Below are 72,089 nucleotides of genomic sequence, written 5' to 3'. Positions count from 1 at the left end.
AACTATAAGTGTCCTAATTTAAAAGAACTAAAAAGAATTTATCCGGATATAACTTTGAAATGTTGGTATCATGGAAAAATATGTGCACTCCAGAATGTTTATCTTTTGAGCAGATACATTAAAGAAGCTAAAAATTGTAATTAATATTTTCAAATAAAACAAAAAAAACTTTTGCTTAAAATTTTAAATTATTTTTTTATTTTAATATTTACATAAATGCGACTTTTTATTACTATAATGATTATTATGATGATGATGAAGGTGGGTTGGGTTTTTTTCTTTTATATCCGTACGGCAGAGAACTGTGATCGTCGAAAAATTGACGTTTTTCAGCTCTTGGTTTATATGTTTTGACTTCTTCTACAGTAACTACCTGATGTTCTATGGTACGTCGTATATTTTTAGATTTTATGACAATACTTTCTTCAGAATCTTCTTGTATAGAAGAATTTAAAACCGCTTCTTTTATTGAATCAAAATTAATTTTTTGGGAAGATTCATAATTGAGGAAGATACCCTTCACTTTACAGACAGTGTGTTCTTTTTTATCCTTTGTGCTGTATACTTTGTAAGAATAATTTTTTAGTCCACCACTTACAAATTCGGTAATGTAACTTCCTTGACCATAGCAATCCAGTTCGTTTGTCATATCACCGATAAAGTCTCCAGTAGGTGGATCGAATTCTCCTTGACGACAAACATAAATAACGGAATCAGTGTCGTAGTACAAAACTCTTTCCTGAAGTTTTTCTAAGTAGCTATATAATTTCAGGCGAGCTTGAGTTGTGGTATATGCGGCAATAGAAACATTAACAGTTGATAGAGTTTCAACTGCTTCTTCTTTCATTTCGAAGCTTATCACAATATTGTTTTCATTAATTGGTAGAATTTGTGAAACTTCTATAAATGGATGAGTAAGCAAATTAAACAAATTGATAATAAGGAAAAAAAAATCTGAAAATAAAATTGAAGACAATTCTATTAGTTATTAAAACTTAAAACCAATCATTATATAACTTTAGTCTTTAATCTATCTCCTCAGTGTGGAGAACTCAATCATTATGTCTAACATAGATTTTTTATTAATTTTTGATGAAATTCTACAGTTTCTGAAAACAAATCATCATAATATACTAGAAGAACATCATGAAGAGCTTTTGAATTGTGTAATCTTTTTGAAAAGATTTATGAATGTATCTACTACAACATCAAAACATGGATGTCATTTCGATAACTGCCCATGGTCTTCAAACTTATGCAAAAATGGTCCAGATACATGCGCATGTTACATGCTTGAAAATAGACTGTTAAAAATAAAAAAACTGATGTCTTTGTATAAAAGATTGAAATAGTATGACTTAAACTTGTAGTTATTATATAGAAATATTTTAATTAATAAAATGCATGAACAAATACTTTGTTTTTATCATTCAATAAAAAGATGAGTCAGAGAAACGTTGTTGAAGAACTACATAAGCCTGCTCGAAGGAATTTTCCAAAAAGACGAGTAATTATTAAGGGTCTAGATGATTTATGGCAAGCCGACCTAGTCGAGATGGTTGTGTATTCACCCGAAAACGAAAATTATCGATATGTTCTCACAGTTATTGATACATTTTCTAAATTTGCTTGGACGGCTCCTATTAAAAATAAAACAGGAACGAGTGTCACTCAGGCTATGGAAGATATATTTAATAAAGGTCGTCACCCAAAAAATTTACAAACAGATGATGGAAAAGAATTTTTCAATGCATCGTTTCAAAAACTTATGAAAAAGTTTCAAATCAATCATTACTCTACATTTAGTGTTCTCAAAGCTTCCATTGTTGAACGATTTAATCGTACCTTGAAAACTTGGATGTGGAAAGAATTTAGTTTAAATGGTTCATATCGTTGGATTGATAGTATAGAACAACTAACAAAAACGTACAATAATTCCAAACATCGTACGATAAATATGAAACCAACTGAAGTCAATGCTGCAAATGAAAAAATATTACTCTCCAAGATCTATAATCACATCAAAATACATATTACTCCAAAGTTAAAAACCGGGGATTTTGTCAGAATTAGTAAATACAAACATGTTTTCGATAAAGGATACACACCGAATTGGACCACAAAAATCTTTAAGATAGCCAAAGTGCAACGCTCAAATCCAATAACGTACCTATTGGAAGATCACCAAGGACATCCCATTAAAGGAGGGTTTTATGAGCTTGAACTACAGAAAACTAAGTTCCCCGATACATATCTAGTCGAGGAAGTGCTTCAAAGAAAAAAAGATCGATTATTTGTTAAATGGCTCGGCTTTTCACACGATCACAACTCATGGATTCCTATACCTAAAATTAATAAATAAGACACATCTTTTTGTAATTTTTTTTTAAATAAAAATCTTTATTGATATATACACTTATACATTTTTTGTTTCTTAAGAGATATTCATATGGTATGATTGTTTTAATGATTTGAAATTCAGTAATTCGACATCAGATTTGTATGCGAGATCCTCCTTCATAAAGACCTCAACTTCTCCATTACTTAATACTCTCTCAGTTTCATATTCATGATACTCATAACATTTAATGCTTAGATTGCGCAAATTATAATTGCTATCATACGAACATCGAACAGTTAGTGCCTTATCTTCATCAAACTCAAGCTTGAAATGTCTATAAAAAACATCCTTACTTTGTATAATTCCTGATATTTCAGTTTCTTTTTTAATTAAGTCTTGCCTAAAACTCTCGATTGCTTCCTCTACGGTTACTATTTTTTTCTCCTCCAAAATTGTATTTACCACCGTTCTTGCTGTTGTTGAAGTCACTGTTGCATCATTTTGAAATGATGTTGTATCGGTTGTTGTTGTTGTGGTATTAAGCAAATTTTTACCATTTGTAAAGGTTAACAAACGAAACGATAAACCTATCTGCACAGTATCATTATTAGGTAAACTCAATGAAAAAGAGAGATTGTCAGTTATGTTTGCTTGTTGCAAATTGATATCCACAGGTAATGGTAAAGTAGCAATTAATGAAGGACAAATTAAAAGCAGACATAAGACTGATGAGTAAAACAACATTTTAAAAAAAAAGATGTTTGCTATCCAAAGGTTTGTCATAAACTAATAAACATTACACTCAAATTTTAAATTTTATAAAATTTTTATTCTATCTATATTCATCTCTCTTTCTCACATCTTTTATTCGTATTTCATCTTGTATATATTAAAATACATTCGATTGAAATGATGTGTCATGAACTCGTTCAACTGTCTCTATTTTTATGTCTTTTTTCTTTTTAAGTTTTTGAGGTTCATTAAGTAATTCAGCCTCACCAAATGGACAAAGCGATGGATATTCACCCTCTTTTCTCTTTACAGCATTCGAATGAGGTGTAATCGTTCCGATCAGTGTTAACTCCCCTCCTATAATATAATTTTATGTTTTATTCATTTCATTTTACTTTTTTTTTTTATGAAAACTAATATTCTCACCTAAAAGTTTAAACCGTACATGTTGCATAGATTGAAACTGCAACTTAAAACTGAGAATAGGCGAAACGGTCTCACCATTTCTAATATGAAACAAAACGCATTCGCTTCCATATTCTGGCTGTAGCATCAATTTTAATGTGTCATTATAGAATATTACATCCGTAAATTTTATGTCCAACCATCCAGATTCACAGATACAAAATGTTTCTCCTTCCCTTAATCTTTCACACCAAAACATATTATTTTTTCTTCTTCCCCTCAATTAATGTTCTCTATATCAGAGCTGTTCTAAAAATAAAAACACTTAAGCAATCATTGCTAGAATATACATTTTTTTTTTCTCACATATGTATGTAGGCATATAAACCCATTAAACAAAATACAAACCACAAATTACAATGAATCATAAAAAACATATTGTGATAACACCATTACACATTTCTATAACTCACACTGGCACGCGCTCCTAACCCCAAAACATCAATACTGATAAGACATACACAACCACCACGACTCAAACACTACCTACAAAGGCTGCCGACCTCTTTGCCACGCGCTCCTAACCACAAAAAATTCCCAGACTAGAGTGCCCCCTTTCCTACTGACGGAGCTAGATGGAGAAATTTGTTGGGTGAGGCCCTAATTCACACAGGACTGTAGCGCCACCTTAAGTAAGTAAGTAAGTAAGTAAGCTGGTTTTAGGCCTGGTTACTCTACGATCGATCACATATTTGTGCTAAAAAGAATCGCTGAAACTTTTCTTCAAAACGGTACAGCTTTTTCGTAGATTTTAAAGCAACTATTGAAGCTGTGGATAGGCGAGCGCTTATCTACAATCCCTTTGCACTGGGGATGTCTTCAAAGTTTGGAAAATTCTTACAAAATCTGTATAACGAAACAAAGGCAGTTGTATAAATGGAGAGGAATTTTCAGAATGGTTTCAAACGGAATCAGGTGTTTGACAGGACTGTACGCTGAGCCCTCTTCTATTCGCACTTTTTATAGAAGATTTTACAGAATTTATTTCTGGAGGAGTTGAGTTTGCGGGGAGCACTATAAAGGCTCTTTTCTGACGACATAGTACTTCTATCCAACGACATAGTACTTCTCCAAGTGAACCTTAACAAATCGAAAATACTGGTCTTCAGAAATGGAGGTGGAAAAAATAGTTAGAATGAAAGATGGTTCTTTAATTCAATACCTATTGAGGTCGTAAATGAGTTTAAATACCTAGGAGTATGTTTTACAAAAATAAAACTTAAGTATGGAAAAACATCTTAATGAAAAACTTTCTAAGGCTAAGAGTGCAATTGGAGCTAGATGGAAAAAGTGTTTTGCCAACAAAAGTATTGCGCATAGCCGTAAGTTTCGTGTATTTGAAGCAGTGTCGGAATCAGTACTATTTTATGCATCGCAAGTGTGGGGTTACAAACAATACGATTGCGTAGAAAAGTTGTTGATATTTTTAAGAAAGCAGCTTTGCACGTAATCAACCGAAGTCTCAGTTGGTATGAGGAATGGAAGGAGCTCGCGCAATGGTGTGGTATCGAACTGAACCTGCATGTTCGAAATCTCAATTAATGGTGGGATAAACTGTACGAGCTTATTGCCTTCGTTGACGAGAAGCTTAGGAAGAAGTACATCGAAGATGCAGTCAGCTATAACCACAGAGTAATCTACACTCAACTTTGTCATAACCTACGCCCAAAAAACTACTTTAAAGATGAGAATTCCCCTCCAACTGCATTATATGCCACACAGAAAGGATCTCCCAATCTTATGCTGTTTGTGTAACCTCAGGGAAAGAGAAGATGTTTTTCATTTAATAGGGAAATGTTCGGTTTTAATGGTAACTATGCGATCCTTCTTCATTATTCATTCAGTCATTAACAGCTTTTGTTTTATTATATTTAATTCAGGCATTGTTTCTTTTATTTTTTTAAGTTTTTTAAGCAAGAGTCAAACCATGGAGGTTTTCGCAATGGCATAGTCTCATAAAAAAAGTTAAAGAGAACACAGATGAATTTAAGTCTTCATTTTTTAAAGTCAAATTCAAGATTTTCTTTGGAGCAATAAGGAACATTACATACATTTAAATGAAAAGATATGTCTAATGCTGGGTGATGTCGGTCTTCTTCGACAAGTAGGGTATTGGCTGAATTTACAGCAATATCAGCATTGAGTATGTCCAAGAAGAATATAAGGTCCAATATTTTGTTGAAGTTGTTGGCAATCCCATTAAATTGGTTTAGTTTACATGAGGGCAAACCGTCAATTGTCAAGAATTCATTGGAAGAGGACATGTTAATAGGAGGTAAATATTTCTCATGCGTCTGTTTAGTTAAGATCAAGTTTGTTTTTTTTTTTATAATAAGCGCACACTCAAGGGGATATATTACCCTTATTATGTAGACACAGTGTGAGCACTAGGAAAGGGAGAGAGGAGTTGAAAGGAGATGTCGGTGCACATTGGTTTTGAATTCCTGAATATTGCAATAGCTGGGAAAAACAGAGTGTGGCAAGGCATTCCACATTCGCATAGTACGGCTAAAGAACGAATCTCTGTACTTGACAGTACGACCGAAGATGGGCTCGAGGGTATATTGATGAGCATTCCTAGAAGCGCGAGTATTACGGTTGAACTGTTTAAGGGGAGGATTGCAGCTGGCTATTTCTCTAGAGCATAAACCATTAAAATAACGGTAAAAAAGCGTGAGACAAGAAACATTTCGACGATGTTCAAGTGACGTTAATGATCTTATGATGGTAATATCATCAATAAATCTAAATGCTCTACGTTCAATACTATCCAAGAGGCTTAAGTAAGTTGCAGGAGCACCAGTCCAGATATGGGAGTTATACTCAAGCTTTGGACGTATATAAGTCTTATAAATAACAGCCAGATCAGAGGGGAAGAAAAACTTCTTGCATCGCCTTAGAAAACCCAAACATTTTGCTGCATTTTTGGCGACATCGCGTATGTGATCGTTCCACAAAAGGTGGTTGGTGATACACATACCAAGAATATCCAGATGTTCAGTTTCCTCGATGCAAGTGCCATTTATGGATAATGGCAGGGGGGGTATATTTGGCTTTAACGATACAAGACAGCATTGCGTTTTCGAAGCATTAAATTCCACGCGGTTTCTTATTCCCCATTGTACAATGCTGTTTAGGTCGGAATTTAATGTGCTTATCATATTTTGTCGTTGCAGTTCCACATCCGAAGAAGAGGGGTGTGAATCTGAAAACGAATATGAAAAGCTGAGAGTACTGTCGTCAGCGAAACAATGTATTGGATTAGTTGTTGCATTAATAAAAATGAGAAAGGGTGTTGGAGATAAAACAGAACCCTGAGGCACACCAGCATTTATTTTGTGGTTTTCAGACTTGTAACTATCCAAGACAACTTGTATTAAACGGTTAAAAAGGTAATTTCTAATCCAACGAAGAAGAGATTCATCAATACCAAAACAGGCATTTTCGATAAGAGAGCTTAGTGCCAAACTCTATCAAATGCTTTTGAAATATCAAGTGCAATAATCTTACTTTCTCCAAAACGATGTAAAGATTTGTTCCACTGTTCGGTGAGATGAACCATGAGATCACCAGTGGACCTATTGCTACGAAAGCCATACTGTCGGTCATTAAGAAGCTTCCGTTCTTCAAGATATTTCTTGAGCTGATAATTAATCAGCGTTCCCATGACCTTGGAAAGAAGGGACGTAAGTGCAATCGGTCGATAATTAGACGGTGAGGAAGATTCGCCTTTTTTGGGAATAGGCTGGACAAATGCGGTTTTCCATCCACTCGGATCGAGACCTGAGGAGTAGGACAGATGAAAAAGCTTACGCAGTGGTTTTGCCAGCGATGAAGAACACCTCTTCAGAACAATAGCGGGGATACCATCCGGACCAGCAGATTTGTGTATGTTAAGATCTTTTAGGACTCTCGCTACAGTTTTGTTGCCGTAATTGCTGGTCATGTAAAAATTTGGTCCGTCGAATATGGGCGTTGCAGGCCTTCCTGACTTGCTTGAACTTATTCCAGTTTTCCTCAGTTGGATTGGCTTTAAAACAACGGAAACTTACCTTCTTAACCCAAATAATCTCTTTACAGCTCGCATCGAACCATGCGTTTTCCTTAGGTCTGATGCTTTTAACCCTATTCGGGATAAAAGTTCTCATTCCCAGGAGAATCAAACTTGTGATCATATCAGCGCTGGCGTCAACGTCACTATCGAGGAAGCATAGTGACCAGTTAAAGATCCTGAAGTAATTATTGAGACCGTCCCAGTTGGCTTTCTCGTATTGCCAAACGGTTCTCTTAGGAGCTCTTTCTTTAACTGGAGAGTTTTAACACGAGAAATTTGCTGATATGACACAATGGTCAGATGTGCCTAGAGGAGATAGAACACTAATAGTGTACTTACCAGGGTCAGAGGTAAAAAACAAGTCAAGAGTGTTTTCTGTTCGACCTACCACGTCCGATATTCGAGTGGGCTCGTTGACCAGCTGAGTTAGGTAGTTAAACTCAGCGAAGATCTCAGCACACACTCCTTCTGGTGTTGACTGGCCCGAATGTTGAAGCCATGAAGAATTGTGTACATTGAAATCGCCCGTAACAACGATTTCAGTGCAAGGATAGAACGAAACAATTCTTTGGATGGAATCAGATAAAGCATCAAATTCACGAGTAGTTGATACTCTGTCTAGATTTGGGCTTCGATAAAGGAAGCAATAGTGAATGATTTGCTTGTTCACGGAAAATTTAAACCACATAAAATTGAAAAAAAGAATTGGTGCAGAGACCATATTGTGCCAAAACTGATAAGCAACATCATTCCTAATGTATATGGCGAGACCATGGTGGGAAAAGAATAATGGCACCAAGTTATACCCTTGAATAAAGAATTCAGTGGGTTCGGAATCCTCACCCACTTGGGTTTCACTTAGTGCCAATACAGCTGGCCTGTTTAAAGCAGTATGGGAGTACACAGAAAAAAAATTCGATCTAAGCCCACGAATATTACAATAATCTACCCTGAAGTTTCCAGCCATTGCAAATAAAAGAAACACAAAAACCAAAAAAGACGAAGATTATAAGAAAAATATTACCGAGTTGAACCACAGAATGCTATTCGAAGTTTGGAAGATTGAAATCTCCTAAGATTAGTAGGTCATCTTGTGGCTCAATTTGATCGTTTATTTTGTCTATGCAATTAATTAAGTTTTCATAAACGTTTTTAGGAGAGTTTGGAGGTATATATGTGGCGATAATGTATAACAGTCCTGTCACAGTTTTAACTTTTATGCAAATCATTTCTAAATCAGATTGATGAAAGTCGTCAACAAAAGTGCATATCAAGCAACTTTTTACGGCAAGCAAAAGATTCACTCAAATATCAAGAGAGGATTTAAAATTTAACTAATAACTCAAAAGCAATATTCAGACCAAACCTTAACCGAAGTAAGACCAAACCAAGAACAAACCAATACCAAACCAAGACCGTACTAAGAAAAAACAAAAACTTAATGAAGAAGGAACAAAGTCCAAACCAAAACAAAATAAAAACCAAACCAATATTAAAGCAAACAGAATCTAAACCAAGTTAAACTTAGGCCAATTAATGAATAACCCTAGAATAAATAATACAAGACGAAGCTTAAAATAGAGCAAGTCGAGAAAAAATCAAAACCTATACTTTTCTAGTCCTTTATAATCTTTGAGAATGAGGTCATGAGCTTTAAGAAATAATAAAACCTTTGACCTTTACCTCTTTGTCTCTCATCTATCCTGCACATTCCCTTGTGGTTTTCCGTATTCATTTTCTCAAACCTTCTATCGATTTCTAGAAAAGCATGTTCTTTATTTTCTCTCAAAACAAGGAAAAGTGAAACTTGAAAGGCCTACTATACAAGTAATAGGTATGTACTCTTCAGTACAAACCTTACCTATTCAAACAACACTAAAATTTGCCTTCCTATCCAAATCATCAAAGCATATTTCGCATTCTTTAAGGTACCTCTATACCATATAGATACTTCATCCACCCTTACTTACAGAAGCATCCACCGTGAATCAATTCCATTCTCACTCCTTGCACATCATGTCGCATCACAGATGAAAGGACTAAAACCCGCTGTAAGGTTCAGCTTCGGCTTCAGCTATATTTCTTCAATGATGACAAAACGAAACTTCCTATAAAGATTATTGAAGCGTGTCCCTAGATCAGGACACGAAATTATTTTCCTCCCCACATTTTTTTTATTTGCAACATCCGGTGAAATTCAAAGGAGTTGCTGGAGCATTTTTGTTAGAGAATCGAGTTGAGTGTTGCGGTGTAAACAAATTTTTAAAATAAAATCACACAGTTTACGAGAACACACACAAATCGAGATAAATAAAAAGAACTCGAAGAGAAAAATATTCCTGTAGGATGCAAACGTGCGAAATGATTTCTAAGGAATCTCTGTCAATGCGCCACCAGAATTCTTAATCGGGCCACGAAAAATATTCAGAATTTGCAGAATTTTTTTTTTTTTTTTTTGAACTTCATGCTCGACTTGATAGGGAAATTTAATAAATCGAATTTCCTCTCGAGTCATTGATACAAAAAAGAAGTTTCACTTTTTAGATGAAATTATTTCACGATCAAGAGCGACTATAGAAATATATTCTAGAGACGAGATACGAGTTGAGAGAGAAAGTCCTTATTTATTTTTGCGTTTAAAATATTTTTTTTATTCCGCACTCGATTGGATGTGGCAAAAGGAACTATATTCAAGTATCTACCAAGCTAGACCAACCATCAGAAGACATAACCTATAGATGGGAGATACTTGGGTTTTATAGCAAACTATAGGTTCGTCTATATAAAACGAGTAAGAGTAATTCGATTTAGCAAGTCTGGGATGATAATTGAATGAATCAATTAATCTCACAAGGTTTGGCCTGCTAGACGATATTTTAAGTGACTGCTTTTATTGCAAATGGCAAGGGAATACTTTTTGTTATTTTTATTTTTGTTCCTTAGGATTGAATTGAATTATTGGATATGATAGAGGATGGTTTAAAGTCTGTAGTGTTCAGGTTTTTCTTCTCTTCTGTAACCACAATAATTAGGGTTATAATGAGATTATTCTTAAGTTGAAGGATTCAAACCTTACAATTACAAGGATGTGGGAGATGTTTTAAATAACTCAACCACAAATTTTTAAATCAATTTAAGGAATATTGTTTACCTCTCTTCTTCTCTTGTTTCAACAGATTTATAAAATTGCTATTTTTAATTGAAAATGACTCAACATCGTTAAGAGATAAAGGATTTAAAAAAAAAAGCTCCAAAAGAAACTTATGACAAAATACCATGTCGGTATCGAACAACGAGAGGTATGGAACATTGCGGAGATGTTCGAGTGATGTAAATGTTTCGGTTACAGTTCTATCGTCTATCATTTTCAATGCTATTTTTCGGATCCTATCTAAAAAACTTAAACTTGTTGACCCAATATGTTAGTTATTTTTCAGTTTTGGACGAATTAAGGATTTGTAAATTACAGCCAGATCAGACAAGAAAATTCTGGTACCGTCAGAGAAAACCTAAACACCTTGCAGCGTTTTTGGAGATATCGAATATGTGATCATAGATAGCGGCATCGGGGGTGGGTTACGCTTTAACGACAGGAGACAGCATTGAGTTTTTGAAGCATTAAATTCAAAACGGTTTTTAATTCCTCATTGTACAATGCTGTAGAGATCAGAATTTACTGAGCTTATCATACGCTGCCGTTGAAGTTCCACATCCCAAGGGCAAGGATATGAATCTAGAAACAAATATGAAAATCTGAGGGTACTTTCGTCGGCGAAACAGTTTAATGGATTAGAAGGGACAGACAAGGGATCATTTATGAATAAAAGGAAGAGAGTCGGAGACAAAACAGAGCCTTGGGGGACACAAGCATTTATTTTATGAATTTCAGACTTGAAACCATCTAATACTTGTATTGAACGGTTAGAAAGGTTATTTCTAATTCAACGAAGAAGAAATTCATAAATACCAAAAGCTTGGTGCCAAACTCTATCAAATGCTTTTGAAATATCAAGTGCAATAATCTTACTTTCTTCACAGGTAGGTAGGTAGGTAGAAATGGCGATCTCAAGGCAACCTAGCCTGAGATCCAATTAGCGCTGTAGTGCGCCGTTTTGATACCAAAAACTCGATTGACCTTTGATTGAAAGGGATAGATTGATAGAGAAGCTTCATAGCGATTATGTTAGAGCCATTTTGTCGTATTGAGAAAAAAGATTAGGTCTCTAATCTTTGTCTCAGATAGCTCATCGAGTTCTTGAAAGAATGCTTTTCCAAACCATTTCATTCTGGTGTTTGCCAAAGCAGGACATTTGCAGAGGAAATGGATTTTGGTTTCACTTTCTCTTTGGTCACTACAGCTAAGGCAAAAGGTGATGTAAGAGATACTCAACTTCTCTGCATGAACTCCTATAGACCAATGTCCGGTACAAACCGCAACAATCCTGGCTATGTCTTGCCTTGGCCTGCATAGAAGATCGTTTCTATGGAACCCAGATCAGAGTGACACCGAGGTAGATAATCAGGTTCGCAAGCTCATCGCGACATTGCTGGACCAATTTAGATGAGGATATGGCCGAGCTAATGGCTTTGACAGCTGCCTGACTGTCTGTAAAGATAGCCACATTTCGGTTTTGGTTTGGGTTTTGTTTAAGTATCTTACATGCCTCCCTTATTGCCAGCAGTTCAGCCTGGAAAACGTTAGCAAAGTCAGGGATCCTAAGGGATTTGGCTACATTTAGGGACTCAGAAAAGATCCCAGAACCAACTCCGCACTCCATCTTTGAGCCGTCAGTAAAAATGGTTGTGTCGAAACCTATCGACACGATGTCATCCTCCCAATCTTCTCTGGATGGGAAAATAACCTTAAAACCCTTACTAAGCTTTAAAGTAGGATTGCAGTAGTCAGTGTCTACCGAGATAATATCTGAGGGAATTAGTTTCGTAGTGTTGCTATGACCATAAGGTTTTGACAACCAGCTATTTGATTCCTTCAGCCTAATAGCGCTGCAGGAAACTATGTATTTAATAAAAAGGTCGATTGGTAGAAGATCCAAAATAACGTTTAAGGCGTCCGTTGGGCAAGTACGCATGGCCCCTGTGGTGCCCACGCAAGATGTGAACGTCCATAAAATCATCTTCGACTGAAGTCCCCACTTTTTGCCGAAAGTTTTGCTGCAGGCGTAGAAGGCAACACAGGCCTTCTTAACCCGTACTTCAATATTTAGTTTCCAGCTTAGTTTAGGGTCGAGTAATACTTTCTCCACAACGATGTAAAGATTTGTTCCACTGTTCGGTGAGATAAACAATGAGATCACCAGTGGACCTACTGCTACGAAAACCATATTGCCGGTCATTAAGAAGGATTCGTCCCTTGATATATTTCTTAGGCTGATATTTAATCAGCGTTTCCTTTACCTTGGAAAAAAGGGACGTGAGTGCTATAACAGGATAATTGGAGGGAGAAGAGGATTTGCTTTTTTTAGGGACAGGCTGGACAAATGCTATTTTCCATCCACTCGGAAAGAGACCTGTAGAGTAGGAAAGATGGAAAAGCTTACGCTGTGGTTACGCCGGCGTTGAAGAACCTTTTCAGAACAATAGAGGGGATACTTTCTGGTCCAGTGGATTTGTGTATGTCAAGGACGTTTAGTACTCTTGCAACTTAACAAGTGCGAGACAAGTTGCGTCCCATAGAACCGTTTTCGCTCTCAAGAACAGGACGACTCATGACACCCTCCGGTAGCTTCGAATTAACAGTAAGCTGTTCTGCAAGCAAATTGGCTTTATCAATCGAGCTTACAAAGGGAGTGTCATAGTGGACGAGCGTTAGACCCGAGGATGAGGTGTGGTTTTGCACGTTTTTTTACAAATGACCAGAAGTTCTTACTACCTTTGAGACAATGTAGTGTTTTTTGCCTTTATTTCTAGTCATGCAGGTCTTTATAGCTTGTTTGAACTTATTCCCGTTTTCCTTATTTGGAATAAAATATCTCATTTCACTAAGAATTAAATTTGTAATCCTATCTGCGCTGGAATCCACGTCATTATCGAGGAAGCAATGGGACGCGTTAAAGTTCCTGAAGAATTTATGAGACCATCCTAGTTGGGTAAGGAGTTTTTTCTTTAACTGTTTTTCGTTTGACATGAGCAATTTGCAGATTCGATGCAATAGCCTTATACGCCTAGAGGTGTTGTTTAGGATCAGAGGTAAGAAACAAGCCTTTCCAAGACCACCAATATTATTTTCCTCCATAATTTGAATCCACCTCAATTAAGCACCGGTACACGTTTGGTCATCAAAAAGAGCACCGCAAATATTCTCGAAGCAACCATTTTAACTGGAAGGGAAAAGTGGTCCTGTTGCCACGAATTGAAATGATACAGTGAGATTCTACCATACCCTTCTGAAGGTTACAGTTTTCAATTCGTTCGTACTGTCAAGTACAAAGATTCGTTCTTAAGCCGTACTACGCGAATGTGGAATGCCTTGCCACACTCTGTCTTTCCTAGACAGATTGCATTGCAATATTCAGGAATTCAAAACCAATGTGCACCGACAGCTCTTTTCAACCCCTCTCTCAGTTTGATAGTGCTCACATTGTGTTTACATAATAAGGGTAGTTTTTGCCCTTTGAGTGCGCGCTTATTATAAAAAAAATGGGCCTTGCGAACAAACTGAATGAGGACCCTTCCAGGGAGTACAACAAAATACTGAAATCATCTAATACTGAAACACGATAGACAAAAATTACTGAGAACTAAAGAAAATTGAATTGAAGAAAATATAGTCATTCATGATAATGGTGAGAAGTGGAAGTTAGTTCTAGGGAAAAGTGATAGGACGAGAATCCTTAACGAGTGCCATGATGCTCCACTTTCAGGACAATTGGGAGTTAAGAAAACTTTTGCTAGGATAGCAGAAAGATATTACTGGTCTAAAATGAGGAGTGATATTACAAGGTATGTTAGGAATTGTAAAATTTGCCAAAGTGTGAAACCGGTGAACGAAAAACCAGCTGGTCTAATGATTGAACGGGTATGCAATTCACAATAGTGGGAAATGATTTTCGTGCACTTGGTGGGTCCATTACCAGAATTGTCGCGAATGTTCGTTTATATTTTAACGGTCGTCGACTATTTCACTAAATTTCTTTTGTTGTTCGCGTTACGGTCCGCAACGGTGAAAGCGGTATGTCAGAAGTTGGAAGAAAACGTGTTTCTTCTTTTCGGGATTCCTAAGTGGATCGTCTATGACAACAGTCTACAGTTCCGTTGCAAGGAACTGAAAACACTTAGCGAAGCGTACGGGTCACAACTTCGGTTTACGGCGAATTATCATCCGCAGGTGAATCCGGCGTCACGGATTAACCAAATTATAAAAACTACCCTCCGGGCGTATGTATCTTAAAACTAGCGGAGTTGGGATTCGCAACTGGCAAAAGTGGCATGTGCAATCCGAACTTAGCAACATGAGGTTTTAGGTTAGTCGCCATACTTCGCAAATTTCGGTAGAAACATGGTAACTAGTGGTCATGATGTAGGAAATAGGGATAGCGATAGGGACCAAGATATAACGGAAATCAATAGGCAGTTAGGAAACTTAGAGAGGGCATAGCTATGAAATTGGAAGCAGCGGGAAAGAAGGCTGCTAAGACTTATAATTTACGTAGGAGGGACGCGCAATATCACACGGGTGATCTCGTTTGGCATAGGAACTTCACGCTGTCCGATGCAGCAAACTATTTCGCGGCGAAGTTGGCGACCGAATTTGAAGGACCTTTCGCGGTCTGCAAGAGGATGTCACCTTGGACATACCTCTTGATAGGTGATCGCGGGAAGAAGCGAGGAACGTCTCATGTTAAAGATTTGAAACCGTTGAATCTTGAGCCAAGTCCCTTTTTGTAGTAGTAATTTTGTTGGTTGTTCGTTGTAAACAACAACAACATATTTCTGTTTTATCGTTTAACTAGTAACGTAGATTTTCTTAATCGTTTTTGTAAAAAACGTTTTTAAGTTAATTGAACGTAATGGTTGGTACAAAATTCACACCTGGAACTTCGCTTGTAATAGGAAAATGTTTAGAAGAGACTTCTTCTCAATTTTTGTTTTTCTTTTATTTTTCTCGAAATTACGTTTCGGCAAGTTTTGGAAACTCGTCCAACAACTTGATGAAACCGTGTTTATGTGTGTGAAAGTAAAGTTTCGCTGAGAGTCAATAACAGTGGCTTTCCTGATGAGCGTAAAGCTTCCAGGAAGCCGTGATGCATAAAGAGTTTTGGAATTTTCTTTTTTCGGTCTTAAAAAAAATTCTTGGCGCCCATTTTCATTGCAACGCAACCCATTGTAGGTACCTGCAATAACATATTTCCAAATTGCAGCAATTTGATTGATTGAAAAATAATTCTCCCAAGAGAAATCCATATATTTCAATTTTGCAAGAACTGAAACAAGACTAGTAAAAGTCTCTTAACTTGGCCAGGGGTTCTCAAAAATTATTTAAACGATTCTGATTAAATTATTTTTGATTATTAATTTCAGAAAGACTATATTACATATATGTTATCACGGTAAAAATTACCGCGACGAGAATCATTCTCTCCGTCATCAAAATACTTGTTCCTCCCTCCTCCATTCCTACAGGTGTTTCCTACAATCTACTGAGGGAAAGAGGGGCAGCCATGGTCCATCAGCCATCGGTTCACTCTCTCAGTACTTTGGAAAGAAACATAATCATTGATGTCGATTTTACATGCATAAAGTGGATAAGCTTTCCATTTTAATTAAAGTGACAGACGGGCGGACTTGTCAAATACTAAGAACAGGTGACAGCCAGTCCCCAAAGAATGAGCATAATTAATACCATAAGTGTCAGACGGATGGTCTGACTCCAGTAAACCAAAATTGGCACGGTCGATACTTGGTCTCCAAATGCCGAAGTTACTCCATGGGAGAATGGCTTCAAGCCCAACTTTTACACCCTCATTATACTTAAATGTACAAGATGGAACGATAACGTAAGTCCCTATTTCCCCAAATCTGCGCGAAAGTCAAACGAAATAGCTTTAAAACGCGTGTAGCGAACTTCTGCCACATTTCTCTTCCCACAATTGTTATTAATCGAAACTTACTAATTTTCATCAAGTTTCCACAATTATATTTGTTTTTCTGGGAAATATCGGTCCTCAATGCAAATGCAAAGTGTCAACAATCAAATTTCTTGAGTTCCAAGGTTTCTCTTTCATTCAAAATTGAATCGGGGATGTTAGGTGGCTGAATGCACCCACTGCATTCCCGCACTCTACAAGTCAGAGTAGAGCGCGGCGAATTCATGGATGACTTGCATTAAGCTGGTGAGATTAAAGTGCGAGTAAGAGAAGACTACTGGGTTTGCAACTGCGTTGGCACACTCTCGCAAACAAGCTGAGCGTTGCTGAAAAAATGACGCGACCGAAACCCAAGTCACTGAGTTGCTGAAAGCACTGGGTATTTGAAGAAAAAGGGTTCATCCAGGATTGGAAAAAGCCTGGGAACTCACTTTTTTGTAACCTACGAAATCGAATAGATCGAAGTAAAAGTAAATTTTGGAAGAAAGAAATTTGATTGGAAAAAAAATTTAATTTGAGAAAGTGTTTTGAAAATTTGAAAAAAATAGAATAATTTTAGAGATTTGGTGGGATATACTATTTGAGATACAGGAGAGGAAAAGAAGGAAAATTGGTTAAGAAAGGAGGGAAAATCTGGCAGGAGAAATAAGCTAAGTATAATAGTTTGGTTTATTTGAATAAAAATTATTTCCGTTGAATCACAATATTTTGTTGTCGAGACATTGTTCAAAAAAAATTATCGTTTGGCTTTGGCTGTTCGCTTTATTTCCGAAAATTACGGAACTCGTGACCCGCTTAAAATAAAACCGTTAAAATTTTTTTTTTCGGGACTAAACGTAACCGGTCCATCTTATCTTTTCTTGAATAACCATTTGTTCCTTTGTTTAAAAGATCCTGGGTTTTAGCCCTACTGAATTACAAGGTTTCCCAGGCAATTTACTTAATAATAAATATTTTGAAAATTAATTCCAAGACTTAATCTTTTATTGAAACTTCTTTCACCGTCAGTTTTGCAATTTCCTTAATTATAAAAAAAATTGCTGGCGCCCTATTTCTCAATTTCAGGATAGACACCCCTGTGGTCACCGACATTTTTATATTCTGATCAATTTAATTGATCACCTACAATATCATCTATAATAGGATATCAATTTATTCGCTGAACCCACCCTAAGCTGAGTGGCCGGAGATATCAGCATCATACGTGCTGAATGTGCAAAATTTTTCTACGACCTTCTTTACGTTCTAGGTTCTAGTCTTCGTTGTGGTTTTGTTCGGGATTGTCGTGGTCGTAGTCGTGGTCGTCGTCGTCGTCGCGTCGCGTGGAAAAATTATTGCAACAATGTATATTTATTAATTAATTATCAATTTAAAACTTTTAAAAAGCATAAGCCATCTAATTACTACCAAACCCTGCTCCGTTCTCATATCGCCCATCGTTGATAAACTTTATTGGTTACTCACCACGTTCAATATAACAACAAGAAACAAGAAAACCATAGTTTAACTCGATTTATTAAATTTATTATACGTTCCTGTCAAGAGTACACCACTACCATGTATCAACAATGTCCTTTCTTATATACAAATGCACCCTCATTGCCATTGCATCCGCACTATCATGCGAAAGATATACCTCCACTATATATCTTTTTTATATTGTGGTCCTCCTTCTCATTACACGGTTATGAACTTGTAATTTTCCATTATCATAAAAAATGTCATTCTCAGTGGTGTAGAACAAACCAGGAAAAATCGCTTTATCCAACAAAAAAAAAAAATTATAAAAGGACAATTGCACCATCAGGATACATTTTCTGCTCTGATGGCAGGACCCCACTTTGAATTCTGTCATCGTTCTGCGAAAGAGCGTTCCAGTATTCATTATGATTATCAATATTGCCCAACGCTCCATGATGGTAAAAGTAAAAAATAAAATACAAAACCAAAACTAACAATGAACACCATCAGAGGAGAGAGACCTTAACCATCAGGACAGCAGCATCACACAGGATATGTCCCAATGTCCTTTTATAACAACTCTCCCCACAGAAATACTCTGCTGCCAAGTACCTACTTAATTTTTAAATTGAAAGGGAGGAAAGGACATCATCGTAGTCTTATATCAGCAGAAGCAACACTTAACATTTACACACACAAACACACAAAAAAAAAAAGTTTATGTATGCAAATGTTAAAGAAGGATAATTTTGCGAAAGTATGATTCAAAGGACATCACTATACATACATATATATCCCTGGTCAGTATAGATCCTTTCATTAAAATATAATGCCCTACCAGATTGAAAGAGTGAGTTGATTCTGATGCTGATGCTGCTCCTGGTGATGGTGCAAAAAAAAAGGATACAAGCCCCTCATGGTCATGGCTCATGTAAATAAAGTAGTTCTGTATGTCCTTATTTCAAGATTGTACTCTCAAGTTGAACTTTATGGCCCATAAAGAAGCCAAAGCCGAAGAGCAGCGAAGCGAAGAGAGCCAAACAGAAGCATATCCTTTCTGTTGTTGTATTTCTCACACTCATTCATGCATCTCATGGAACACACATCACATTCACATCACATCATATAGTCATATAGAAGTGTGGTGTGATTGTCCTGTGAGCCAAGTAAAATGTAAAAACGATACAAATGCTTATCGGTTGAAGTGTTATAAAGATTGAATGGTCCTTTTTATGTGAAATTAAAGTGTAATTTATTGAAAATTGTCTACATATAACACATACATATATTATTATATGGGTGGTAACTGGTAAAAGGACGACGACGCGACGGGATGAGTCCTTTTTTTTGGCTAAGAAAATGTGAATAGTACGATATTTTATCATCAACCCGAAGGACTTTTTTTGTGTCGATGTTTTGAGGTTGAGGACATCAGTTTATTCTTTAGAAAATGTCGAGAATGTCCTTAAAGTAATTTTTTGTTATTTCAAATATTGCTCAAATTTTTAAATGATTATTGGCTCTCTCTTTGTGTACATATAAACCACCGTATAAAATAAAAAATAAAACAAAATTTTAGTATCATGCTCTTTTTACAGTTGTTTTGTAGAATATTATTATTTTTACATATTGAACCGTAAATTTATTGGCCAGTGAAATGAAACAGTGAAACAACGAAAACGAAAAGCGAATAATAAACAACAACGTGAGGAAGTTTGTTGTGAAAAGGATAATTGGTCATAAAAATATCGTCACTTTATAAATCATTATTTTTGGTGGTTTTATTTGGCATATTATATTTTATAACTGTGAACTCTGTCTGCACCATACACACAGACAGTTGTGTATCCTTTCTATAGACACACATATATGTACAATCACAAACAGTATCACACCTCTTTTATTTCTATTTAAAGGACTTTTGGGGAAGTTGGAAATAGTGTGGATGAGAGGATGCATTTGCACGTTGCGTTGTTAAATGAACATCAAACGGAGGTAAATATTGTGCTTTAAATATTTAAATAAATTTAATTTGTGTTCATAAAATTTTAGAATTAATGTTATTTATTTTTTTGTTTATTTTAACTCATGTATGTCATATGATATGAGGAATGAAGATTATTGGTAATATAATTGGTTGTATATGTGGTTCAGTGACTATTTAACCGAAAAGTTGTCAATGAGTTTTTAATTGATTTGTAGAAACTACAGAACAAAAATATTAATTAATCGATTTAAAAAAAAATGTTTTTGTTTTGTTTTATGCAATTAGTCAAAAATTGGCTTTCAAAATAAAAACTGACTGATTTTGTTCAGCTTTAATACCCAGACAACTCCATTGTTTTTTGTACTTTGCCAAAACGAAATATAATTGTCAATTCTCCTGATGCATTTTAGTGAGAAGCCAAATTCAACTTTAGAAGTAAGAGCCTTGCAATTCTTTTAGTTATTTTGTTTTCGGAATTGAGCCTTTTTTAATTTTTGTTTCAAGAAAACACTAGTTGTTGGTAATTCAGGAATCAAAAGTGATAGCAAACATTAATTCCACAGGTTTTTCTCAAAACTCACCTCTGTCTATCAACTCCCCGCTGTCAACGTTGGGTGCCTAGTACCTCAAGTGAATATTGGGTTCTAACCCCAGTGGAAAGTTGTTGGGGGCAGCAAACGAGAGATGGTGGGGAGAGGTCTTTCCACTAAGGCACCTCTCCTTATCCAGACGACAGCGGACGAATTCTCGATATGGAATCAACGGTGGCGTCTACAGTTCCAGTAAGGTTGAATTACTTAGTGAACAACTTATAGGGCTTCTACAACTTAATCATAGCCCAGACCTATAAGTAGCGTTTTATCCGACTCCCTGTCTTTGAAGTTATACTAAGGATATGGCATACCAGGTTGAGAGTTGTGCCGTCGGGTTGACTTCTTGACCACGTAAAAAAAACATTAGTTGCGAAGCACTAAACAACGCAAACGAAATAAGGAACACGAACTTTGAAACTGTACGTGGAATTTTTGCTGCAAAGCAGATATTACCGCCATCCAAAAAGTGCGATGGGATGGACGGCGACGGCAAAGAACAAAGACAGCGTCTATTTGGGTGTGGATTTGTTGTTGGAACTAGGCTCAGGCAAAAAATCTTGAGTTTCAACAGTGTGAACGAGAGCATCACGACAATCCGCATCAAGGCTAAATTCGCCAACATAAGCCTTACATGAGCTCATGCCCTAACAGAGGAGAAATATGAAGACACCAAAGACGAATTCTTCGAGCTTTTGGACAAGACATATGACCAGGGCCCTGGCTATGACATTAAAATTGACTTAAAATATTTTAGCGCTCAACAATTAGTGGCACAATCGGAAGATACAGCCTGCATGACAGTGGCGTTGCATTTAAGGACCAGAGTTGCTGGCGAGCAAAAGAGAGCTTCTTAGATTGAAAAAGAGAGCATGAGAAGCGCGCAATCGGGGAGATGGAGGGATGCCACAACAGGAATGAGGTTCGTAAATTTTACCAAAAGGTAAAAAAAACCTCGCAAGGGTACCAGCCACGAACCGAAGCCTGTAAAGACGATCAGGGGAACATCGTAGTTGAACCGCAGTCGATGCTGAGAAAATGGAAAGACTACTTCTCCAAATTATATAACGGCGATGACGAACCGAATTCCGCAGTAAGGGAGATAGAACCACTCAACTTAGAAGACGCAGATCAACAATTCCGCCTACCCGACCTTGACGAAGTGAAGATAGCTATATCTAAACTTAAGTCAAACAAAGCTGCTGGAGCTAACGCCACCGCTGCCAAACTATTCAAAGCAGCAGGCGATGACTTGGTACGGAGCATGCACCAACATGCCCGATGCGTGGAATCTCAGCATAGTGTGCCTGATACATAAGAAAGGAGACCCTCTTAACTGCGCCAACTACAGAGGCATCAGTCTCCTTAATATTGAGTATAAGATCCCCTCTGCCGTATTATGTGAACGTCTGAAGCCATTCGTCAACAACATGATTGGTTCTTATCAGTGTGGCTTCAGACCAGGAAAGTCCACTATCGACCAAATATTCACACTACGGCAGATCTTGGAAAAAAACCCAGGAGCTTCAAATCGATACCCACCATCTCTTTATCGATTTTAAAGCCGCGTATGACAGCATCTATAGGGAAGAAATCTACCGAGCAATGTCTAGTTTTGGCATCCCTGTCAAACTTATCCGTTTGTACAGAATAACGATGGAGAATGCACGCTGCTCTATCAAGGTCGGAAAAGATCTTACCGATGCATTTGGTGTCAAAAATGGTTTTAGACAAGGCGATGCACTGTAATGCATTTCTTTAACATCGTTCTGGAAAGAATTGTGCAAAACTCAACCGTCACGCAGATGATATTGACATAATTGGAAAATCAAAGCGTGATGTCAGTGGAGCGTTTTTGAGCATTGTGACGGAAGCGAAAAAGATGGGTTTGGTGGTCAATGATTGCAATACCAAGTATATTCAAAATTAGGTGGTGCAACAGTCTAAGAAGGACCAGGGCCTAGTAACTTACAACTTTCAACCATTCCTGTGTGCGAGTAATGTTGTCAGAGCTGGAAAGGGACCTACAGTTAATATGCCAAATCCGAACGCCTAATTTGAGGAAGCACTTTTTCATGACAAGAATTACTCTTGTAGAATTTGTCCATTCCTCGCAAAAGACCAAGTATATGCTGTCATAAAAAAAGGAAATTGAACAACGACGTCTTGTACAAAACGTCACCATGGACAGCTATAACTTCGAGGTAGTTAAGGACTTTGTCTACCTAGGTAGCGCTATAAACAGAGACAACGACACCTGCGCTGAAATCAAACGAAGAATAACTCTTGGAAGTTGTTGTGAGTAGTAAAGTCACCTCTCGAGCAACTTAAATCACAATCTATAAGAAACTCATCATCCGGGTTCTCTTTCATGGAGCTTCGAGAGAAAAATTCTTCGGGTGATTTTTGGTCCCGTATGCATAGATGGAGAATGGAGGAGAAGATATAACGACGAACTGTACGGGCTGTACAGCGACACTGACCTAGTTGCAGAATTAATGTCCAACGGTTTAGATAACTAGGTCATGTAGAGCGAAAACGTTCCAGCCCGAAAGGTCTTTGAATCCAATCTCGAGGGACTGCACAGTAGAGGAAGCCCGCGACTCTGGTGGTGCACTCAGGTGGGTGAAGACCTTAACAAACTTGGCGTGCGAAACTGGAGACAGCTAGCTAGGGACCGAGCTGGCGGGAGACTCATGTTGGTTGAGGCCCGGGTCCACCCCGGACTATAGCGCCACCTTAAGCAAGCAAGCAAACATTAATTTTGGTGTTACAGAAAATTTCACATCCAACACCTTAACCTCAAAAAAAAATATAAAATAACATTGTACACCCTTGCTTAAATTAAATTTTTTTTTTTGACATAGAAAATAGAAATGTTGAAGTTCTTTAAATTACTTTTTTATTTTAATTTTTAACTTGACATTTATCAACTCATCGTTTTTGGGACACACACAAACGCATTGTTTTTTAAAGAAATTTATTAGAGTGATTGTTTAGGTATGTTGGGTATAACTTCTTTCTCAAGAGTGCACTGAGACATCAACTTCTAGGATCGTTACGTTTGTGTCTTTAGCAAAGCAATTAAAAAAAAAGAAGAGTGAACAGTTTGCAAGATGTCAAACATATCACGAACCAATAATATAACGATTTTGTCATATTCAATTTAAATTTTTTTCATAAATACATATTTTGTTTGAAATATTCGTCAGTTGTAAAGTAGGCCATAGTTTCATTATACTTAAACGACTTAAACTAAAGTTTGAAGTACCACGAACTGTTGGTGATGAAATTTGTCCATTTGTTATTCCAAATATAATACAAAATTGCTAGTAATTCATATGATTTGTCAAACAAGGAAGGTTTATGAGAGAAAGGCTTTGCGAGTAAGGCGGTAATATATGAATATCATGAAACAATGGAAGAAATCGGAGACAGAAAAGCAAAAATCTTTTCTAAATGGCTTCAAGTCTTATGACGTGTACCGTGTAGTATGGTGACCATACTGTACACCCATATTCCAGGACTCGTCTCGCAAATGAATTAAAAATTTATTTTAAAAGCTTTGGATCACGGAAATCAAGACCAAATCTCTTAATGAAACCCATAACTCTATGTGCTTTTTTAACTATAAAGTTATTATGTTCGTTAAATGATAGTTCTGAATCTTAGGCAACACCCAAGTCAGAAAGTACACATACACCACTTAAACGACAAGAATCAAACAAGTACAGGACAGATGAATTTTGTATGGCAACCAAATATATAAATATAAATAAAACAAATAGATTAGGACCAAGATGGCTACCCTGGGGGATACCATAATTCACAACAAATGAACTTGAATACTCATTACCAAATTTAACACTAACGTCTTTTAAATATGAGGACATCCAATTAATAAAATATTCGTTAAAAACCTTGCTATGCTAGTTTAAAAAGTTATGTTTGTTCGCTTGGAAATAAAGGTCCTTAGCAGGTTCGTATTAGGTGTTTCTTATCAGTTTGTTTTTAAGGCTAAAGATAAAAGTAGTCCTCATGATAATTTGTTTCTTAAAAACAGCCCGATAGAGAAATTAAGATTTTAAACAGGTTTAGGGTTTTTCACTTTTTATACAACATTTTTTTATAAATTATATAAATAAAAATTATAAATTTTCTCAAAAAGGAAAAAATAGATTTTTATTACAGTTTTTCTAGGATTTTGTTTAACTTTTAGCCTTTTAATAAGAAACAAATATTTTTGTATAGCACTAGAAAGGTATCCCCATATTACCGTTATTTGTTTTTTTTTTTTTAACTTTCTTAGAGAAGTAATGGAACGACTCCAATAGTTTCATTTTCTACACAAACTCTTATATTATCTAATAAATTAAATATTTCGCCGTTTTTTTATTTTTGGATTTTGAAATGTAAAACAAATATCAATAAGCTATAAATGACTGCATACTTCAAATATTTTTAAACTATAGTTGAAAAATCTTATATGTACATGCAAAATAAATTTAAAAGAAAAAACTCTAACGATTTTTGAAACAAAATTATAAAATAAAGGATTTTTTAAATAGTTAAATAGCATTTAAATTTTTGAAGCCTATATATTTTAAGGGCACATTTTTTGATTTTAAATATATGTAAGTACTATTTTTGAACAGAGTCCTTGCTTACAGTATTGTAAAAATTCCAAAAATATGAATTTTGCATATGCAATATTTGGAGAACGCCTTTTACCTTTTAAAACAAAAAAAAAAATACAAAGAAGAGGTAAAAGCCAGTTTTATCTTAATAAATATATTTCCTCCCACCAAAACTGTTAACCTTTCAGTAAATTTCACCAATTAAGCAATCATTTATTTTTCCTTACTTACTTACTTAAGGTGGCGCTACAGTCCTGTGTGAACTAGGGCTTCACTCAACTAACTTTTCCATCTAGCTCGGTCCCTAGCTAGATGTCTCGAGTTTTGAGGTCCAAATTGGGTGAGGTCACTTTAAACTTGTAAGCCCCACCTGATCCGCGGTCTTACTCTACTGTGTTGTCCTGTGAGAGTGGATTCGAAGACTTTCCGGGCCGGAGCATAAGTTTTACACTTCTGGCTAAGTTTTCGTTGCTGTACAGCTCGTACAGCTCGTCGTTCCATCTTCTCCTCCACCCCCCTTCGATGCATACGGGACCGTAGATCACACGAAGAACTTTTCTCTAGAACCGACCCAAGGGGCTTTCATCCGCTTTTATCATAGTCCATGCTTCTGAACCGTATAGTAGGACGGTGATGATAAGGGTCTTATACAGCGACATTTTGGTCCTTCGAGAGAGGACTTTTCCATACACAATTGCTTTCTTAGCCGAAAAAAACAGCGGTTAGCAAGAGTTATTCTTCGATGTCCTTGACTACCTCAAAGTTACGTCTGTCGATGATGACGTTTTAAACAAGACGTCGGTGTTAATTTTGCCCTCATCAACCGTTGAACTCATTTTTTCGCCTCTGCCTCAAAACTCCATTGACATCACGCTGAGTTCTTCCGGTTATGTCAATGTTATCAGCAAATGATACTAATTGGACAGACGTGTGAGCTCTGCACAATTCTTTCAAGCACGATGTTACAAAAATCACATGACAGCGCATCACCTTGTCTAAAACCTTTTTTGACATCGAAAGGTTCTGTTAAGTTGTTTCCAACCTTTATGGAGCAGCGTGAATTCTCCATGGTCATCCTGCACAAACGGACGAGTTTGGCAGGGATGCCAAAACTAGACATGGCTCTATACAGCTCGTCCCTGTAGTTGCTGTCATATGCGGCCTTGAAATCTATGAAAAGAGTGTGGGTGTCAATTTGATGTTTTGTGTTTTTTCCAGGATCTGTCGTAATGTGAATATTTGATCGACTGTGGACTTTCTTGGTTTAAGACGACACTGATAACCTATCAGGTTGTTGACAATGGGCTTTAGACGTTCACATATTACCACAGAGAAGATTTTGTAAGCGATGTTATAGAGACTGATTCTTCTATCGTAGTTGCAGTTTGGAGGTTTGAAGGTAGAGGTTTCTTCAGAATCGTGCAAACAATACTATACAGTTCCATTCATCTTGAATTCGTTCTTCTGACTTCATCTTACAGATAAGTAGGTACATGCTCTTAACCAAATTATCTCCAGCTTCTTGGAAGAGCTCGGCATTCAAGCCATCTGCTCTAGCGGCTTTGTTAGACTCCAGATTGTCAATCTTTACTTCGTCTAGGTCTGGATGACGGGATTGTCGGCTTTCGTCATCTTTATTGAATGTATGGATCAACCTTGCCTGACAGCGTAATTCAGTTCGTTGTCGCCGTTATACAGTCTGCAGAAGTGGTCCTTCCATATCCTAAGCATTGACTGCGGTTCCACTATGATGTTTCCAATTTCGTCTTTGCATCTTTCAGTTCTAGGTTTATAAACCCTGTGAATTTCGTTTCACCTGTTTATTAAACTTTCGAACTTCATTCCTTCTTTTAAACCTCTCAATATCTTCGAGCGCCGCTTCTCATGCACTCTCTATTTCCTTCTGAAAAGTCGGTGTTCCTCTCACCTCTTCTGCTCAAAGAGCTAATGAGCACCTCTTGTCCTTTTATGCAGCGCCGCTTTTCGTGCCTGTTGTTTGGCTGCATTTGACTGCACAGCACGTCAGAGGTGGCTTCTCTGATTGCATCTTTGCACTGTTGCACTGGTTCTCGATACATTGTGTTGGCGGAAGAGAACTTCGGGAGAGGTTACTTGCAACTCGGTCAGAGAAGGATTTGGTGATCTCTTGCGATTGTAGCCGTTCGACGTTGTATCTTCTCCCAGCATCTCCCTGTTTTGCCTCGGTTCTGAAAATACAAAGTGCAACCTTGGCTACAACGAGGTAGTGGTCCGAGTCGATGTTAGCTCCTCGGGTGGTTCGGATGTACATGATGCTAAAAGCGTCTCTATCGTCGATCGAAATATGGTAAATCTGGTTGACGGTAGATTGATTTAGAAAACTCCAAGTTACTTTGTGGATGTTGAAATAAGGCCTAGAAATGGTAGTCCAACTATTAAGCTCTCATTTGTATTTAAAAGAATGGAAACCGGAGCCATTCTTGCTTTCTTAAATTGTATTTTGTTTCTTTCACTTATTAAATATACTTTTAAATGTACTACACACATTTTAACAACAATTAAACTGACCTGAAATCTTTTTAAGTATAGATTCTAAGTAGGTAGGTACTGGTTTTTGAAGGATAATTGAACACGAACATAATTTTTATTCAAATTCTTAAAATATTTTTAGTTTTGCTATTAAAATTTTTGGTCGCATTGCTATCAAATTCGAACCAATTTATCAGTAAAATGTTTGGTTTCCCAATAACTCGACCCTATCCTATCCTAATCTACATTCAAATATAGTTTTGATACTTATGCAGGTATATATAGAGTGAATTTAAATTAAAAAATGTGTCTAAAATTCCATCAATCCCTGAGGACTCACTATGTCTGCTAATTTAAATGTACACTAAAGGTCTCCTATATATTCGTACATTCTACTATCAAAAACAATTTTGTTTTTGATTTATAAATTTCCAATTTCCAGCGAAATTGGTTATGAATAATTTTGAATTATTAATAACAAATGTATTAAAATAACAAGACTGGCTCATATAGATGTCCTGTGCATTCCATATGCTTGCTGCATCTACAACATTGGAGTATGGAAAAAGGACTTAATTACGGTAATAACTTAAAATCATAGTGCAAGTGTGGTAATGAATAAATGCACACGTATATATAGTTTTCACATTTTCCATTAAAATTATGGTTCAATGCATATTTTGTACAATTAATTGTTTACTTTTTTTATGAATATGAAAAATTTGTTTTTGTTGAAAGAGAGAGGTCAACCATAGGTAATATAATGTGTGTTTTCAAAAACAATACAAAAAAAAACAAACCCTTACAACATAACCACATAAGTCCACCAAACCCCGATGATATTAACTTTAATAAACGCTAAATCAGAGATCATGTATTATGGCACATAGCTAGGACCTACTTACTCATTCATACCTCATGTGCACCTGAAACAAATTAATTTTCAATATTGTGAAAATTAATTCATTAAAATTCATTGAAACATTTCATTTTGAAAAGTAATTTTTTTTTGTTTTGTTTTTATTTAAATTTATTAATAAAATTGTGTAATATGCAAAATATTTGTGTGCTTATATTGAACCTTACGTCACGGGATAAAATTATCACGAATTTATTTTAATAACACTAAAAAGGTGGGAAGTATTATGTAAGGCACGTTTTTGAAATTTTCAAAGCGTGACTATACAACATTTTTAACCCTTGATTTTAAAAACAAAAAAATTGTTTTTTATATTAACTTCAATGTTAATCAAATTGAACGAATTATAGAACATTATATCATAACTTATTTAATTTCAAAATCAGATGCAGATAAAGAAAAACTTTTGAAACATTTTAAAATCATACTGTTTTTTAAGTAAATGTATGAATAAGATCATAGAAAACGATACTACCTTACCTAAAAATATAAAGATCCCGTAATTCTTTAGCAGATATACGTTCACTTCCAAAATTTCTGGTAAAAAAAAAAACAAATGGAAAAGTTTTGGACCTAAATGGTTCCTTAAGTGTCTCAAACTTTAAAAAAAATATAGTCAACATAGAAACCTTGATACAACTTAAGTTCTTAAAATACGGATCTCGCAGTCTTGCAGCTAAACTATTGGATGAGTACTTTTTTTAAAAAATAAACTTTCTTCTTATTAATTTGTTTGAGTTTTTAGTGGCAAAGCTAATCAGTTGGTGTTTAAGGTCAGGTTAGTTCAGGTTAGTTTAATGTGGTTATCGGTGATGGAGTAGAACACACTTAACCCATGTTAATGACCCACTGTGCTACCACATGAGTCTTGAGGCTTACTACTCAACTCAATGAAACCAGTTTGAATCCCTTACGAAACATGAGAGGCTGAATATGTTAATATGATTGAGATCGTTAAGATCATTATAGAAGAATTGTCGTAGGTAATTTTTGAGTTTTTAAGCTAGAGCTCACAGAGGAAGTGAAGAACTGTTTGCTCCTATTCTTCATACATGATGCTTCTGCAAAAGACATTTGAGAGTACAATTAGTCGCATGGCTTGATTTTCTTTTAGACAGTGCCCAGTTATGTTGACACCGATTATCGATCTTATATGCGATCTGCTTAGAGATAGCAAATACCTTGATAGGCCAGATGTTTTTTGTAACATGACACGTGGTGATGTTGTTCCAGCTACTGTTTACCTTCTAGCATGTTCATCTGTCTTACAATTTCGTGAAATGCCTCTATGGCCCGGCACCCAGCAAAGGTGCATATTAAGCTGTTGAGCCATATCCATTTGCAGCGACAGAGTCAGAGATTTGATAGACGAAGTTTCTGTCGAATTGCAGTTGACGGATGCTGTAGTCTGTGTGCTTTGGAATTGATTGAAAATACTTAAGAATTACGGATTGACCAATGTTATGTTGTTAATCCACTGCGATGAATCTTTTAGACAAGTAACAGAGCTTGCAGCTATTTTTTTGCTTAATATTTTTAACTAGCGGTCTTAGGAAGAGTAGTGGTTCCAGTGTCGCAGATGGGGTCGTGCGAAGTGATCCGCTTATACATAGGCAAGCCGAAGCGATGTTAGTCTTGTTAAATGTTCTAGTCAGTTATCCGTCCCAGTGTTTTCATATCATGATCTGGTTTTTGCAACTTTTGATTTATATCTTGAAAACGAATCTCCGCAATACCTCGAGTATCGTGATTTTCGTAACATAAATGTCGAGTCTTTATTTAGTGATTGTTCATCTATTGACTTGTACTAAATTTTTGCAACATCAAACGTTTATTATCAAATTGAATTTCTTAATGTTGCAAGTACTTACCTTTTTAATAAACACGTTCTCATTAGATCGCGTAGTTGTCTCTGGCTTTTTATTGAGATCATTAATGCTATTAAAACAAGAGACGTTTCATATCGACTTTGGAAACGATTTGGTTGTCTAGAAATGCTTCTGCAATTCAAAACATCTCGGAACCTTGTAACTAAATTAATAAAATCAGCTAAATACAATTTTGTTCAAATGGTAGACATGTGCATTCAAGAGGACACAAGCGTCCACATGTTTTTCTCAAAACCCACCTCTGTCTATCAACTCCTACTCTCACCTCCCCGCGGTGAACATCGGGTGCCTAGTACCTCAACTGGAGATTGGGTTCCAACCCCATTGGAAAGTTGTTGGGGGCAGCAAACGAGAGATGGGGGGAAATGTGTTTCCACTAAGGCACCTCTCCTTATCCAGGCGGCAGCGGACGAATTCTCGAGATAGAATCAACGGTGGCGTCTACAGTTCCAGTAAGGTTGAACTATTTAGTGAACACCTTATGGTGTTCGGAGCCCAGGCCTGTAAGGAGCGGTTTACCAAAGACATATTCTTCGAGCTCTTGGACAAGGCTTATGAGCAGTGCCCTGGCTATGACATTAAAATTGTCTTAGGAGATTTTAATGCCAAGCTAGGAAGAGAAGACATCTTTGGAGGGATAATCGGGAGATACAGCCTGCACGACACTACCTCCGACAACGGATTCAGGCTGGTCGATTTCGCTGCGGGGCGAGACGTTCTGGTAGCTAGTACGCAGTTCACGCATCTCAATATCCACAAGGGGACATGGAAATCTCCTGATCAATCAACCGTCAACCAGATTGACCACATTGCGATCGACGCACGACTTTTCTCCAGTATCCAGGATATCCGAACATTCCGAGAGCCCAACATTGACTCGGACCACTACCTCGTTGTAGCCAAGGTACGGCTACGGATATCCCGATCCAAGCCAAAACAAGGAAGTACTGTGAGAATGTGGGAATGAATGAGCTGACGGCATCGCTGCCGAACTATTCAAAGCAGCAGGCAATGACTTGGTACGGAGCATGCACCAACTTATCTGCAAAATATGGTCGGAAGAAAGCATGCCCGATGAGTGGAATCTCAGCATAGTGTGCCCGATACATAAGAAAGGAGACCCTCTAAACTGCGCCAACTACAGAGGCATCAGTCTCCTTAATATTGAGTATAAGATCCCCTCTGCCGTATTATGTGAACGTCTGAAGCCATTCGTCAACAACCTGATTGGTCCTTATCAGTGTGGCTTCAGACCAGGAAAGTCCACTATCGACCAAATATTCACACTACTTCAGATCTTGGAAAAAAAAACCAGATACCCACCATCTCTTTATCGATTTTAAAGCCACGTATGACAGCATCCATAGAGAAGAGCTCTACAGAGCAATGTCTAGTTTTGTGCAGAATGACGATGGAGAATGCACGCTGCTCTATCAAGGTCGGAAAAGATCTTACCGATGCATTTGATGTCAAAAAAGGTTTTAGACAAGGCTATGCACTGTCATGCGACTTCTTTAACATTTTTCTGGGAAGAATTGTGCAAAACTCAACCTTCAACACTAGAGGCACAATCTTCCATAGATCCATCCAATTACTCGGATACGCAGATGATATTGACATAATTGGAAGATCAAAGCGTGATGTCAGTGGAGCGTTTTTGAGCATTGCGACGGAAGCGAAGAAGGTGGGTTTAGTGGTCAATGAGAGCAAGACCAAGTGTATGCTGTCATCAAAAAAGGACACTGAACGACGACGTCTTGGACAAAACGTCACCATGGACAGCTATAACTTTGAGGAAGTTAAGGACTTTGTCTACCTAGTCACCGCTATTAACACAGACAACGAGACCAGTGCTGAAATCAAACACTCATCATCCCGGTTCGCATTTATGGCGCTGAAGCCTGGACCCTGTCAAAGAAAGATGAGAGCGTCTTAAGATGCTTCGAGAGAAAAATTCTTCGGGTGATTTTTGGTCCCGTGCATAGATGGAGAATGTCGGGCTTTACAGCGACACTAACCTAGTTAGTAGAATTAAAGTCCAACGGCTTAGATGGCTAGGTCATGTAGAGCGGATGTCCACGCTTTAGCCCGGAAGGTCTTCGAATCCAATCCCGAGGGACGGCGCACAGTGGGGCACCTTGTATGGGAGAGCGGACAAAACTCTATCAAATCTAAACTAATGAACCGATTTTGATGAAATTTTCAGGAATGATAGCTAATAGAAAGAAAAATCTATATCAGAAAGTTCCGCCCACTAAAAGATAAAATTGTTTTTTTGGAAAAGCATATATGAAAACAAAGATTTGTGTACCGAATTTAACGTACATATATTGCGAATATAATAATAAATAGCGAAAAAAGCACTGTAAATTACTAAAAATTCTGTTTTAACATTCTTAAAAGTGAATGATCGTGAATAAAAAAATGTTTAGGTTGATTTTGTTTGCAATTCTAATTATAACACATTTGATTTATAATGACATACATAGATAGTTGGTGTTTTCAAAGCTTAAAGTTTGATTTGTTTTAAATTTATTATAAAATAAATGTAAATAATAAATAAAAAATAAAAAAAATAATTCACATAAATAAAAAAAAAAATCATTTAATCTCATTCAAAATAATTCAAATTGACTTAATTTGATATATTCAAATCTATGAATTTTCAATGGAAGGTATTTTTGATGACGTTTAATTCTTACATCACTGGCAGTATTAAAACTTTTTCAACTAGAAAATGAAAAACGAATTTCGAAAAATCTTCGACCATCCACAACCAGCATTCACCAGCTCTTCAATTTTCCTTTTCAAAAGAACCTCCGGAAGAAGTTAGAAAAGAAAAAGACTGTGTAGAAGCTAAAATTTTGAATCTCCGAGATACTGAAATTGAGTTCAATGGATTCTTTATTAAAATAAAACTTGTAATATATTTTGAAATGATAGAAGAAAACGCATCATGAAGTATATCCTGCACTCATCATACAATCTAGCCTTCAAAACCTGGAGAACGACCCTACTGACTGTGAAAAATTAAAAAAAAAATTAAAACCCATACAATATTATTTTCGCTAGCTAAGCTTTTATTAATAGTAAATGAATAGCTTTCCGTAGATTCATGTCAACAAGTATTCCCAATTTTTCTCGAAACTGATTTTGTATATGGGTTTTAGTTTCCTTTTTTACAGCCGCAGTCAGTTAGGTCGTTCTCCAGTCTTTGAAAGCTAAATTGTATGATAAGTGTAGGATATACTCCATGACGCGTATTCTTGCGTGCAAAGATGACATTCCCAACTTTAGAGCGTTTTCATCTGTTGGTTTACACTGGATGGCTTTGCCCCGCAAATGGTACAATTACTACTAGAAGTTGTATTTGTAACAATTTGTGCAGTTTTTCCATCTATCATTGTGAAATACATTACATGTTTTATTTTAATAAAGAATCCATTGAACTCAATTTCAGTATCTCGGAGATTCAAAATTTCAGCTTCTACACGGTCTTTTTCTTTTCTAACTTCTTCTGGAGTTTCTTTCGAAAAGGAAAATCGAAGAGCTGTGCAATAACGAGTTGAGGATGGTCGTGGATTTTTCCAAATCAACTCTTCATTTTCTTGTTGTACAAGCTTTAAAGGCACTAGGGATGTAAGAAACAAATGTTCATCAGAAACGCCTTCCATTGAAACCTCGAAGTTTTGCACGTAGCGACTTTGACCACTTGCACCATCGCATCCCCATTTGGTGTGCAAGATAAGATGTTGGTCTTGGCTCACCATTGTCATTTTTTCAAATGTTTGGAAAATTCTTTTACATGTGTGATCTAATAGATCTTGCAAAGGAACATAAGCAGATGTTTCACTAGCAGTCGAGTTATCCGGGTAGCACTTCTTTCTTGCTTCGGTAACCCTCTTATACGAAGGGAATATATCGTGCCCAATTTCTTTAGTAGCTTTTCGAAGTATCTCATATTGCTCTTTTGTTAGCTTTGCCTGAATGCTCAAGGCAAGAGCAGAATCAGCATCAAAATTTAAAATCTTTGGTGAAGATGTCGAAGCCGCAGCTTCTATTATAACTTTAGGGACATCATCCCGAAGTTGACGAATTTTGCGCCCCTTACTGCGATTGCAACATTCTTCAAAGGCCTTAACTGGCCTCCAACCAAGCTTGGCCTGCGATCCAATATTATTGTCTTGATTAAATTCTTTTACTTGAAATAAGCCTTTCAACCAATCACGATTCTTATCAAGGAAAACACTTTTTTTGTAAGATGATACACGGTATCGCGAATTGAATTTCGGTAAAAAGTTTTTATTGTATTCTTTCACGATAGAATTAACCTGTGTTTCCGATATATATGAATATTGTTTATTTAGGAACACTTCTAAGGATTCCTCTTTTTTCAAAATTAAATCAGCTAAAACTGAACGAGATATCGAAAAAAAACGGACATCGTGACTAAGCGAACTTGCTATCAACGCTGATTTAAACCAAATGTTGATTGACCTTCGAAACCATTATGAAGGTTTTGAGAGGTAACAGTTAATTTACAGCAAGTTTCAATAACAAAGCTAATAGCGTATGATAAACATAACAGTTTAAATTTGACACTAATATCTACATATTAGCCGTGTTTTATTATTTTAAAAACAAAAACAACAGAAAGAAATGTATATGAACTCAGTCTTATTTTTTCCGATAATCTATGTATCCATATTGTTAGTACCATAAAACCCTATTACGAGACACTTTCAATTTCAGAAAATCGAAGTACTTTCTACAAAAATTGTTGATATACTCAGTGCTGGGTTAATAAAGGGTTTTTTCACATAAGCGTCTTTTACTGTTTACCATATAAGATCGTCAGAACTGATTAAAAGGCATGAATGTGAAACTAAATTATTTTAATAAATATGCAAAGCCGGTTTAAATCCCGATACTAATTCCATGATCTAAATTATTAATATATTGGTTTTTTTTTATATGACTTTCCAACTTAAAATTGCTCTAAACACCGCATCCGGACGTATCCGGATGAGATTTTTACTGAAAAATGTTGCTGAGACCCTACACTATCTATTGAAAATAGTTTGCAAACAAAGGCAAACAGAGGAACTAGTTAAAACCTTATGTGAACTAAAAAAATATGAAATAGAGTGTTTCTTCGTCAAAAAATACCGTATACAATTTTTTTTTTCAAAAAATAACATACGGTATTATTTTTCTATTTATTTCAACCATTTTAGCAGAAAAAATTGTTTAAAAATTTCAAATTTCGCAATATACTGATCATTTAAAGAATACTTATATTTTATAATTTTTCACGATATTTGAACTTTGAGCAAAAATCTACAGGTGTACAATTTTTTTTTTGAAAAATGGTTTTCATTTTCTGATTCTACAACCAATTAACTATAAGAAACACTTTTTGTTTAAAAAAAATACTACTTTCAGAAAAATAGGTTTTGTCCTCATTTTCCCCACTGTGCGGCGCGGCGCAGTAGAGGGAGACCGCGACGCAGGTGGCGCACGCAGGTGGGAGAGGACCTCAACCAACTTGGCGTACGAAACTGGAGACAGCTAGCTAGGGACCGAGCTGGCTGGAGACGCTTGTTGGTTGAGGCCCAGGTCCGCCCCGGACTGTAGCGCCACCTTAAGTAAGTAAGTAAATACAATTTTTGTAACAACAGGTTCAACTCAAATCGTTCCTCCAACTATTTTTGGAAAGAAGTCAAGAGTATTGGTTAAAGAGGAGAGATTCTTCTATTTCCGATGACAACATTGATTTAGAGGAGTTGAATCGAAAGTTGTCTACTCCCCCAACCCAATCCAAATCGACTGGACTTGACAACATACACCCAGACTTTTTACAAATCCTTCTTCCTTTCATACTTCCTCACATAACCCACATTTTCAAAACCATCATAATGACCTCCATCTATCCCACCTCCTGGAAAAAATCTAAAGTTATACCCATCCCTAAACGGGGAAAGAAAATGGAATACAGACCAATAGCTATCCTTCCTTTTTTATCTGAGGCTTTTGAAACTATCTTAAGTAACCAGTTCGAAAATTATATTGAAGATACACGTCTTCTTAACCCTCTCTAGTCGGGTTATAGATTTGGATACAGCTGCATCTCAGCCATTTTAAAAGTTTCTGAAGATATAAGACAAGATTTAGACTCTAATTATGCAACTGTGATAACCCTACTTGACCTTTTCAAACTATTCGATTGCGTTAACTCTAGGCTTCTCTGACGACTTATTTCAATTTTTCTGACACAACTAAAAATCTTATTTATTCGTATTTGACTAATCGCATGCATTATGTCTGTGTAATGGTAAAATGTATTCGTTTCTTCCTGTCAATATAGGTGTTCCTCAAGGATCTATCCTTGGTCTTTTACTGTTCTCTATGTTTATTAATGATTTGAAATCTATTTTAACTTACTGCCAGTTTCACTTAGCAACGGCATCCGCATAGTCAATTACTCTGAAACCCTACGCATCAAGTGGGAAACCGTCCCCAAGCGAACTCTCGACGTTTAGAGATGTTAATGCAGATGTGACTACAAATGTGTCTACGTTGTTAAAAGCAACTTCGATGTCAAGAAAAGCAACCATAGTGAACTCCCTATGGTGGAGATAGTATTCAATGGTCCAACGACTTACCTTCACAGTAGTAATGTTATAGACAGAAGTCTTGTATCAATACTTGCCCTTAAATGTATATCAATCAATCTTTTTAAGTTCAACCTTTATTAGATCTACAATAAAATGAAAAGTTCCAAATAAAGGGTCATATTAACGATTTGTGTGTACTTAAAAAAAATGGAGTTGATCTGGTATTGGGGTGTGTCGCCAATGCACATTACTCGTATGTTCAGTATGGCAGCACTGATATCAATACCAGGGGTCAGTCTCTTTTACCCATTTTTGTTACTAAAAACCGAAGGGAAGCACTTGAAATTATTGTAACCAGAAATTCAGGATATTGTATTATAGACCAATGGAGAGCGTTAGAAGAACCCTCATTCTCCGATCAAAGGCTAATTGAATCCAATTTTCAAACAAAAATAAATAAATTTAGCAAAAGTTTTAGGAATCACCGCAATACTAACTGTTAAAGGTTCTAAAGGAAATAAGTAACGATGTAGATCATTTAAACTCAAATAACATATCTGAGCCCAAAATTTTGTAGATACAGATACAAGCGAGCTAAGAAGAATCTTAAAGGAAAAACTTTTGAAGATCGTTGCCTCTTAAACCGCCTCCTAGGACAGGCAAAAAACATATTGGCGGACTAATGAGCTTGGAAACATTAGGAAGGAAACAAGAAGAATTTTTAATGTTGAAAAACACTCTAGAATAGGTGTTGAATGGTACTCCTTCAAGCTAAGTCAAAAACGAGTCAAAGTGATTTTTGTGAAGATATAGAATATACCAACAAGTCAGCAAGACTTCGAAAATTTCCGGAGCTGCAAGCTCTAACGAATTAGAACTATCAACTTACTCGGAAAATATAATCTCGACTGATAACAGGGACTAAGATAAAATGGGTTGTATGCTCCTTCTTAACATTCAACTTCACAGACCCGGACGGTATTTTTTCGAAGATAGTAGAAAAAGCGCAGCTTTAGTAATGCCATACCTTTGAAACGTTTTCCCATAATAACCTTAGATGGAGATATGTTCCTAGATTGTGACATGAGGTCAAAGTAGTAGAAGTTATACCTTAAACTGTTCAACCCAGCCACATTACTGCTAAAACCTGCAGACCTTAGCCTTACTTCGTTTATTCTGAAAACGTTAGACACTTTTAGATATTTATATCCTTAGTAACCTCGATCCTCAAGTTGTATCTCATTCACAACACACCTTTTTTAAAGGCAAAAGTGTAGAAACGAACCCAAACTGCGCGGTGAAAACTATAGAAAAAGAACCCATGAGGAGTAAATAATCTTGAAAAATTGGTAGGCGTTTCAGGAAACCACCTATTAGGCTTTATCAAAGTCTCTAAATGACTAAAACAAGGATAATCCATAGAAATCATAAGTTTTTATGTTTTATTTCAAATAAGGTTTCGACAGACGTGTTGGTGGTCGCATTCGGTCGCAGAAAACTCGATCTTTGAAATTTTTAAACTTTTGTTTAACCACTTTAACTTGGTCTCGTGCGGAAGCCGTTGACTCGCTGATTGCGAATATGTACACCACACACGCTAAGCTAGCCGCATTTTTCCGGCAAACTTCGCGTTCTATTTGGCGTTTTTGATCTTTTGGAATATCACTTGAGGTTGCATTGAAAAGCCCTCAACTCCCTGTGTTTTAATATGAATATGAAATATTTTGATAAGATGTGTGTTCGTTAAAATTGGCTTTATTTTTATGATGTAGGTTTGGTTTATGATGCTGTCGATTACGGAGTCCGACACACCCTCTTGTAAAAATAATATCTGAAGTTGAGTTGTTTTTTTAGGTAGATTTTTTTTAGATTTTAGATTGATTTATTTCTTTTAAAGTAATTTTGATTACATATTAAACATTAGTTATTTAGCGTACAATCTTTGTAAGGTATGGCCTTGGCCGTCACCCCAGATGGCAAGTAAAATAATATTTTCTAAAACAATTAATAATAATATGTTTTTTTAAAGAAACAATTTTTGTTTTTAAATAAATATTAAGTACATTAGTTGGGTATTTTTTGTTTTTGTTAAACTTTTTTAAAAATTATTTTGCTTTTATTTTATCGTTATGAAAATAAAGGAAGATCATTCCTGTGTGGTTTGAAATTCAAGTTTATCAGTTACCTCTTGCTATATAAATGGTTGATATGTTGGAGGTACTATTTTCATCCCGAAAATAATGGGATTCATTTAAGTCTTAATTAAGTGTGCAATCATATCTTTTATAAAGAGATGACTTCGCTTGCTCTTTAAACTCCTCTCTCAGTTTCTCATATAGTCTTATGAAAACATACAAACTCTCTCTCCAAGTATCCATATTAGGATTATCCAGGTTGTATCTCTTGTCAAAAGTTATCACTTTTTGTAAAACAAAGATTTGTAAGAGAAATCATGCGTTACAACAAGCCTAGTCAGACGGTTAGATGGCTGCGACATTGCATTCATTATATAATCAAAGTGAAGCTTCAAGGTTGCAGTAAATAATAGCGAGAATCCCGTTTCTAATAAAAGCATTTAGTTTGGACAGTTCGAAGGGAGTTTAAACAATCTCTTGAAAAAAATCTAAGTAATTTTGCAACTTCTTCACTTTGTTTGCAACCCCAAACCTGACCAGCGGAAAAATTGACTGATTTAGAAGTCGTATCAAAAAGTTTATACTTTGCACTTAAACTGAGTGTACTCAAATAATTCAGGATTTCCATGTAGAGTTCAGTGCTGTTTTAACTAGCTGAAGTTTGTTGGAAAGATAACTTTTCAGAGATAAATTTGATGATATTTTCATGCCAAGATATTCGTACTCCTTAACGATTTCAATATCTTCACCAGCAAATTTTCACTTTTCATTTTGTGCATACCGTCCACCAGCCTTTCAAAATATCAAGATTCAATTTTGCGCAGTATTCTTCAAGGTCCAAAATCATGCGACTTAGTCCTTATGTCGTATCCGATAAGAGGAACAATATCATCAGCATACATGAGCTCTTAATTCTCCATCCAGCCCACAAAATTCCACCGCAAAGCACATTATTCAGGTCGTCAAGAAATATAATGAAGAAAAGAGTACTTACAACACACCCCTGTTTTACTCCCATGTTTGTTGGAAACCATTCTGAAAGTATCTTTCCTTTGCAAACTGCTGATTGTGTATCCGCGTACATGAGTTTTAGAATATTAAGCATCTTTGTGGGTATTCCCATCAATGACAATTAGTACAATAGTGACCTTCTACCGATAGAATCACAAGCTGCCTTAAAGTCGACGTAAAAAGCATACAGTTTCTTATGTTGGTCTTGGAACAATTTCACAATATTCATAAGAGTGAAAATCTGGTCGATTGTTGAATGATATTGCCTAAATCCAGCCTGAAAATCACTAAGCAGGTTCTGCTTTTCAGCCCATTTTGTAAGTCTTGTGAAAAGAACAGAAGAAACAAATCTTTAAAGAACAGTTCAGGAAGAAAATTCTTCTATAATTCTCGGCTAAATTTTCGTCACCTTTTTTACGTAATGGAAACAAAATCGCCTTTCGGAAGCCTTGTGGTAAATTATTGAACTTAAATATGTGATTAAAAGAGTAAGTCAGCATAATTAAAGCCTCTTCTGTAAGACTCTTGTAGCATTCAAAAGTTATTCTGTTTTCCCCTGGGGCTTCGTTCAGCTTTGTTTTTGCGATGGCCTCTTTGACTTTCTCCAAACTTATGCATCTTTCTAGATAGTCAGTTTCTACTAGAGGGCTGGCATATTGTACTATTGGGCCCTTGTTTATTGGGTTGAGAAGTTTGAAGAAGTGATCCTTAAGTATATTAGGGTGTAATTTAACACCAATTGTTAAAGATCGGCAAGATATACATCTTATAGCTTTCCAAAACTGTTTTGAATTTGTTGCGCTTGAAGCTTTCTGCACTTGAGCTAGTTCCAAGGATAAGTTCTGCTGAAAAACATCAATATGATGCTCTCTCAGTATTAGTATTGGAAGTAGTTGCAGCTCGGTTCCACTTGAAACAGAGAAGACCCCATTCAATTGAAGTACCACTTTGATTGGCATGTGATCCGATAAGTGTTGACTACCAACCTTAAAATCTTCAATTATTTTCACACAATCGGTTGCTAAGCAGCAAAAATCATTTGTTGAAGAGCTTATCACTTCTGGTTCTCCCGTTAAAAATTGTGAGGTCGAAAGTTTTACAAAAATCTAACAACTGTTGTCCCTTTCCATCCAAAATATTATATAAGAATTTCTTTCAAATAACAGTTTCGATGAAATTACAACATTGGTCCAATCCAACTCTCGCATTCAGATCTGCAACAATAAAAGGGAGGGTTGCACTTTGTTTTTGAATTCTGGAACATTACAACGACAGGGAAAGATAGACCCCATAAGCCATTCTACATTCGCGTAGTACGGCTAAAGAACGAATATCCGTAATAAACAGGATTCAAAGGCAGAATGATGAGTTGAATCAACTTACAAAGACGCATACACCGGCAGATTATTTTCCCCAAAAATCGAGCTATGGTCACCGTTTCCTTTATATCCTTTTCAAATGCTTTCTATCAACTCGTTAAAAATAAAAATAACTGTGAAATAAAACCATCCAACCCTAATATTTCTCTCAAAAAATACTTATGTCTAATCTATTTGGGAATGATTGAATTTAATTCTTCATCCAAACCATAATAATTTCTTATAGACAACTTAATTTTGCTCGTAAAGACTCTTAAAAATCGTTAAAATTCCAATTTTATCCAAAATCATCCACATTACCTCCCTCAACTTCCATTTCCCGTCCTTCCTTAAAAAAATAAAACAAGAAACAAAACTAAATTCCAATCAATAACCATAAAATTCAATTACAAATTCAAATCAATAAAACGCCCAAAACAAACCACTTTGACAGTTGGCATAACAATTTCGAACACTTCCCCAAAAACAGAGTGTTTGAATGACTTTATCATTAAATTCATCGCTTAATTTAACGACATTCTTCTTCGTCCTTTACTCTACGAAGACGTTCCACCACCTCCAACGCCGACCGCTCCATGGTTCTTTGGAACCCTCGCCTCGTCCGTCTTACCAAACCAATCGAAGAGATGAAAATTAATTGGCAAATTAAAGATCCAGAGAGAAGTGCTCTGTAGTATATAGAATATAGTTATCATTCCAAAGCTATTGCTTTATATATATCTGTTTTTGGGAACTGGACGAGGAGGGAGGAAAAGAGGGACGAAACGAATTTTATTGCCCCTAAGCACTCAGAATCATAAAAAGGCAAATTCTTTAGATAAACACAGAAGAGATAGAGATAGCCATCAATCGAAAGGGAATATCCTTTCGAAGAGATTAAAGTACTTCTCTTTATCATGGCTCAGGACGAGGTCCAGGCACAGGCCCAAACCGAGATCCATCCGAATGATGCGATGTTTGTCGTCTGTTCGTCCGCTCATCCGTCCGTCGTCAACGTTGTCGTCGTTGTCTTTTTTGTCTTCAGTCTTTTCACTGACCTACTTCAGAGTTAGTAATTTCCTTTAGTTTCCTTTTGGAACCAAAATTACTTTCAGAAATCACATAAGTTCCATCCGGAAGATATGTACGTAGGTACGTATGTATAAAGGGAAACGAAACACCCGCCCAGTTAGACAATATTCCCCTATAGCATTCAATTTCAATGGCATCACAAAGTATACAGAAGACGAAGAAGAAAGTTTCATGCGGAAGATGATAGTCGTTTTGGACCAAAGTACTTATTCCCAAAACTACATTCTTACGAGACTATTGTCAAGAGTGCACCTAAAGTCTAAAACTCGAACTATACTATACCACCTATACTAGCACTCGGCACTCGGCACTACTTGCTACTCGTACTTCCATTTCATGCAAATGAGAACAACGAAGAACAGCGAGACAGCATCACCATCACGCTGGCTGTGTGCTGTGAATTTGAAGAAACTTTTACAGACTGATTTTCAATGCAAAGCTTTTATTCCTTCAAAACTTATCTCCCACACTCCCAAAAGGTCCTTTCCCACTCTTAGAAGGAACTAAACCTACAACAACAACAAAAAAAACTAAAGAAAAGACACAACAGGACACACATCAGGACTCAGGACACAAACTCTCATCGCATACATTAGCAAGAAAATGAAACAAATTAGCATTTGGTATATAATAGTTTCCAGATATAGCTCGATGGAGATGAAGACGGAGCTGGAGATGAAGATGGAGATGGAGAACAGAACTAAATCTACTTTTTGGATGTTTAGGGAGAAAGTTAATCGAAAAACTAAATTATTTTGAAGTTTTCTTTTTAAAGTAAAAGTTTTTCCCCTTAGATTGTACACATAGCAAAATGGCGTATAAGTTCCATCAGTTGGTCTGCTCACTGGGGGCTCAGCCCGAACCCTCTTTTAAACATCAAAAGAAAAAAAAAGAGAAGAAATTGTAAATCTTAACCTTAATGCGATTTGTTGGAATGAACATTTAACAACTCGAGCAAATGTTAATTGCGCACATAGGAAACAAGTCTGTTCTTTACCAAAAAGTGAATAATAAATTAAAGACGATTCGGTAGGTCGTAAATTTACACTTACAATCGCCTTGTTGTTTGACCTGAATGTTTTTCAACTTTTGTTGTTTTCTTCCGTGTTTTTTTTTTTGTTTTAAATTCTCAATCTTATTTGTGTTCCTTAGCTTTTTACCAGGAATTTTTCAAACTTCAAATATTAAATATCATCTATGTACATATAAAAACACGAGGAACACATTTGTGCTGTGTTTATCATTTTCTTAATGTGAATTAAGAAAAAGTTTTTCTTCAGCATTTATCTGGTTCATAAATATTAAACTCTGTTTCTAAATAAAAAAAAAAGAAATTTGAGCTTAATGGTGTATGTTATATGTTTTGAGATGTTTTTAAGTAAATTGAACTTGTTTTCCAAATTGTATGAACATATTATAATGAATATTAAATTTTAAACAACAATAAATGGCGCCCAACAGGAAACCGATTAAGTTTGCTTGTCTCATTAGTTTTAGATCTTAAGTGGAAATCAAAAGCTATTACAGACAATAGACAACAAAATATAAAAAAGGTTTTCGAAGGTTATGAACCCGTAACAGTTTTTAAAATTTTGGCGACAGGGAACAAAATTATGAGCTCGGAACACATTGGTACAATTTTTGGTATGAGACTGACATGGCTTTGGATATTAAATACTACATTGTGTGATAAAAGGTTAATGAATCTGCTTTTGCTTTTGCTTAGACTAAAAGGACCCACAATTATGTTTTAATATTCAAAAGGTTTCTATAACAAAAAAGAAAGTAAAGGGACGATAAATTTAAAATAAAAAGTTGATTTCTTTTGTAAAAGCTTTGAATTTCGTTACTTCCATACTTGCGATGCATATTCAAGATGAGGACGGACATGACAATTGTACAAAGAAAGAGTGACATAGAGATCATTGAACTCCTTTGCCCAGCGTTTTATAAAACCAAGCGTAGAACTCTAAGTTGGAACTGAAATAAACACCTAAATTTTTAAATGCGGAGACGCGACAGAGTTTTTGCTGTGATATACAATAATCAAATACACTAACGATTCGTTTTTTAGTCAAAGTTATTGTCTGGTATTTTAAAGGGTTGAGTGAAAGGCTATTTTTCCCGCAGCAAAATGTGAAACTATCAAAGTCGGCTTCTAAAATGATACGATCATGGGTGAACTTTATAATGTCATCAGCAAAAATGAGAATTTTACTTGAGCGTAGACATGACGATACGTCGTTAATAGACAGGGTAAACAGAAAAGGGCCAAGATGGCTTCCCTGGGGAACACCAGATTGAGCAACAAAAGGTTCTAAAAGACAATTTCTAAATTTTACCTTATAAGATCTGTTTTCAAGGTATGATTTGATCCAATCTAAGAAAAATGGTGGAAACCCAAGAGCTTTGAGTTTAAATAAAATAATTCCATGGCTAAGTTGGTCAAAAGCTTTAGAAAAGTTAGTGTATACACAGTTTGTTATATCCGCCTTGTTACCTTTCTTAAAATTGGTGTTAGAAATGACTTCTTCCATATAATGGGAAGTTTGCCTGTTTTAGAGAAAGTTTGAATAAGAACTACACTTTTTTTAGTACTATCGGGTAAATACCATAGGGACCGGACTGTTCTATACTTCATCAACTTCTTGAGGGCTATAAAGAAATGACTCACGGAAATTTGTTGCGAAAGCGTAACAGATATCAACAGTTTTATCTAACGAAAGTTTCTTCTAAGTGAAGTAAACTGAAAACCATCTGATTTTTTATTTGAGTTTCCAAAACTTTTTAGGATGCTCTTTCATAACAAGCGCATACGAAATTAGAAAGAGACTTTAATTCATTAAAGAATTCAACATGAACCAGAGAAATTGATTGGGGACAGAGTTTGGAGATAAATTTTCCATGCATTATTTCTTTTGTTACGAAGTAAACGCAATTCTTTCGTGTACCAAGGGTGGTTAAAGTTGGTATTTCTTGATTTTTTAAAAAGTAGATTTTTTTCTAAACAATTGTTAAGGATCTTATAAAAAATTGAAACTGCTTCGTCAATATTAGAAAATGCTAAAGTATCAGCAATTCCAGATATGGTTAAATTTCAGACAACAACTGGAAATTAGGTCTTCTGAAGTCAAAATTATAAAAGCAATCAAAGGAATTACTGTGTATAGTAAGGTGATTACTTAAATCAAGAAAAAAGTCCAAGGGCCCCCCCCCCCCCTTGGGTGATATTTATCAATATTAGTAATTCCTGATCTAGATTCTAGAACAAGAGTACTAATAGCGTCAGAAGAAAATACTAAATCGAGAATTCGATATTTTCATTTTTTAATACAGCTTGTTTGCTGTAAGTCAGTAAGAAGGATTATATCGATAAAAGTTACATAGTTCCAATTGTGAAGAACTATTTACACATACCAGTTCAATTTCAAATTCAAAGAAAAAAGCTTGTTAGGAATTTTGAGTTCACCGAATACAGTTGTCTTTAGTCGAAACTATTACAAAAAATGTAACTAATAATTCTTTAAGCCGTAATGTCCCTTTCGATTTTTAATACAGTAATTATTTATTTTCTTTTTTATGAATGAAATTTTGTAAGCTTCATGATTTTTCTATAAGAACGTGAGACAAAAACCGGGTCCATTTAAATGTTTTGTCAATTTAAAATGTTCCAAATAAATATTTTTCTATCAATTTATTGCCCAATTGCTGCAATTTAGGGTTTAGTACAAGGAGGCAGTCTTCCCTAAAAACCACTGAAATCTACGAATATATCAAGTTTTAAATTAACGAAGGTAGTTCACTAAAATTTCATTTTCATTAGTATAAAAGTGAAGCAACTCATAATATGTGTTGTTAAATAATTACTGACTGATTTTGTTTTGTCTTACTACAAGAAACTAAAGTATTTGATAAAAACAACAGCAAATAATTGAAAAGTGGGTGGATACGACGCCCCACAATTGCAATGCCACTGTACTGCAATTAATTAACCTCTAAAAGAAAGTCTAAAGCTGTAAAATTGCATGATCTAGGCCGGTAATTGACTCATCTCAAACGTGAAATAAAATGTTCACCGAACTCGCCTCTAAATAAGTCCATTGTTGCGCCTGCCGTGTGGCTTGTGGCACCGTCTTGCTGAAAATACATATCATGCAAGTCATGCATTTTGTGGCAAAAAAAGTTGGATATCATCTCACGGTAGCGCTCACCACTCACAATTACGTTACGATTCGCATCATCATTAAAGAAGTACGGTCCAAAGATGGTATCAGCCAAAAAACCGCACCAAACTGCGACTATTTCTGGATGCATTGGTAGCTCTTCCAATGCTTCTGGCTGATATTCTCTCCAACATTGACAAGTCTGTTTATAAACGTACCCATTGAGACAAAAATTATCTTCGTCGCTGAACTCATTTTGTCGATAAAAAGTGGATCTTCGGCCAACTTTCCAAGAGCCCATTCACCAAAAATTTGTCGTTGCAGTAGATCGTTCAGCTTCAATTCTTGCACCAGCTGTATTTTGAAAGCCATCAAACCTTAATCATTCCCCAAATTTGTCCATATTTTTGAGTAACAGAGGCCCAATAGCTGCGAACGGCGACGAATCGATAGTTGATGGTCATCATTAATACGCTAAACCTTCGTACTCGAATGATATTTTAGATAGTGTCATAACTCATGACAAAGTTAAAACCATATTTGTGAAATTGAAGGACGGAAAAGCTTCAGAACCCGATGGTATACCACTGGAATTCTTTTAATATGGAACAGAAAGGCTAACTTTAAATTTAACATCGGCTTTCAATACAATTTTGGATACTGCAAGTATTCCAGAACAGTTAAAAAATTCCTTAATTTTTCCCATACATAAGAAAGGCAGCATCGATGATACACCCAACGCCATCTACAAGATATTCGCAACATTATTAAATAACCGAACGACCCGTTGGATTGATAATAAGTTGCTTGGGAATTTCAAGCAGGTTTTAGAAGTGGCTACTCGACTATCGACAATATTTTTGTACTGCAAAGCATAGCGGCAACCTCTATTGAACAAAAAAAGAAGTCTATTTCAAAGCAGCTTTTGATACAGTTGAACGCCGATAACTATTCTTCAAGCTTTGCAATGATTTGATGTCAGACAAAATTGGGCAGGTACCAGAAAACATCTATGACGAAAATAAGGCAGCGGTATGGAATGGTGCCGAAAAGTCGCTCGAAACCCTACAGTTGATGATCAACCGACTAAATGTGTATTGCCGGTTATGGAATCTGAAAGTCAATTTGAGCAAATCCAAGGTGATGATATTTCGGAATAGTTCTGGTAGAAGAGCCAGAAATGAGAAATGGCACTATGACAGAGAACCATTCAATATTGTTAAAGCCTACAAATATTTAGGACTTACCATAACCAGCAATCTTAATATGGAAACACCTGAATAAAAAGGTGATTAAATCTAAAAGTGCAATATCCGCAACATGGAAGAAATGCTTCTCAAACCAGTCAATATCACATACTATTAAATATAAGGTCTTTGTTGCAGTGGTGGAATCTATTATGATGTATGCAGTACAGGTATTGGGCGGGAAGACGTTTGATACGGTCAAAAAACTTAAGAGCTTCTTCATTAAAAGATGCTTTTGTTTACTGAAAAACACCCCAAACTATATGATCTCAATAGAGACAGGATTATCACCGATCTTCATTAGAACTATTAAATGTCATGTTGATTATATCAAAAAAGTTTTTAATATGCCAGATGAAAGACTTAATAACATTCGGGCATTGAAAACAATTGAGAAGAAAAAATCTTTGGTACTCGTATAAGAAGTTAGAAGACCATGCTGCCTACTGTTAAACGGGCGTTCGAATAGTTGATGAAAATGGTAATTACTGCGATTACGACCTCCGGAATCTTACTGCAATGAAGCTATATCGTCTATGCATAGATCTACGTACAACCATCTAAATCACCATTTATTCGAACTTAACTACTTTCGAAACGAAAACAAACAGGAGCTTAATCGGCAATTTTCAAAATGAGAGGAGAAATGATAAGCCTTAATTATATACCACACCAGGAGGATCTGCCTATCTACTGCAGGGTTTTTTAACTTAAGAGTGATGGAAGATGTAATCCATTTCATAGGCAAGTGTCCAATTTTATGTGAAATATGCAGAAATTTGCTTGGCAGCAATGTAAAGTCACCAGAAGAAATAGTTGCCCTCCTCAACTATGAAGGAAACGCAAATCAATTATTTAATTTTCGAACTGCAATGTTTTACCGCAATCAAATTATAAACAAATCCTTTTAAAACTGTAATTTATTTAATTTATATTCAAACAAAAAAAAACTTTAATCAGCAGACGGCATAGCCAAGCCTTAACGATTTTACTAAATTATTTTTGTAAACAATGTACATATGTTAAAAAATCGAATTATCTATCTATCTATGCATCTATCTATCATTAGGTAACACTAGTGGATACAGCTGCGATATTTTCTTCAGTTCGCACCCTACGTAAGCGTGTTTGTTGTTTAATGTCCAACAATGCAAATTTGGTGCGAAATTTAGTCAAAATAGCCCGAATAGCCGCTTCACTAAGTCGATTAAACTGACCATAAAATGGAAAAAACGCCCGATGAACTTTCTTAACAGATCACGCATTTTGATAATAAAATTCAAAAACTTGGAAGCGTTGTTCTTTTATACGACGATTCATGGTTAAATTTTAGACCAAACGGAAGATGGTTGATAGTGAAACAAAACACGATACGTGCGTCAGCGGTTTAAACTAGTGTTGCCAAAAATATAATAGCTAAAAAATCACCCTTTACATAGAATGCTTCCTACTGGTTATAGGCTAGTCCTAATTCAGGTTCGGTGTCCATTCTCTCATGGCTTTGGGTTTCAGCTTCTCTTGCCGGTAACAGTCACTGTTGGTTTTCGGCTTTCCTGGAACTTTCGTAGTTTGACTGGTGATTGACGTCTTTCGTTAACTTTGTTGTCTATTAACGGCTCACACTGGCTATCAACAGCCTTTTTATTTCGAAAGCCTTTGTCAAAATATATAAAAGCTTAATTCTCCATTAAAATATAAAGTTCCTTACTCGTCTTATAAAATGTCTTTTTTCATAAAAAATTAATACGAAAAAAAAACTAAGTGGCAAGTTCTTCATAGCCTCCGTGGCGCAATCGGTTAGCGCGTTCGGCTGTTAACCGAAAGGTTGGTGGTTCGAGTCCACCCGGGGGCGTTCAGATTTTTTTCTTGTTTTTGTTACCACGAAATAATTTTTAATTTCTTTAACAAAAGCAAACAAAATTTATAACAATTCTCATGAAAAAACTAACATTTTGAGGGAAATGTATAGACAGCAGAACGCCCCTCTTCTATTTTAGAAATATTGTTAATAAAATATTCTTGACTTATATTCTCCCAACAAAAAACTATCCCATTGTTTGGTATACAAAAATGTTCAAGGTTCAAAGTCAAATGAAAACAGACGTGCTATGAGTGTTGAAACATGACTTTAGGATAAAGAGCAAATATTTACACAAGATGCTGGATGTTTTTTTTTTATTTAGGTTGGATAGAGTTTTGTTTCAATTAAGAATTTCTTAAGGTATTTGTTTATGTTTTTAGCAGACAAAACAATTAATTGTTTTCAGTATACTTCAAGTACTTTCAATTATTTTTCAAGTACTAAAAGAAATAATTTCTCTTCGAATACTCGAGTAATTCTTTTGTCTCTTAGTTAATTTTTAAGAATGAAAAGAATTTAAGGACTAAAGGAATTTTGAAAAATTAAAAGTTACAAGTAAGAGTCCCCGGAATTTTACTTCAAGTGCAAGTATTGAACTAACCAAAAGTTAAGTTTTGAGTACTGATTTAAACACATTTCATTTAAGAAGCAAAACACGCCGTTAGAAGTTAGCTTTTTAATAGGTTATGTATTTGAAATTGATAGTTCCAAATTTTTTATCGAAAATCTTAGAAATCATCTTCGCCAATCAAAGAAAATCTTTTGCAGATTTGTTTCAACTTCTCTGGTGATGAAAAAACCCAGAACGTTTCTCTTTTTAAAGAACAAAATCAGACAGTTCTTAAAAGCTCTTCGAATTTTAAACCAATCAGGCCAGAAACTTAAACTGCATAGCTTAGGTTGTTTCTAAGGCAAGACGCTTGAAAAATCGCTAAGACTATAACTAACCGATCAACATAACTATGAAGGACTTCCAGACACTGCAAGATTTATATACTTCGTACAAAGTTAATGAAAAGAGGCGTGATATCCGCCTACTTTCTTATTTAACGTACTTATTTATTTAGTTAACTCCAATAAAAAGTTAAAATTTTAATAAATATAAGATTTTTATGACTAATACATAAAAAATCAATACCTAACGACACTTCATTGATATACACAATGGAACTCGATAAATGCCCATTACAGCGTTACGTGCGTTCTAGCTGGAACATAAATAATGCAAGAAATGGTCGACACTTTATGTTATAAGAGAGTACATCTCTAATGAGCATTACACTATGAACTTTTCGATGGTATTCCAGGGATTTTATGCCAAGTAATTGTTATACCTAGCCTTATATTCCGGACAAAAGCTTTAACGTATTTATTGGAATATATATTTTGTGAACCGTCTCTGAAATTGTTGTCTAAGCCAGTCTGAGTGAATTCTATATGCCGGGCAGATTTAAGTATTACACCTAATTCGTCAATCTTTGCGACTCGATTAATAGGCTTAGGTTATTGTATAAATAAGCAAATAGTTTTCTTAGAGAAAATAATCACATTTCATTTTTTAGAGACTATTGACATGGCACAAATAGGATAATCTATTTAGGTCAAATGGAACTTTTTGACAATCCTCTCAACTTTTTACTTTTAAAAACAGTTTAAGATTATCTGCATATATCAGTCAATCCCAGTAATTAATCACTGAAAGAATATCATCAGTAAAAATAATGGAAAGGAGTGGACCAAGATGGTTTCCTTAAAGAACACCTGACATACATAAAATGTTTAAAAATCTGACGCACTTTTCGTGTTTTGTTTCACTGTCAAACATTTTCAATTTGGTCTATAATTAAACAATAAATCGTCTTACAAACGAACAACGCTTGCAAGTTATTGAAATTTATTATCTAAAAGCGTGCTCTGTTAAGAAAGTTCATTGCGCGCTTCTTCCATTTTTATGGTCAGTTTAATCGACACACTCAAGCGACTATTCGGGCGGTTGTCACTTAATTTTTCACCAACTTTACATTTTTAGACTTTAAACTACCACCACGCTTACGTAGAGTGCAAACTGAAGAAAATATCGCAGCTGTTTCCACCAGTGTTAATGATAGATAGATAGATAATTCGATTTATTAACGTACATTGCTTACAAAAATAATTTAGTAAAATCGTTAAGGTTGGTTATACCGTCTGCTGATTGAAGTTTTTTTTGTTTGAATTAGCATTTAGAATATAAATTAAATAAATTACAGCCTTAAAAGAATTCGTTTACAATTTGATTGCGGTAAAACATTTCGAAAATTAAATAATTGATTTACGTTTGCTTCACAGTTGAGGAGGGCAACTATTTCTTCTGGTGTCTTAACATTGCTGCCGAGCAAATTTCTGCATATTTCACATTAAATTGTACACTTTTCTTTGAAATGGATTACATATTCCATCACTTTTAAGTTACAAACCCTGCAGTAGATCGACAGATCCTCCCGGTGTGGTATATAATTAAGGCTTATCATTTCTCCTCTCATTTTAAAAATATGAGCTCCTGTTTGTTTATGTTTCGAAAGTAGTTCGAATAAATTACGATTTAGATAGTTGTACGGAGATCTATGCACCGACGATGTAGCTTCATTAATAGCGTCGGCTCTCAGTTTTTCATCTAAATTTGCAATAATATTCCGAAGGTCGTCATCGCAGTAAATACCATTTTCATCAACTATTCAAACTTCCGTTCAACAGTAGGCAGCATGGTCTTTAACTTCTTATACCACAGATTTTGTCTTCTCAATTGTTTTCAATGCAAGAATTTTAGGAGTCTAAAATTTAATAGTTTTAATGAAGAGCGGTGATAAACTTGTCTCAATTGAGATCATATAGTTTATGGTGTTTTTCGGTAAACGAAAGCATTTTTTAATGAAGAATCTCTGAAGTTTTTTGACCGTTTCAAATGACTTCCCGCCCCATACCTGTGCTGCATACATCATAATAGATTCCGCCACTGCAACAAGGACCTTATATTTAATACTATGTGATATTGGTTTTAAGAAACATTTCTTCCATGTTGCAGATATTGCGCTTTTAGATTTAATCAGCTTTTTTTCAGGTGTGTTTTCATATTAAGATTGCTGGTTACGGTAAGTCCTAAATATTTGTAGGCGCCATTTCTCATTTCTAGCTCTTCTACCAGAACCATTCCGGAATATCATCACCTTGGATTTACTCAAATTGACTTTTAGATTCCATAACAGGCAATACACATTTACTCGGTTAATCATCAACTGTAGGGTTTCGGGCGAGCAAGCAAACAATATGACGTCAGCTCCAAAAAAGCAAGGCTTTGATGAGTGTCCTCGATATTTTAATTCCACCAGTAAGAAAATCAACCAGGTTCTCTATGAACAAGCAAAACATTTTGATTTGGTTTTAAATTGCAACCTTGCCTGACTTCTATCTTTGATTCGAAACTCTTCGACTTTTTGGCACCATTCCATACCGCTGCCTTATTTTCGTCATGAAGCTTTCTTCTTTCTTCAAATTTGTCTCACATCCCATAATATGGGAAGAATATGGATCGGCGTTCAACTGTATCAAAAGCGGCTTTGAAATAGACTAAAAATACGTAGAGATTCTTTTTTTGTTTAATAGAGGTTGCCGCTATGCTTTGCAGTACAAGAATATTGTCGATAGTTGAGTAGCCACTTCTAAAACCTGCCTGAAATTCCCCAAGGAACTTATTATCATAAATCCAACGGTTCGTTCGGTTATTTAATAATGTTGCGAATATCTTGTAGGTGGCGTTGTGGAAGGATATCCACCGTAGTTGGATCGATCATCGGTGTTGCCTTTCTTATGTATGGGCAAAATTAGGCAATTTTGAACTGTTCTGGAATACTTCCAGTATCCCAAAATGTATTGAAAGCCGATGTTAAATTTAAAGTTCTTTCTGTTCCATATTTAAAGAATTCCAGTGGTATACCATCGGGTTCTGAAGCTTTTTCGTCCTTCAATTTCACTAATACGGTGTCATGAGTTTTGACACTATCCAAAATATCATTCGAGTACGAAGGTTAAGCGTATTAAAGATGACCATCAATTATCGATTCGTCGCCGTTCGCAGCTATTGGGCCTCTGTTACTCAACAACGTGAAACATTTTGCGGAAGGACTAAAGTATGGTGGCTTTAAAAATACAGCTGGTGCAAGAATTGAATCCGAAAGACCTACTGCAACGTAAAATTTTTGGTGAATGGGCTCTTGGAAAGTTGGCCGAAGATCCACTTTTTACCGAAAAAATTGAGTTCATCGACGAAGCTCATTTTTGGCTCAATGGGCACGTAAAGAAGCAGATTTGTCGATGTTGGAGAGAAGATCAGCCAGAAGCATTGGAAGAGCTACCAATGCATCCAGAAATAGTCACAGTTTGGTGCGGTTTTTGGGCTGATAGCATCATTGGACCTTTTGTGATGATGCAAATCGTATCGTAACTGTGAATGATGACCGCTACCGTGAGATGATATCCATCTTTATTTGCCAAAATGCAAGAGATTGACTTGCATGACATGTGGTTTCAACAAGACCGAACCACTTGCCACACAGACCGCGCAAGAATGTACTTATTGAGAGCCGAGTTCGGTGAACATTTTATTTCATGTTCGGGACCGGTCAATTGGCTGCCTAGATCGCGCGATTAAATGCCTTTAGACTAGTTTTTGTGTGGCAATGTTAACGCCTATGCCTATACAGACAACCCCGTTTTAAAGACACTGATTGAGAATTCGAAAGATTTGATTAAATCGTTATAAAGTTTAAGTTTATTGTTATATATAAAAATTGTTGTATAATGTTTAAGTTTTAATTATAAAATGAAACAGTGTTATAAGATTTATGTTTTAAATTATAATGAAAAAATGTTACCAATTAGGGCTTGCTTGGAAGATGTGTTCACGGCGATGGTCAAACAAAAAAGGAAAGTTTAAAATTGTCTTACATCGAATGATACCTACATAGTGGTTTTTTTCTATACCAAATCATCTAAATACAATGCATTACAATATGCAAATTATTGGCCTTGGATGAGGATTAAGCGGATTATAAGTTGTTTGTTTTAAGTAAGTACAGTGAGTCGCGCGAATAATCTTCCAAACAGGGTTTTCTTACAATCAAATATAATACAAAACTAGAAATGAAATTAATTAATGATTTGAGTTTAAATGTAGTTTGATTAATCCTGAACATTCCGGCCCCCCTGGAACGAGTTTCAGGACATAGGTACTCGTGCCAGTTTGGTGATTGGACGGATAAATGTTCCGCCAGCGGTCCTTACAGTAGCAACTCGTGCTCGACCATCAGACCCTTGAGTTGTTGCTTCGATCTTGCCAAGAAGCCATTTTGTTGGTGGAAGATTTGGCTCCTTTATAATAACCAGGTCTCCTGGATTAAGGTTTGGATCGTTTCCACTTTGGACGTTCTTGAAGGGTGGTGATGTATTCCATATGCCAACGTTTCCAAAACCCTTGGACCATATTTTGGAGGTGATTCCAATGAGAGAGTCGGTTGACTGGTGTTTCCAAAGTAGTTGGCTCTGGGATTGCAGTAAATGGTTCACCTATAATGAAATGTGCTGGGGTTAGTGGGTTCAAATCATTATCTGAAATAACACATAGAGGACGAGAATTTAGAACAGCTTCGATTTGAGTAAGAACCGTGTATAGTTCTTCGAAAGTAAGTATGGTTGATCCAATTACACGTCGTATATGAAACTTGACGGACTTGACACCAGCCTCCCACAAACCACCAAAATGGGGTGCCGATGGGGGGATAAAGTGCCATTCCACACTGTCCTTTGCAAGTGCCGTAGCAACGGCTTCATTGTATGCTTCTGACAGAACCAACTTGTGCATCTCGTTGAGACATCGACGCGCACCTTGGAAGTTGGTTCCATTGTCCGAATAGACATTCGAACAGAGTCCACGTCTCGAAACAAATCGACGAAAAGCGGCGAGAAAGGCTTCAGAAGTGAGATCACTCACTAGCTCGAGGTGAATAGCTTTGGTGGCCATACATACAAATAAACAAATGTAGGCCTTTGATGGTTTTGGATTACGATTTCTAGAAAACTTGATGTTAAAAGGCCCAGCATAATCACAACCTGTATGTGAAAACGGACGGCTTTGTGATATCCTTTGCGATGGTAAGTCACCCATTAGTTGCGTAGTGGTATCTTTTCGCAGTTTGTAACATCTATTGCAGCCAAAAACAATCTTACGGATAATGTTACGAGAGCCCAAGATCCAAAACTGTTGTTTTACAATGGCGAAGGTTGCGGAAACTCCTGGGTGAAGGTTACCTTTGTGGATATCTTCTATAAGAAGAGCAGAAAAATTGTTATTAGGTAGAATATAAGGATGTTTTATGTTATAAGATATGTTAGCATTTTTTATCCTGCCTCCTACTCTAAGAAGACCTTTGTTATCTAAAAAGGGAGAGTATTTTAGAAGTTTTGATTTTTGGGGTAGTTGTTTTTTGGTTATTAGGGCACGAATATCTTCACTGAATGAATTTTGTTGGATGGATTTAATTATAGTTGTTTTCGCGACGATGATTTCCTTTAGGGTTAAGTATGAGGTTCGACGATTAGGTTTATTAGATTTTTCACATAGGTAGTTATAGATGAAACGTATGACGTAAGCGAGTATCCTTTGCATACGAAACCACGATGATGTTTTATTGATAATGTGATCAATGACATCAAACTTGTTGGATGACGTTAGAAGAACTTGAGGTGGAGACAATCTTTTTTCGAGTAAGAGTTCGTTCTCTTCCGGGTTAAAGTTCACGAGTTTTGGTTTTGGCCATTCATTTTCCTCAAGGGATAACCATGGTGGACCAGTCCACCAAAGGTGATGATTTCGAAGATTTGACGGAAGAATACCGCGCGATGCGCAATCAGCTGGATTTGACTCGGATCGAATATGGTTCCAGCAACTCCTTGGAACAGTTTCCAATATAGCAGAGGTTCTGTTGGCAACGAACGTAGTCCAGCGACGAGGAGGTGAAGAGAGCCAATGCAAAACAATTTCAGAATCACACCAAGCTACAGTTCTGGAAAATTTAAACGAAAATGATGATTTTATGAGATTGAACAAACGAGTTAGCAGCAAAGCCCCACAAAGCTCCAAGCGAGGAATCGAAATCGGTTTTAACGGAGCAACCTTTGTCTTTGCTGCAATAATGTTGACTTTGTATCCTTCTGTGGTCTTACAACGAGTGTATAAAACAGCACCGTAAGCGAGTGAGAATGCATCGCAGAATCCATGAAGCTCAACGTCATCGAATGAAGATGCAAACAAGTTTCTGGGGATACGAACCTGCTCAAAATCCGAAATCTCTTGTCTATACTTTGCCCATCGTTCCGCTAATTCTGAAGGCAACGGGTCGTCCCATCCAAGATTTAAGTTCGATGACCAGAGTTCCTGAAATAGTATTTTGAAGAGAACGACGGATGGTGCCAGTAGTCCTAATGGGTCGAATATTCGCGACACTTCTGACAGTAACGAGCGCCTAGTCAACAAGATGGTTGGAAGATTTTTTGACATGCGGAATGAATATTCGTCATTTAAAGGGTTCCAATGCATGCCGAGTACTTTAACAAATGACTTTGAGCGTTCCGTATCGAAAATAGAGTATTCACATTCTTCCTTTGGGAGCAAAGCTAGAAGAGTAGAACAATTAGAACTCCATTTTCGCAGTTGAAGTTTGGCCAAGGAAAGAAGAGCTACTAATTCAGATTGTAGTTCCATAAGTTCCTTCTTTGATTTAGCTCCTGTCATGACATCATCGACGTAGACATCTTCTAGGAGAACTCGGGCTGCGTTTGGGTAGTCTGATTTATAATCTTCAGCAAGTTGTTTCAGAGTACGAACAGACAAAAATGGAGCGGATGCAGTACCGTACGTCACAGTACGTAAACGATAATGCTCGATTTCTTTCGAAGGAGATTCACGCCAAACAATACGCTGATAGTCAGCATGTGAATCATCAACCCAAATTTGTCGAAACATCTTAACAACGTCTGCAGTAAACACGAACGGATGTTGACGGAAACGTAAGCACACACCTATTAAATTGCGTTGAATAGGAGGGCCTATCAATAGAGTACTGTTTAAAGACTTTCCCGTTGAGTCCTTAGCTGAACCATCAAACACGACACGTAATTTTGTGGACGAGCTGTCCGGCTTCAACACTGCGTGATGAGGAAGATAAAAACATCTGCCATTAGGAATAGCGATTTCTTCACGAGGAATCTGAGTCATATGGCCTAAATCAATATATTCTCGCATGAACTTAGAATATAATTCTCGCAAACTGGAATTTTGATTGAAACGACGTTCCATTGCATAGAGACGCGAAACAGCAAAAGGTAGAGTTTTTTCGAACGATGGATTTTGTGTTTTGAATGGAAGTTGAACGACATACTTCCCGTCAGGAGACCGAGAAAATGTTTGGCGAAAATGTTCTTCCGCCTGGTCGACCACAGCTGTATTATTTGCTGGAGGAACTTCTTCGAGTTCCCAGAATCGGTGTAGTAACGAATCAATATCGACTAACGAATGAAAAGACGTGAAATAATTCGATTCTTCTGGTTCAAAGAACTGTCCCGTTATGATCCAACCGAACGAAGTACTTTGAGCGATTGGGCACCCATCAGGACCACGAATTTGTCCATTCCTTAGAATGCTCCAAAGCTTATCAGCTCCAAGAAGAACATCAATGGGAGCAGCGCAATTGAAATTTGGATCAGCAAGTTCGAGATTTTCAATATATGACCAAGAAGACACGTCTATCGACTTAGATGGTAAATTCGAAGATAATTTATCCATTATAAATGCATCAACGAATAATTGAGATGTGTTGAAACGAGAATGGAGGTTTAACGATATACTCCCTTTTGTATATCCTATTTCCGTAGCCGATAAACCGAGAATAGGGATTCTTGAATGAGTTCTATGAAACCCGAGTCTTTGAGCGAAAGATTCAATAACGAAAGTAGATTGTGACCCGGAATCTAGAAGCACACGACAGTTTAGAAGATTTCCCTGAATATCTTGAATTTTAGCCAACAGCGTTGGTAATAGTGTTTTTTTCCGACAGGTAAATTCAAGCGAATGGTTACTAATTATCGAATTGGGAGCAGTAGTTGTAGTTGTAGATGTAGCTGTAGAAGGTAATAACGAAGGTTGAGATTGAAGCGAAGATTTTGAAGAAGCGGATTGAGATTTTTCATATGCATCTTCGAGATGCACCAGCGAATGATGGCGTGATTTACACACCCGACAACGAAACGAGGAACGGCATTTAAGCGACGAATGGCCAGCACGAAGGCAATTAAAACAAAGTAAATTTGTTTTTACAAAACTTCGACGAGAGTCAATGTCTAGCGCGACGAATTTGGCACACTGCGAAAGGATATGATCCTCTTTACACATTGCACATTTTGATGACATAGCTAAATCTGAGGGCCCAGCTAAATGAGCCCGAATGCTAGTTGGTTGCTTTGTACGCGTTGTGACCGAACGACCATTAAGAGATTGGCATGCCTCAAGAGCATCGCACCGCTCTTCTAAAAATTCTAAAAATTCTGCTATGGTGCAGTCTTCACGAGAACCGATGTGTTCTGCCCAAGCTTGTTTTGAATCGGGATCCAGTTTGTTCAATAACAAATAAATGAGCCATGGGTCGCGACTCGATTTACCCAACGCACTAAGCCCACGCACAACTTCATCGGCACCATCAGAAATTTTTCTTAAAGTTTGAACATTGCAAACATTTGTAGTAGGAAGCGACAAAAAAGTTTCAATAAACGATTGAGCGATTAATTGTCTACGATCATAACGCTTTTCTAAACGATCCCATGCTTCAGCATAATTAACATCGGATATGCTAATGTGCTTTATGAGATTAGCGGCATCATCACGTAGATACGATTTCAAATAGTGGAACTTATGAGTTGGACTAAGATTCGTCTTAGTGTCAACTGATCCGAGAAACAAATCTCGAAAGGATGGCCAATCCTTATAGCTTCCGCTAAACGGTGGCACAACGATATTTGGAAGTTTGGTTGTATTTGAATTATTCGGCGACAACGAAGACGAATTATTTAATTTTTCCAAAAAAAACCGATTGCTGGTCAACTAACCGATCTATAGCTGACTTATTTAACGAAAGTTCATTGGAATTTACCCTTTCGCGAATTGCTTTAATTATTTGAGCATTGGTAACAAAATATTTTGTTTCATATGTCGAAAACTCATTTTCAATTTCACCGACTTGACTTTCTTGAGATTGTTCGAGAATCTCGTTATGAAGCGAAGAAAATTCTGACCACGCGGTCTCAAGTTTATTCAAACGTATCTCAAGCATTTCTAGAGTTGTGGATTCATCTATTGTTTCCACAAATGCTGCTGCCCGCGTTAAGCGCCCTTTTGCGTTACCACATTTGATTTTTAATGCATTCGCCATGTCGAAAAGCACAATTAGTTTTTTATTAACGAAACGATAAAACGATGCGAGATCAATCAAAAAAATTCGTATGAATACACGGTATCACATATGCGGTGCATGAATAGCTTCGAAGGTCATATATATATAGATATCATACAATCAATATATTATATATGCAATTCGATGTCTTTAAAAAAACACTTTTAGAAAAATTCTTTAAATTCGGCTTAGAAGGACCACTTTTTATGATTGAGAATTCGAAAGATTTGATTAAATCGTTATAAAGTTTAAGTTTATTGTTATATATAAAAATTGTTGTATAATGTTTAAGTTTTAATTATAAAATGAAACAGTGTTATAAGATTTATGTTTTAAATTATAATGAAAAAATGTTACCAATTAGGGCTTGCTTGGAAGATGTGTTCACGGCGATGGTCAAACAAAAAAGGAAAGTTTAAAATTGTCTTACATCGAATGATACCTACATAGTGGTTTTTTTCTATACCAAATCATCTAAATACAATGCATTACAATATGCAAATTATTGGCCTTGGATGAGGATTAAGCGGATTATAAGTTGTTTGTTTTAAGTAAGTACAGTGAGTCGCGCGAATAATCTTCCAAACAGGGTTTTCTTACAATCAAATATAATACAAAACTAGAAATGAAATTAATTAATGATTTGAGTTTAAATGTAGTTTGATTAATCCTGAACAGACACATTGGAAGACAACATTGAATCATTTATTCGTGAGATACCAGTCGAAATGTTGAAAAGGGTATGCCAAAATTGGACTTAGCGGTTGGACCATTTGAGGCGTAGTCAAGGTCAACATTTGCATGGCATATTCGTCAAACATTAAATTATATAAACCGTACTATGGATTCCAATAAAGATTTCGTGTATTTTTCTGCACTGTATGTGTTTTTTTCAAAAACTTTCTATAGCCTTTATAGGAGTTATCATCTAACCGTAAATTGTATGAATTAGAGACAACGAGTTATATATAAGAATCTTTAAACTCAAACCTTATGTAGTTTACTACCCTGCAGTTCTAGCGCGAAACTTCAGCTTTTGACAACAATATATGTACATCACAAAAGATAGCAAAGGAAGGAAAATAAAACGACGCAAACTTATTTCTTCTCGATTACCATGTTCCCAAAAATCGGAAATATTTGTTGGTTTCCTAGCTTCGATCAATAATGTCTTTAAAAGCCGTCATAAATTTTGTATAGGATTTCTTGTTATCCCCAAAATTTCCTTTTCCTTTTTTTCAAAATTCAAAAAATTAGAATACCCAGATTGCAATTTAATTTTTATCGATATGATTTAAAAAAAAAAACAACAGCTTCAAAATGCCCTTCTTCTAGATTCAACTTTTTTGAATTAAAGAACAAGAATAAGAAGAAGAACAAAAAGAATAAAAAAATTGTAAACAAATTTCCCAACTTGTTTATGTCTTTTATACAATTGTAGATTTTTATTTTTTCATTTCTCTATAATCTGATAACTTTGAGTTATGTTTATTTTAAAGACCTGCTATAACATAAAAAGGATCTCTGTTTGTTTTTTTTTCTTATTTTTTTAAAAAGTCCTGAATCTTATCTAAATCTTACATAATTCTAACAGAAAAATCCTAGACACACAATAATCTTTTCTATGCCCTAATCAGGTTATCGGGCCATTCCCCTATACTAGGACCCCTCCTACATAAGTTTACTTTATAGTCCTTTTGTACCTTGAAGGGACTTCATAAAGAAAGAATCGGCCTTGCCTTGTGTCATCAGCCTATCCCTTTTTTTTGTGTCTTCATAAAAGAAACAAAATTAATGTTGATACAAGTAAACCTTTTAAACAACATTGATGGAAAGCTACAAAAACAAAAACAACAAGAACAAAAATAAAAGAGGAAACCTTCTTCTTCTTCGAAAACTTATCTTCCGCATAAGGTTAAGGTAAACCAAATTGATTAGATTTGGGACAAAGTACAATATTTATCTATTTAAGAGAGACAAACCACTTTATAATACCCGATATACCTTCTATATACTGTCCCTTAAAGCCACCTTTGCTCTCATACCTCTACTCTACTGCTAAACCTTCTTCGTTTATGTGGGTAAGCCTCGGTCGTTCTGAAATGCGTACAAATAGCTCTCCTGATGGTGATTTCGTTAACCTACAAAATTTAGTTAAGCTCCTGATATAGTCACACATAAATACAGATACAAGTATTTTAAAATAAGATTTAAAAAATCCCCCAAAAACACCCAAACTCACCCCTTCTTCGTTGTCTTGTCTGAAGGACAATATCCTTGCTAGTGGCTATATCTAATATATTTTACGGTAGGTAATAAATTGCCATTGAAAAGCCCCTGGATGAGTATGTATCTTGGTTGGTCCCTGCGTCGCGCCGGCCGCTCTGCTGGAAACGAAAAACCCGCGGTTGTTTGTTAAGAGTCGAGTTCACAAATGCATTTCGACCTATTTCTCTTTTGTTTTGGTCCGCACCAAAAGACCCTTTCATAGAGTTAATCCAAATTCCGAAATGAAAAAGGAACAAGTCCAAAACAAAGCATACAACAAAAATATAAAGCCAGAGGCAACCTAGGCCAATCCACAATCCGTTGATCCCATAAATCAGAATAATTTAAAACCCAACATCCCAAACTGAGTCCCGAAATACGAAACGAAACGAAAATACAAAATAAAAACAAAATTCAAAAACACAGCTAACCTCGTACCACACATATTTTTTTATTTTGTATTTTTTTGTTTTTTGGTCCTTTTGTCCTTTTGTTCTGTAAACAGCTTCAATGAGCTTTCGAAATCGAAAACGAAAACGGTCCACAAGAGCCCCCAAAACCAAAACATATTCCGGTGGCATGGCGGAGCATTAAATTCTCATTTGTTGTGCAAGGAATCCCGTGTATATTGGGGCTTTAGCCGCACTCTCAGCGGATTAAGTCCTTTTCTAGTTTTGTGGTTCTATGTGAAAAATATTTTAAGATTCAATCGGTTTTTAGCTTGCCTGAGCTTGAGCATGTGCCTGGTGCCTCGAGCCTCGAGCCTTTTTCTAACCCCCTTTTCCTTTGATTTGAATGGCGAAGCCACTCGGCTGCTGGTTATGGTCGCTTGGTCACATGGTAACATGGTCGTTGGTCCGCATTTGGAATGCAAAACCCTGATAAAGAGATGTGGTTGAGTGTGGTGGGGCTCTTGGTGACTTTTCTTTTTTTTAGTCAAAGAACCACAATAATCCTGTGTCCCCATTTGCATGCTATTGCTATCACATTGTTTATAAATTAAGCTAAGCGTATTTATAGGAACAAAGGATGCATTAAAGGCTACAGGACGACAACGACGAACGACGACGACGACGATGATGGTAACGGTTATGGTGTCGGTAAAGGTAGAGTTGACGGTGATGGTGATGGTAAATATAACGAAAATCATCATGACCCAATTCCAGTTCGATGATGGTAATTTTTTATTTTAGCCTTTGGTTGTTCCGGTGGAATTGTTTTGGGCCAGAAAGTCCGAATAACGAAGAAAGGATCAGTGGCACAGCACAACAACCCTTAAGCGGATTTACATTTAGGGGGGTATCAAAGTGCATATATGTATATATATTTTTTTAGTAATCTTTGAATTTATACAGGTTTACTGATGGCATCCAGAAGGAGGAGGACGACGATGATGACGGCAACGACAACGACAACAGCCAATTCCACCAGTAAACAGGAGCGGAGAACAACATGTGCTTATGCTTGAAACTCGAAATTAATTCCAACAATTCACGAAAAGGAATTTTAATTACCACAAACGATGCCAGGATTTTACTTGGATGAATTAAACAGTAAGGAGGACAAGAAGAATCTAGTGACTTATAGCTCTCATTAATTCTTGAGTAAGAGTAGTTTCAAAAATAGAGGGGACCTATAGTTTGTTTTCCGAACCTGAACGAATTTTTTAAGAAGCTCTTTGATGATTACTTGGATTCCTCACAGGAAGCTTAACCATTTAGGGCATTCACCCTAATCACGACCTGGAGAATAAAGCCTTGCAGCACTACTTCTACCTGCGTGAGGACATAACGCGGTGGCGATGCGAGAACCTCGGTTTTACCAGATTCAATGACGAAAACTTGGCAAATGCCATCATCGTTGAGCAAAACGGGGCTAATACCCTATTAGTCAGGAAGATAGAGCTCCAGCACATCTTCGAATCGTTAAAGAATAAGAAGTCAGCAGGGGTTGATGGTATATCCCACATTTTACTACGACATTTACTTCAGTAAGTTGTGGAAATTTATACCACTCTGTTAAGCAACGTTCTGAATAATGTATATTATCCGATCCGTTAGAAAACAGCTGTGGTACATCCTCTATTATTAATCGTATTCGGAAGGTTATAAATAGAGCTCTGTTCAAGTGGGCTGAAAACAACAAAATAATTCCGGATAATCAGTTCGGCTTTAAGGCGGGGCCTGACACTATTCATGCTGGGTCTAATCTTGTTTCTGATATCCAGTGGAACAAATCTAAAAGGCAATGTACGGGTGCTTGTCTGGTTGACTTGGAGAAGGCCTTATACACCGTATGGTTAGAGTGTCTGTATCTAAAGTTAAACAGACTTAGTTTATTGTCAAAATTGGCAATGTAACGTCTACCAAAATCTTTGATATTAAAAATGATCTTCAACAGGGAACGGTTAACTCGCCTATCTTATTCAGCATTTACATCAGTGATATAATAGTGTGATTCAGACAATAGCGTACGCCAGCAAAATAATTGCGTAAAGAACGGTCCAAAAATTGAGGTTATCAAAACACTTTTGCAGCTGAAAATCAAAATTGAGAAATGCGAAACTTTTCTGCTCAGGACTCTGCTGTATGGAACCTCAAGGGATACGAGAAAGAACTGGAAAAATCAAGTGATCGTTGGACCAAATCGACAGCCACTGGCGAATAAAGTTGTAGTAAAGTACCTTGGCATCTGGTTGGAGCAGTACTTGTATTTCGACAGACAAGTGCTGCTCTGGTCAGAGCTAGGGGAGCCTTTGCCCTGACAAAACGTTTGTTTTTTAGCCGCCGTCTTGACAGCATTGTGAAGGTGATTTGCTACATGGCCTTATGGTTCAATGTTGCCCCATCTCAAATGGAAAAGATTCGAGTGTTTGAGAGACAATGTCTGCGACGTTGCCTCGGACTACACAGAACACCAGAGTCGGAGTACAAAAACTTCTATTCTAACCAGGTTCTATACAACAGAGCCCCCATAAACAGAATAGATAAAATCTTGCTGAAGCTTGGTAGGAGTCACAGTGCGAGAGCGATGTCGTCGACTATCAGCTTAATTTTTAGGGCTTACTACCCCAACAATAAGTAATACGAAAGTGCACGTTTAAGTGGCAATATTCCATCTGAAGCTTTTCTCTATTTAAACAATCGAGGGCTGATACAGGATAGAGAGGTGGTTCTGCTAATCTATCACGTACGCCGTAAAACTGTAGATAGACGACTCTTTGACAGTCGAGACGTCTTCACATTGGACGGACCGAGCGCCTTCGGTTCAGTAGGACTGTTTCCGATAGAGACCGAATAGATAGGGTGAGGCAGGAGAACCAGTTTTGATAGCTTCAAATTCATTTAAAGTTGCCTAGGGCGTTTGGTCTTGGCCGGCTTACATAGGTTTAAGGATTAGGTAAGAGACAGTCAGGGTGGCACGAAAAAAAAGAGGCTAGGATGCGACCCACACTGATAACTTCCCATCCCGTCTGTCGATTTGTCTTGCTTAAAAGTTTGTCTATATATTTTTTTCCAAATTTGCGCACTATTTTTTGTAGATTTTATTTTTTATGAAAAAAACGGACTGTTGGATTTTTATATAAAAATTACTGAATATTGAAACAATATTTTCTCTGAAATAAAATAAGTTTGAAGCCAATATTTTTAATTTTTGAAAAGCTATTTGAGCCGAAAGTAAATTTTTAGCAAGTTTAAGTATTGTTTTTCTTAGAGTTTTATTTTTTGTAAGAAAACTGTCAATTCGAATTTTTTAAAAATTTTACCAAATATTGAAAACAATATTTCTTATAAGATAAAATTAGTTTAAAGCCAATATTTAAAATTTTTGAAGAGATATTTGAGTCGAAAATTAATTTTTACCAACTTTTATACATTTTTTTTTCAGGTTTTTATTTTTTGTAAAAAAGCTGTCAATTCGATTTTACTCAAAGTTTGTCCTAATGTTGAAAACAATATTTCTTATAAGAAAAAATTAGTTAGAACCTACTATCTCAAAGTTTTCAAAAGATATTTGAGTCGAAAATTAATTTTTACCATTATTAAATTTAATTCAAGTCTCTAGCGTTTTTGGTTCGTAAGATATTTAGGTTTAACCAAAATGTTCAACTTTTTTTTAAACTGCTATGATAAAAAAAACCACCCACGCAATTTTCTTGAGAGCCTTTTCAGCATCTTTCTGCCTTATTATCTGTATAACAAAATTTATTTGAAGTTGATATCTCTTCGGGTTCTTGAGCTATGGAGGACGAAAAAAACGTCGCGAACGTACGGACGTACGAACGTACGTACACACGCACGCACAGACATCTTTCTACAAATCTTTTATTTCGACACTAGCGACGTTGAAACGTCGAGAAATGTCAAAATTTTCAATTTGACAAATCGGACCCATTACAATAACTTCTGAAATATCTATGATGGATTATACCCTTAAAAGAGTAGGTACTCGCCACTAAGTCATACTTTCATCCAATTTTTTGTAGTTTCGTTTCTTGTCCCAAATACTGTTCTTTCATTTCAAGCCAAATGTTATATATTATGCACTGTACATATAAAATGTACCTATGGGAAAATGTAAGAAACCCTTATCGTCCAGTTTCCGCAGGGCACAAAGCATCATTCAACTCAGTGAAAATGGCATTTAAAGTGTTTTAACTTCTGCGTGTGACTCTTAATCTATATATATAAAAATCAATGCCACTTTTCGTTGTAATCTTATAACTCAACAATGCCTTTACCGATTTGGTTAATTTTGGTCTTGAATTATTCGTGGAAGACCAGAGAAGGTTTGTACGTAAAGAAAATTTGAAAAAAATCTTGAGAAAGTGTAAAACCAACGCCTTTTTATACTCCCATATACAAACAATTTGTACTAATACTTAAAAGCCAATTTGAACCTTTGGAAAAACAATCGAATAAAGTAATGTTAGTATTGTCAAACAAATTTAATGTGATCATATGTCATTTCATTTTATAAGCGATAATTATTGCTTTATTGGGTTTATATTTTCCAAAATATTGTTCAATTATTGAGTGAAGTTACAATGCCACGAGCAAGACGACTAAACATAGGCCGGCGAACGTGTAATGCAAATCAAGTGGCATCATTAAGACGGTCTCAGACTACAGATGAACGCACACAAGCTAATGCATCGCAGCGTGAACGTACTGCATAGAATAGATATGTTGACCTTGTACCTGTACTTAATCTTGCACGGCGAACACGAATACGTCGTGCTGTTTTGGATGAAATGCTGCGTGCTGCTTTTATTTACAATAGTCAGATTGATTATAGTATGTACGGATACATTGGAATGATGGACGCAACATGTCCACATTGTGATGCGGCTAACTTTCCAGGTGAAACGCCCGGCATGTGTTGTGCTAATGGTAAAGAAAGATTGCCATCATTAGAAACTCCACCCGAACCATTGTATTCATTTATTTTTGGGACATCTCAAACTTCGAAACAGTTTTTGAGTAATATTTAGCAATACAATTCGGCATTTCAAATGACTTCTTTTGGTTCTACTAAAATTATCAGAGATCATTTTATGCCGACTTTTAAGGTAAGTACCTCAACAGGATTGTTTCAAGCTTATATCAATCTGAATCATAAAATCTTAAAAATTCTGATTCAACATATACCTAAAATTGCTTACATGTTTTACAGATTCAGGGCCAGATTTATCATCAAGCTGGTTCGTTATTGCCATACCCCGACGCTGATCATCAATTTTTGCAAATTTATTTAATTGGTGATGAAAATCGTGAATTGGATCAACGTTGTGCAATTGTTTCAAATACAAGATGAGAAATTATTCGTGAGCTACAAAGGTTTTTCCATCAGCATAACGCATTAGTTTAATTGTTCAAAATTGCTCTTGATCGTATGCCATCTGATAGTCACAAAATTGTAATAAGGGCTGAGAGAACACCTTTTGGAGAACATGCAAGGCGATTCAATGCACCGACAATTGATGAGGTTGCAATTGTTATCCTTGATGATCAGTTTCGATCCCGTGATATTGTACTTCATCGCAGAAATGATCAATTGCAACGTGTTTCGGAACTGCATCGTAGTTACGATGCATTACAATATTGCATTGGAAAGGTGACGATTGCTACCATATCAATATACCAATATTTTCAGTTTGTTAACATTTAATTTGTATAAATTTCTAATGTCAGGTTTTGCACTTATTTTCAGGTCTACATGTACAGAAAAAAGTTAGTGCCATGAACTCTTATTCGTATCGATTGATGGTTTGTCCACAAGAACAAAATTATATCTTGAGATGTTGTAAACTATATCATCAGTACATCGTTGATATGTATGCCAAAATAGAAACTGAACGTCTCAATTTTATTAGTTTCAACCAAGTAAAATTAAGATCCGAGGAACAATTGCCCAATCTATAGATGAGTTGATTGAATGTGTTTTTCCGAATATTCTACAGAATTACAGAAATCATGATTGATTAAGAGAACGCGCCATTTTAGCACCGAAGAACATTCTTATCAATGCCATTAATTTTCAAATTCAAGCGAAACTGCCAGGTGCAGTCACAACATATAAATCAATTGACAGTATTATGAATCAAGATGAGACAATGAATTATCCAATTGAATTTTTAAATTCATTGGAACCGGCTGGTATACCACCGCATTGCCGCATTGCTTGAATCTGAAAATTGGTTCTTTGATTATATTATTGCGAAATATTAATCCACCAAAACTGTGTAATGGCACCAGATTGGCAGTGAAAAAGTTATTGCCAAATTTGATTGAAGCTACAATATTAACTGGTAAATCAAGAGGAGAAGTGTGTTTGATACCGCGTATCCCTATGATTCCAACTGATATGCCATTTGAATTCAAAAGATTACACTATCCTGTGCGTTTATCATTTGGATGTCCATAAATAAGTCCCAAGGGCAAACACTTCAAGTCTGTGGTGCCAATTAGGAGGAATCATGTTTTTCACATGGCCAACTTTATGCTGTCTGTTCCAGAGTTGGTACCCCCAACTGTTTATTTATTTATACTCAAAATATTGTATCCAACTGTTTTACACTAACACATAGTAAGAGTACCAAATTATTTTTTAATTTTTAGTTTTTACTGTTTACTGATAAAAATAATAATGTAAATATAATGGAGTTTTAAATAGCTAGCAATTTAAAATATTTTTTTGTTTGAATAAATGAACTTAATAATGATTTTTTGTATTACTATGCATTATACGTAGCGAAGCACGTACCGGGCAGCTAGTATGTTATATATATATGTTATATAAGTTTGTGCAGTGTGCAGTTTTGTATAAATACCAGGCTTGCCAGATTTGGCAATTCAACGGAAATTGGGATATTTTTTTTGTCAAAATTTCCAACACAAAATGCAGTTTGACGGCCGAAACATAATTTCTTTGCCAAATAATTAAATAAATTAATGTTGCTTGTTTTTTGTGATATTTAAAATTTAGTTGGCATATAAAATTAAGTATGTTTGGAACTTTTAGTTTACTTAACATAAAATATCAAATGGTTTTAAAACCTTTGCTTTACGTGTATTGAAATCAAACTAGGAAAAATAGATCTTAAGCATTTTTAAAAATGTTCTTTGCGGATTTTTTTTCTGTAGTTCATCGCTTCAATGGTAAATTTGTAGAGTAGCATCCAATTTGCACCATTCCGACAGTTGAAAAATTCTTCTTGTGTGAGATTATTTTTCCCGAAGTGATATCGCCTGTAATCTTCTTAAATATATGGCAAGTCGCCACAAAGTGTAATATGTCTTCCCTTACGTGTAGATTGCAAATATTACATGTTTCAGCTCTCTCCATTCGATGTGGCAGGGCAGGTTATTCAATTTTAACAGCTCTCCTCTTCTTTTGAAAACTGTGCCTATTACTAAACAAGAGTAGCCTAGACATTGTTGAAATAACTCCGTTCAGATTATATAAACTCTTGGCATACAATTTTCCCTCAGTCGACAATCTCGCCGTTTTGATGAATGAGTATCTCTCATCTTCGTCTGTTAGAGATATTACTTCGTACAAAGACCCTTTCCAGTTGTCAGCATTCATGTCCAAGAAATTAATCGTCATACCGAAGTTGGCAGCAAGATCAATCCAATCCTTACAAAATAGCTTTTTGTTAAGAACTGCATACTAAAGAATAAGCTTGGGCAGCCTAGTGTCCTCTATTTTTAAAACTTTTAGCAAATAATCTGCATTTAATTTCAGTGTTGAAATGAAAAGCGTTGGGAGTCCTGTTTCCAGGTAGTACATATACCTTGGGCTACTTAAGGCAGGTAGAAAGTTTGTCTTAGAAAAAATCTGAATAAATATTCCACTGGTTCAAATGTATGCACTCTCCAAACCTGAGCTCCGTAAAATAAGACCGATATTTCCGTTGCATTAAAAACTCGGTACTTAGTGTCGACAGATATAAGTTTATTACTGAAGATTCTTCTCCAATTTGCGAAAATCAAAGATTTCAATTTAATTTTAGTAGCAGTGCAACTCGAGGAACCAAAAAACCATCAGAAGGCGCTCTTCTCAGGAACCGTTTCAAAACGGCATCTCACATTCTTGAAAAGATTGCCAAAAATAAAGAGACCGGAGTGACTCACGAGAGGGACGCCCAAGATAAAATAAAGTACCAGAAGGTTGTTGATGAATACAACAATCTTCTGGCCAGCCGAGAAAAGGCCGTTAAGCGAAACAGATCTCAAGCAAGCTTGACGACCGGACAAAGTCAGTGAAAGCACCATCTTCTGGAGCAGCGAAACTGCGTACTCTTAGTGAGGTTGTCAGGGATGACCTCCAAACAGCAAAGGTCTGCTGAACGTGTGGAACTCTATCGATGGCAAGCTCTCTGAGATGGTGCTTTTATACACTATAACAAACAGTGAGGGCCCTCCACTAGTTTTGACTCTAGCGAGATGCTCAAGGGGTATAGGGTTATTAAGTGTGCGGACAGGTTTTCTAGGGATTTCCTTAGTGAAAGCATTGCTAAGGTTAGCAATGACTGGGAGGGCTTGAAGCTCAATCTTATCCCAGCTAAGAACATTCCTAGACAACCAAAGGCTCGCATTTGGTTGTCGCTCAT

The 72,089-nt window shown here is 36.1% G+C and overlaps 1 protein-coding gene and 1 non-coding gene across 2 annotated transcripts; one reads left to right on the top strand and one right to left on the bottom strand.

Annotated features, from left to right (window-relative positions):
• Positions 1-33,980: 33,980 nt before the first annotated feature.
• LOC129950387 (uncharacterized) lies at positions 33,981-60,682 on the bottom strand. Its single transcript, XM_056062329.1, has 5 exons — positions 60,487-60,682; positions 60,360-60,417; positions 55,822-60,247; positions 55,488-55,769; positions 33,981-35,018 (listed from the first exon to the last, which is right to left on the bottom strand). Exons 1-5 carry the CDS (start codon positions 60,680-60,682, stop codon positions 33,981-33,983), a joined length of 6,000 nt encoding a protein of 1,999 aa, XP_055918304.1.
• On the top strand, positions 50,089-50,162 carry Trnan-guu (transfer RNA asparagine (anticodon GUU)). The gene has a single exon. It is a non-coding gene; the product is annotated as a tRNA-Asn (tRNA).
• Positions 60,683-72,089: the final 11,407 nt, after the last annotated feature.

This window comes from Eupeodes corollae, chromosome 3, assembly GCF_945859685.1.
Source record: "Eupeodes corollae chromosome 3, idEupCoro1.1, whole genome shotgun sequence".
Taxonomy (NCBI): Eukaryota; Metazoa; Arthropoda; class Insecta; order Diptera; family Syrphidae; genus Eupeodes; species Eupeodes corollae.
The sequence above is the reverse complement of the archived record's forward strand: the minus strand, read 5'-3'. Positions and strand labels throughout refer to the sequence as shown.

Coding starts and splice junctions, on each gene's coding strand:
- LOC129950387 (XM_056062329.1), bottom strand. CDS start 60,682: ATGGCGAATGCATTAAAAATCAAATGTGGTAACGCAAAAGGGCGCTTA. Junction 60,248..60,359: donor AATAAGTCAGCTATAGATCG/GTTAGTTGACCA, acceptor GCCACCGTTTAG/CGGAAGCTATAAGGATTGGC. Junction 35,019..55,487: donor GTCGAGCACGAGTTGCTACT/GTAAGGACCGCT, acceptor TCGGAAACACAG/GTTAATTCTATCGTGAAAGA.